Source organism: Nannobrachium achirus (genome assembly GCF_963921795.1).
Source record: "Nannobrachium achirus genome assembly, chromosome: 10".
Classification (NCBI taxonomy): domain Eukaryota; kingdom Metazoa; phylum Chordata; class Actinopteri; order Myctophiformes; family Myctophidae; genus Nannobrachium; species Nannobrachium achirus.
Genome location: NC_137819.1, coordinates 57967606 through 58039694, shown reverse-complemented (window position 1 = coordinate 58039694; position 72089 = coordinate 57967606). Strand labels below are relative to the sequence as shown.

General features: G+C 42.9%; 1 protein-coding gene across 1 annotated transcript; it reads right to left on the bottom strand.

The window, feature by feature from the left end:
• Positions 1–23836: 23836 nt before the first annotated feature.
• Positions 23837–61443, bottom strand: mylipa (myosin regulatory light chain interacting protein a). Its single transcript, XM_080734931.1, has 7 exons — positions 61170–61443; positions 59783–59973; positions 42135–42320; positions 34228–34425; positions 32737–32901; positions 30213–30621; positions 23837–26374 (listed from the first exon to the last, which is right to left on the bottom strand). Exons 1-7 carry the CDS (start codon positions 61254–61256, stop codon positions 26174–26176), a joined length of 1437 nt encoding a protein of 478 aa, XP_080591057.1. The 5' UTR covers positions 61257–61443; the 3' UTR covers positions 23837–26173.
• Between the last annotated feature and the right edge of the window lie 10646 nt (positions 61444–72089).

The window sequence follows — 72089 nt, the reverse complement described above, 5'->3', positions numbered from 1 at the left end:
TGTTTGAAAAAATCGGCCTGAAGGTGGCGCTAAATGGGACAGATCCATGTTGATGACATGAGTGTAGACATACTGTGTACCGATTTGCGTGATTTTAGGGCAAAATCTGTAGGAGCAGTGTCCAAAAATGTGTTTGAAAACATCGGCCTGATGGTGGCGCTATATGGGACAGATCCATGTTGATGACATGAGTGTAGACATACTGTGTAGCGATTTGCGTGATTTTAGGGCAAAATCTGTAGGAGCAGTGTCCAAAAATGTGTTTTGCAAGAATCGGCCTCATGGTGGCGCTAGAAGAGGGCCATGTGAGAAATGAGGGGTGGGGTCTCCGCGCCGCCGAGGCGGACGAATAGGTACCCGGCTCTCCCGGTCGCTCCTAGCCCGAGTTAAGGCATTTTATGTGAGCTGCAGTGGAGGGGGTCCTCCACTGGGGGCGCCACCACTTTTGCATCCGTTCTGGAGCACCAGGAATCGGTGGTCCCCGGGAATTCCCCGTGAGCAGCCCCGTTGGGGTGGTCATTTTTGCACATTTGGTCATTTTTTACACCTGGGGGTCCCCCAGGGACCTGGGGGTCCCTGGAGCTCCGGGGGTCCTTGGAGGTTGTAGTTTGGCAGGCAAGGAGTTTGTGTGGAAATTTTGGCATGGATCGGGGCAACGGTGGCGGAGATATGAGTAGGGGGAAAGTGTGACGTGTGACGAGTGACGTGACGGAAGGACGGACTGACGGACAGACTGACGGCTGGTGGAGGTTTGGATAGTATGACAGTGTCAAAGTAACTGCGACCTACGGTCGCTATGAGAGTGTAATGATTATCCAACGTCTATACTCCGCTCCGCCACACTGTGTGATCATCATCATCACCTCTGCTCTACAGTTACCACCAGTAAGACTCCCTAATCGGGAGACAACGGTCGCTTATCTCCACAAATAGGCAAAAAAAAATGTCTTTCCAAAATCGTCCTGATGGTGGCGCTAGATGGGACAGATGCGTTTTGATTACATGACTGTAGAGATACTGTGCGATTTGCGTGATTTTAGGGCAAAAATTGTAGGAGCAGTGTCCAAAAATGTGTTTAAAAAAATCGGCCTGAAGGTGGCGCTAAATGGGACCGATCCATGTTGATGAGATGAGTGTAGACGTACTGTGTAGCGATTTGCGTGATTTTAGGGCAAAATCTGTAGGAGCAGTGTCTGTGTCAAGTCTTCAACATGGATCTGTCCCATTTAGCGCCACCATCAGGCCCATTTTTTCAAACACATTTTTGGACACTACTCCTACAGATTATGCCCTATAAAATCCTATAAAACGGTACACAGTATCTCTAAAGTCATGTCATAGACATGGATCTGTCCCATATTCCCTCCTGATTGGCTACCATTGCCTTCTAAAGTTTGTGTATGTGACCTGACAGTTGCTTATCCCCCGATTAGGGAGTCTTACTGGTATTTTTATGTCCTATGATCCAGGTGAATTCATTCACATCTAGATTAAGTGAAAACATTTCACCTTTTTGCAGCAGAATATTTGAAGTATAATACAGTTATGTGCGCTCTCATCAGGGTGTCTGACTACGTAACAAAATGCTGATCTACAAGCTCACAACACTGAACGTAAACACAAAAAGTTAGGAACTTCATCGGCAAGAAATTGTAATAAAATATTATCATTCTCATCGGGGGGGTGGTGTCACAAACTTTGTTTTCACAGACTTAGTTGTGTTATGCAATGAAACGTATATAATGTATTAAATACGTTCATCTGGTCTGCATACAATATTTTAAAATAAGTAATTAAAAGTAAGTAAAAGTAATTTTATAATTTTTCCTAATTCATCTAGTCATAGCATAAAATGTAATACCTCGTAAAGTTTAAAATACTCAAACATTTGTAATATGTCGCCTTCCTGGTGAATTCACATCCAGATTAAAGTCTGATAAAAGAGACATTTTACCTTCATCTGCAGATGACACGTCGACAGAAACAGAACTGCATCAATCTCACCTGAGAGCGTTGACACTTCCTTAAAGTGTGTGTACAGTGTTGCAGATCTGATCACAAGGGAGGAGGACTCTCAAGGGAGGAGGACTCTCAAGGAGTGCGTGTGCAGGTCACAACTCAGAACAGCTCTGCAGTTAATTTCCTACTTTCTTTTTTTCTTGCTTTTTTTCCTGTCTTCTTTTTTCTTGTGGTGACTCATTACATTGGCCAAGCTGGGCATGTTCTGAGGAACTTTGTTTTATTCGTGTATATAGTAGTTTAGTCTTTTTTTCGTGTTTTTTCTGATCGGCTGGCAGAAAAAGTGGGGGAAGGGCCTTCTGTGCCTTGCGAGGAACAAAGCAGAGGAAACAGTGGCCTACCTCTATCTGTTTAGCCTGTCTTAAGCGTGTGGCCCTGGGGCAACGGGACTGGCTCGTTGCTTTGGTGTTTTTAAATCTGTGAAACAGATTACATTAAAGACGTGTGATTGTCCTGAGACATTCAGGCTACCTAGGCGACCTATTTGCCGATTGGCTGTCGCATGTCACATGGTAACCAAGCTAGTTTCATGATTGGGAGCGGCCAGAGCAGTATAATCAGAGAGTGGTGTCACCGCGGACACGCAACTCTCCATTCTAGGGCTCTGGGAGCGGCCTTGCGCTGTTCTTCTTCTCGAGTTTGGAAAAAAAAGGATCCGTTCCGTTTGTCACATTGTTATGATCGTAAAACTATCTAGTTTTAACGTTCAGAACGTTTTCTTTTTGAACAATAAAAACATTGACAGCCAGGGGGAAAAAAATCCATGAAGGACACGGAATGCAATCGTTCACTCTCCGTTGGAAAATTGACATATATTAGACTATTCTGGATGTGTGGCTAACGGCTAACGCTAACGTTAGCTAGCGCTAGCTGCAGGCTAACGCTAGCTAGCGCTAGCTGCAGGCTAACGCAGGCATGTTATACACAATTACTCATGGAATAAAACGGCGACCCAACTCGGAATGCAATCGTTCACTCGCCGTTGGAAAATTGACTTAGACTATTCTGGATGTGTGGCTAACGGCTAACGCTAACGTTAGCTAGCGCTAGCTGCAGGCTAACGCTAGCTAGCGCTAGCTGCAGGCTAACGCACGAGTCACGGTGTGTAATATATTCACTTCAACCTCGTGTTGAGCAGTTAAACCTATTTGCTACGTACGTCTACAAAAACTTTCATATTTCAAAGATAAAGTGCTTACTGAAGTCTCACAGATGTCACAGTATGGTACGCTCAAGCAGAATTACCTGTATCTTTCGTATTGTTTAATAAACAGCATTTTAATCCGATCAGACGTCATTTTCTGTTGTTTTTCAGCCATGCGACCCCATCGGTTGCGAGGTGTACTGCACTTAGATACATTAATACCTTTTGAAGGAAACGACGACCGATCGGATTAAAATGCTCCTCTTTAAATAATACGATCATTACGGGACATTCTGCTGGAGCGTACCCTATGGTGACATCCGTGAGCCTTCAGTAAGCAATTTATCTTTGTAATCTGACCGTTTGTGTAGACGTACGTAGCAAATTGGTTAAACTGCTCAACAGCAGATTGTGTTGAATTCACGGTTGGCGCAGCGTAGCGTCTTTACATTTAGCCCAATAATGCTAATCTACATCAATAACTAAAGTCTAAAACATACATAAACAGCCGCAGACTTTTTGAAGAAGAACCAGGGGCAGAACGAGGGGACATCGCCTTCAACTTCGACCGCATCGGTTTGAGAAGGGACTGTAGAAGTACATTGGACTGGCTTGCTTGGCCAGCTAACACATGCTAACATGCTATATATCCTCCAGTAATTGTTTATTTATTTATTTTTCTACTTTTTATTTTTATACACACATATATGGTCGATCTCTCGTACTCCACAGTTGATACTAAATACTATACTTTTTATTTATTTGTATTGTTTTACAGTAGCTTGTGGAATGGTCGATAGTGTGTGGGGTTGGCTAGCTAGCTAGTACATGCTAACAGGGGGGTTTTTCTTTCTTTAATTTTCCTATTTCCTTTTCTAACGTAAATATGCAACCTTTTTCTGACTGATATTATATGATCAAACGGCGTATGTAGACATGTCCGTTCCAACGGTTAATGCGAACCACTTGTTTACTCAATTAGGTATTTTGTTTACGGCGAATTCTATTGTGCCTGTGGTATGCTAATATGCGCTGTTTCTTTCTCTCCGTACATGACGATTACGTTACGGCGGTTTAGTTAAGTGTTAGAGAGCGATCGAATGCTTTGCACTTTATGATGACATGATTGTAGTCGAGACTTCTCGACATGTTTTCGTTGTTTTTATACTTCATCTTCCTACTATGTGGCTTTAATATGCTGATAGCCTGAGTTGGTTGTTTGTTTTTGGTCAGTGGCCGCCATTGTGGCGCCTCTGACAGGATGGACCAAACTGTGAACTCTGAACTCTGAACCTCGCTCGACAATGGCTCTACACTGCCTCTGCCGGTTGGGAGGTGGTATCACTACTACTTTTGTTACTTTTTCTTTTTGGTTATAACAGCAGCCTCTCTCTATTTTACAACTGACTCATGGACATTATTATTATTTCTTTTAACCTTTTGGATAGATATGTCGACACATAGCACCTTCCCTCTGGGATTATATAACCTATTATGTTTATGTGTTTTTTTTTTCTTTTAATTTCTGATGTCTGGGGGCTGCCTTTTGGGACCCGGTGGCAGTCCAGTATTGGGGCGTCTGGGTGGGCAGGTTAAACTTCCTGTCCACCACCATGGAACGCTACTTTCATGGTGCATTCGCTTGGCCAGGCGCTCCAACGAACACAATTGGCTGTGTTCGTGGGAGGGAAGTCGATTGGGGAGGAGAGACGGATTTTGTCTCTGCATTAACGGTTCCCACAGTGGTCAGGGCGCCTGTTCAGAGAGGGGTGGAACCGGGGAGGATAGCGTGTACCTCCACATGCGTTACGCCCCCCTGGTGAAGCTCCTTAATGTCAGGTGAAAAGAAGATGGTGGCATGACGGATCGGGTATCGGAGGAGACCCGTTGTTGTCTTCACCCTCCCAATGGCTACTGTGGGGATTAGCAGGGATAGGTCAAACGTAGAGTATGGGGATGGGGGAATTGGCTTGACACTAAATTGGGTATATGGGGAAAAAATGTTTTCTTTTATTATCTCTTATGGGCAGGGTTTCTCTTCCTTACAACTGAATGTGTACGTACCGTGATCGCCTCAGATCCTGTGCTATTTTGTACCAATGATTGTTGTGATTGGAATGTGATTTGGGGTGCCATCACTATACCTGCCTCATTGTGACATTGTACCTTAATAAAAAAGATTTGAAAAGAAAACATACATAAACCACTTTAGCCCTATGTTATACCAAGGCTTTTTGAAAATAGCCGATCTACAAGCTCAACGCATTGCGGTGCGACGCGTTGTGAGCTTGTAGATCTGCTATTTTCAAACATTTTGTACTTTTACTTTTGGTACTTTAAGTACATTTGGATACCAATACTTTTGTACTTTTACTCAAGTACATTTTTAATTCTGGACTTTTACTTGTAACAGAGTGATTCTACATTGCAGAATTGATACTTTTACTTAATTATAAAAATGTAGGTACTTTTTCCACCACTGTGTAAACGTTTGTGTTCTCATGCCAATAAAGCTTCTTTGAATTGAAGATTGAATTGAAGATTGCTCCCCATGTGGCGGAGTACACAATAATGGTAAATAAAGTAGCTTACTCTAAAATAATCCATCCATCCATCCATCCATCTTCAACCGCTTATCCAGCATCGGGTCACTGGGGTAACAGTTCCAACTGAGATTTCTAGAGTTCCTTAATAATAATAATTAAAATAAACAATACTAATGATTATAATTGCGACCGTCAGGTCGCAGTTACTATGAAAACCTCCACCGCCTGTCTGTCTGTCCGTCAGTCTGTCTGTCACGTCACATCACACTTTTTTGCCCCTATCCATGTGAAATTTTCCACACACAATCCTTGTCTGCCAATCCACAACCTCCACCCTTCCAGGGACCCCCGCAGCTCCAGGGACCCCCGCCAAATTTTTTAAAACACATTTTTGAATACTGCTCCTACAGTTTTGGCCCTAAAATCACACAAATCGCTACACTGTATGTCTACACTTATCTCATCGACATGGATCTGTCCCATATAGCGCCACCATCAGGTCGATTTTTTAACACATTTTTGGACCTAAACTTTTTTTTTTCTAAATTTTTTTTTTTTAAACTTTTTTTTTTTTCAAAAAAAAATTTTTTTTCAAACTTTTTTTACACTAACGTCAACACACCAATCCACAGATTTTATATTGACTGTGTGTCAATTCTTGTTTTTATGGAGACACCAGTCTGTTGGTGCCGTAGGCATGGAGGTGTACGTGGACCTTGTTCTGGATGCAGGCGAGCATGGCGGCAGGAGTCAGATCCGGAGTAAACTGCATACGCGCCAGTGTTACCAGATGGGAAATGTTGAATTATCGTACCGGAGGCTCAGAATTATCGTATTTGACATGAAACTATCGTACACGGCCAAAAAAGAGAAATCACTCGCGTAAAAACGTAATTTCACCAAAAAATGCGTCTTTAGTGTAAGAAACGACATCGTTTTAGACTCCTGCGTGACATCAGATATGCTGTGTGGAGGCAGGCAACTTCTTGGAGCTTACACAAATAAAAGCCTGAAACTGGTCTGGAAAGATGCAACCAGTGTTTTTAATGCCTCCAAGTACAGATCTAGGGTCAGATTGACTGATTTCCTGGCTTATTTTGAGAAGCCAAACCAGATCCCAGATCAGCAGCCAGGGAAAATAGTGAATTCACGCTCTTTTTGATGATATGCCGAAATTATCGTACATTTGGGCATTTTTGGAATTATTGATCGTACATCGTACAGAGGGTCAAATTATCGTACAAATACGATAATTATCGTACGTCTGGCAACACTGATACGATGTCGTCGTGAAAGCCCGTAACTCGGGCCAGAGGCGCACGCTGCGCACCGGAGGAGCGGAGCCCTCGCCACGGAGGCTCGTGGTCTTGGTGCAAACACTTTTGCATACTGTATATATGTGTAGGCTATATATTTTTTGGCACTACGTTGAGAAGTAGTTTCTAATGTTTGAATGACTGGACCATTGTAAGTTCTTTGAGTTTGCAATATGCTTAGAAAAGTCCCTTAAATTGCAATCCTTTACTTGAAACGTTAGTACTACTTTTTTGTTGTTGTGTTCTGTCTCGACACTTTATGTATATAATATATATTTTAACCTAATTGCTCTGTATGGCTGATTCTCCTGTATTGTTGATTCTTCTTTCTTGTTTGTTTTTGTCGCTCGGCTGTACACAACAGTCCTTTTCTTTTTTTCTTACTGTCCTGTAACCTTTAACTGCTGTACCTTCTGGGTAACTGAATTTCCCCCTTGGGATAATAAAGGTATCTATCTAACATTCCATGACAGTACGTGAAAACGTTTCACCTGTAAGCACTGGTGACTCATATTACCCTCCTAATACACAGCCTGCTCACGTATTAGGAGGGTAGTATGAGTTACCAGAAAAATAATGGGTGTTTGTGTGTGTGGAGAAAAGCCCATAAGGTGTTTCCCTGTTGAAAGTGGAATATCCCTTTAAAGGAGTCATCCATACCAAAACACATACAGGGTTAAATCTGCCTTTTATCATACCCCTTTATACCTGCTTTAGTCCATTTTTTTCATAGCTGCCCCTGTTGCTAGATTTCGGCTGCCCCCCGCAGGCCCTCTCATAACTAACAGAGTAGATAGACTTTATACTAGTGCGGTTATTTCTTCAGCTTCAAAGTTAGTATTTTTTATTGGATTGTGTTTACACAACATCCTGAGACCAACCACACCGCTGTTTTGACCTCACAGGCACCCTTGTCAAACCGACCCCTCCCTCCCCTCCCTTTCTAGCCTCTCCTCTCCCTGCTCTGGTGCAGAGCAGAAGACGTTTGACAAGTAAGGGTGCCTGTGAGGTCAAAACAGCGGTTTGGTTGGTCTCAGGACGTTGTGTAAACACAATCCAATAAAAAAATACTAACTTTGAAGCTGAAGAAATAACCGCACTAGTATAAAGTCTATCTACTCTGTTAGTTATGAGAGGGCATGACAAGTGACAAGTAGTTAGGGTGACCAGATCCAAACTGGATATTCGAGGGAGTCGGGACAGAAGTATTGTTTGTGTGGGACAATATGGGATGGGCCGGTGGGGTAGTTAATAGCAACTTAGGCTACTTACTGTAAGTTGCTATTAAATGCATTGAGGTAATTTGATACTGGCTGCCTATCGTTTTGTTAGTAACCTGCTGTAGCCTAGGGGATATTTCTCATGTTATTTTAACAGGCTTTTTATGAGGTTTCCCCCGGGAGTTGAATTTCAACCTTTTAGTACATATTATTACACACCTTTAGAAACACATTGGTGAAGAAATTTCTTGGTAAAGATTTACTTCGCAGATTGGTCAAATATCGTATAAAATCCCCTTACTATAAGGAAGTGTTTATTCTCGAGGTCGGCTGTACCTTTGATTACAGCTTAGAGGAAGCTTTCTTAACCAAAGTGTTAAAATATAATCAGCTAGAGCAGACCATCGCACAGCTAGGCTACAGATGTAAACTTCTGTTTTTGAGCGGTGGTCACACCGTCTCCATAGCGTGGCCGTGTGTGTAGGTATGTTTGTTTGTTTGTGGGTGGGTCTGTCTGTATGTAGCCTCAAGCCTGTGGTGTAGTACCCTTTCTGACCACACATGTTAAGGGAGGGGCGCTGTTTTCAGGCCAGGCCAGGCACACACACACACACGTGCGCACACACACACACACACACACACACTCACACACACAGGGGGGAAGGGGGGGGGTGGGGGGAGCGGGGGGGGGGGGGGGGAAACCACCGCTCAGTTCACACGGGTGTGATTTTTATCTTTAGGAGCCTAGGGCACGTGCATAAGTTGGTTGTGAGAGGCCTTCAAATGGCCGGCCTCACCAAAAGGAGGGCCAAGCAGCTAGCAAGGTACTGCTCTGTATCAGCTATTATAGGAAACCGCTAAATTTGGAGGAGGTGTTGTAATCTTTAGCCTTGATTGTTGTCTGTTGTGTTTGACATCTATGCCAACAGTATTGTACGTAACAATGTTATGCCCTACATGCACTTTGTAACTGGCTGTTTTCCTAATTATCTGACTGCACTGATACTGTTTATGACCTTTGTACATTTGTGTACTTCTGCTTATGTGGACATAAATAAACATTTCAAATTTGTGTGTGTGTGTGTGTGTGTGTGTGTGTGTGTGTGTGTGTGTGTGTGTGTGTGTGTGTGTGTGTGTGTGTGTGCGTGCGCGCGCGTGCGCGCGCGTGCGCGCATGCGTGTGTTTGTGCGTGTGTGGTGTATTTTAATATGAATGGCAGTGCATGACCAGGGTTCCTCTGCATGCTGGCTTGTGGTGGACATTTTTATCATATTTTATCTTTGCCATGAACATACAAAATGAGTGGACAATAATATTACCAGAAACGCATAAAGAGCTAGGCCTGAATGACCACAACAGGTCTGTAACTCTGAGAGTGTTCAAATGGAACCCAAATGGTCCCAACTCTCAGAGTTAAGGAGTTCCTTGCAAATAAAACAAACACCACTAGTATTTACTCCTAACATGCCATAATGTGGTAAATATGTGTCATACATATTCAGAAGAAAACATGAGGTGACACATAGCGAAAGAGGAAGAACCTTAAAAATGCCAGCCTGGATGTGGTTTGTGGTCAAATAGTGGTCAAATGGACGTCATGCTGTCTGAGGGTTCCTAGTCAGGCCCCCCCCAAAAAACGTTAGAAAATGCCATAGTAGACGTTTTTGAGGAAAAGCATTTAATGTGTTCTTTCTATATGATTTCTTATGAGCCATTTCCGCTGTAATACGAGTCACCGTTTTGTCATAAATTGAGAATTTAGCATAAAGGGTTAGGGATGTAATATCACTTAAAACCAAAGAAACTGATACATGCACTTAATGTGTTGTTTCTGTATGCATATATGTGCTGAATCCATTTCTGCCGTATGCTGAGTGATACGACTCATAGTCACCGTTTTGCAAAAAGGAAACGGATACAAATGTTTTTCAATTGATTCTGATACATCTACAGTAGGTGTCCTTAAGCACTAGGAATGTGATTGATTGATTGATTGATTGAATGATTGATTGATTGATTGATTGATTGATTGATTGATTGATTGAATACTTTATTAGAGTTTGCATAGGATAAAGTACAGTTTCATACAGTTCATTGGTACAAGTGTGAGCCGGTGGAAAATGATGTTTTGAGTTGTTTTGGTTTTGCTTTATGTGATTTTATATTGTGTTTATTATGGGTTGATTTTTGCATCTTATGAGTTATTTGTGTTTGATTGATTTGCTGTGATTTATTTTGGAGTTGCATGATATGTTTTATTGTTGAATTGCATGCATTAACATAGATTTTCTCTTCACTGGCTGGCATCAACCTAAACTAATTGATCAAGACTTGCACCTGGGTTGGGTGTGGCCACCTCATGAGGAGCACTATAAAGGGCCAGCAGCAGAATGACAAGAGGAGAGAGCAGGAGAGGGTTGTGTTTGGAGAGGAGCAGGGCAGCAACTATGGGCTAGGTGCCGGGGTGCACCAGCTGGGGGCCAGTGGCAGCCATGTGTCGACCCAAGATTGGCTGTAAGTGCCGCGAGAGCCATGCCTTTGACTACTGTGAGAGCCACGGCCACGACCCCTGGAGGGTGTGCCCGGCCTTGTCGGTGCGGGGGCTGCCCACTGCCCAGAGACGAGATGAGAGACGAGACAGAGAGACCAGACACGAGAGGACCACACCGTGCCCTGTGGGGGACCAGAGAGGGAAGACGCCGACCCGAGTATCGAGGTGTGTCCACCGCAGCGCCAGAGCTTTATGCTCTGGCTGTCGGTAAGTCTCTGACTAAACGATACTCGAGGTCCCAGGACGTGTGCAATAGAGAGCTAAAAGTACTGTAGAACCGATGATCTGGCGTCTTCCTTGTCCTCCACAGGGTACCTGGAGCTGCTGGTGGTGTGCTGCTGGAGTGACTTTGCTTGGTCATTGAAGTCCCCCCTGTCGTTCCTCCATTGCCCACGGACTGGTTTTTAATCTGTTTTGTTTTTATTAATTTAGTTAGAAGGGACCTTTTAAATAACATTTTAGGTAGTTTGTTTTATTGTTGCTTGGCTATTTTAGATGCCCTAGGGAAATAAACTTTGTTCCCTTTTGATATACCTTTGCCTCTGTTTTAAGTTTTTTGCCTTTTAATCCAAGTTATCCACGAACCTGTGTTGCCTTTTAATACATTTTATAATTTTAACTGAGGACCAGACCTCTGACCAAAAGGTGGCGTTGTCGGCGATTTTAATTAAGTTAAAAAAGCACCTTTGCACTTTATTTCTTACTTATATATTTTATTATTGAAATTATAAGTTATTACTACTTTTATTGTGCATTTTGGTGTTTTTAACGAGTGCCACACAAGCACTGCGCAAAAAACAAGGTTTACGGTTGTGTATAGACCTACTAAATTATATGAGATATATATTCAGTAAATAAAGGTGCGTTTACATCAGATAATCAGCCCATTTACTACACGTATCCAGCTCGGTATACACCCCAATTGTACCATACTTAAAGGGATATTCCACTTTCAAAAAACTTTTGGTAATTTTATTGTCTAATCAGGCTTTTATGAACACCCTGAACAGTTTTTAATTTGCTTGATTCAATATTTAGATATTTGATGTAAATGTTACCAGGCCCTCCAGGCCCAGGGCCTCTCCCCACACACACCCATTGTAACTTCAAACTTCAATTTAACCATGATAGATTCATTAAAATCACCCATTATTTTACTCATACTACCCTCCTAAATGTGAGCAGGCCGTGTTTTTTCGATAAAGTTTTTCATTTATTTTTAATATTGTTTTGTATTTCATTTTTTCCATTTTCCCAAATAATTATTAAAAATAACCATAATGTGTGTTTTTAATGAATCTATCATGGTTAAAATGGAGTTTGAAGTTACAATGGGTGTGTATGTGGAGAGAGGCCCTACCACTGCTCCCTGTTTAAAGTGGAATATCCCTTTAAGTATTCGTGAACCCCTGCTGTGGCTGCAATATTCAGTGAATTATTACAAAATAATGTTTCACTTAAAAAAATCCGCCGAGACAGATCTGACCATATTGGTCCAAAGTTCATGTAAAAAAAGTTTTGTGCACGTGACGCGAAAAATCCCAGGAGGAGATAGGTTTTTACTGTTTTTCATATAATTCAATATGTTGGGAGAACTAAAGGTCAGAGGTCAAAAGTCAGAGTATAAAAGTTGTTCAGCATGAATGGAGCATGAGCTATACCTGTTCAAAGTGTGCACTTTCAAAGGCTTCCTACCTTTGGTCAATTGTTGCGAGATTCGTGTTTTAGCCGTTTGGCATAGTCCTCTACCATACTGCTGAGTTTCTAAAAAGCGACTGCACAGTCAAGCCATTAGAGAAAAAGTGTCGGAATGATAATGATAATGGGAAAGTACAATATTAATGAGTGGCTTGGCCACTAATAATAAGAAATGAATTGCACTGGCACCATTTCTTTTTTTAATTAAATCTGTATTCTTTCCAAGTCATTCAACATTAAATGTATAGATGTCATTACAGAGTGTGACCACTAGATGTCAGCATAGTTAAAGGAAACCAATGACCACAATGAGCCCAATCACTATATAGTCAGTTATTATTAGATAGTCACAGTGTTTTGGTCCATACAGAACCTACCACCAACAAGAGATGCAGCTAAAATAAATAAGTCAGAGAATAAAACATGTGCTAAAAAAATAAAACTAATAAAGTGTTCGTAAAGAAGAAACTTGTCTAAACTCCTCAAATCGAGTTTGAATCAGCATTTACCTCTGTGATCTTAAAGGTTCTCTCGATCTCTCTGTCGGTCAGTTCCTACCTGGATTAAATTAGATGAAGGAATACAGTTTCAAACAATTATTTAGAAAACAGTTCATTAAGTTCCAATATAGACAGTAGCCCATTCATCTCCACAACACATGGTCTACTGTACTATTTAGATAGGTAAGCCTAGTGATTTGACTTCGAGGAAGAAATTAATTTCCACGGTATATAGTGTGCATAATGACACAAATACACAAGGCATACTGTACAAAATTATACCAAAATACAGGATTAGGCCTACTGGAGCGCTTAATTACAGGGATCATCACAGCAGAGAAAGTCATCATGGCTTGACACTCTTCACTCCACAGACTATTTGATGTTATGCTCTTGAAACTGATATTATCCTAGATAAAGTACTATGTTCTATCTGTCTGTCTTTCAATGTTATATGAGATACTTAAAGTGTGGTTCCTGTGGAAATAAGCCTCTGCTTTCTAGGATCTCCTTTTAGTTGACCTTGTACCAGTGATTTGTACTGTCATGAAACTGTACTTTTTTCTATTGCAAACTTCTAATAAATTCTTCAATCAAAAAAAAAACTCTATAACTTGTAAGAGGAGGTTACTTATTTAAAGCTTGTTGTAGGTGTGGGAACAAAGCTCATGGTAAAACAGGTCATTCTGCATGGGAGTTTTTTTTAAGGAAGGGTGGGTAAAGTGCTGGCAGAGAGGGTGTCAATTAAGGTTAGAGTTAATTAAAACTAAAACTGGGTGTGGGAAAACAACATTTCAATTATCTGAAAATCTAGAGTTTAGCCTAGAAAAGAAGAAAACTGAAAACGACAAAAGAACTCAAATAAAAAGATATATACAATTAAGTATTCAGAAATGATCAATTTGGTCAAATGTGTCAACATAAAAGGCATGATATGCTTGTTACCAAATGAGGCATTGGTGCATATGATGAGACTGAGGATGAGGAGTCAATTGCCTATAACTTTTCTGCCTATATCCTAAATCTTGCCCATGTAACTAATACTGAAACTAATACAAATTAAACTAAAACTAATTCTTAAACTATAATGAAAGTGAAAACATAATAGCCTATAAACAAAGAGACATGCCAACCACACAGACTATTTCAGATGCCACTGAATGGTAGCCTAAGCAGCTCTGTAGCTGCACGACCAAGGGCAGTGGATCAGCCCCCCGCCTAAATTATTTATCCTTGAGAGAAATTCTGTTATAATGTGTTGCTGAAAACATGCCAGCTAAAATATCCCGTACTATAATACTTTGCTACAAAACATTTACTACAATACAATGTAGCCAGCTAATTATCAGACTGAAGCTTTGTGAAGCTTCCATTCGGTGTTGTGGGTGGGGTCTACTGTATGGTCTGGAGCCAAGCTAATATGATGTTGCATAAGATAAGCCTTTCAACAATATTTTGGGAAAAAATGTTTAACAAAAAACTGTTAAAGCAGCACTATGTAACTTTATTCAATGAATAAAATATAATGTTGTCCAATCTGTATAGTATGATAATACAATATAACTCATACAATTGGGGTGGGTTTATTTTGTCTCCCTGCTCTTCTATTGAAACATTTAGATTGTGTCAAGGTCATGTCTCTGTCCTGGACACAGGATCTCATCTGACACCAATTTTGACCTGATGGTCAAGATTTGAAAAAGAAACCAGGTCCAAGTCCAGGGTAGAAGAGGAAAGTTACATAGTGCTATACCATTTATGACAGTTATGCCACAATATGCGGTAATGATAACACTACTGTATTTATTACTGCACTAAACTGTAAGAAACTCATACTACTGTATGAAATGAAAGTAAGCAGGCCGATTTTAATTGCTTACTAAAACTTAATTGCTCACTTAACCGATAAGATTAGAATGATATTATGATGTCATATGGTTACGTTAATGCAGCAGCGCTAGCTCTTTCACCCTGAGAGTTAAAATACACAGTGACTTGACACTATAGGGACTGTCGGTTATGACATCACCGCAAGATTCGGGGCTTAACTCCGCCCACTTTGGCGGCCATTGCTCCTGCTAGGTCTTGGATGCAGCAAGATCAGTCAGTCTGTAGTTCTACTTGTTGAGCTAACTACTTACTTGCGACGGTGGTGTGCAGACAGCGTATCTTCCATCTATTATATATCTTTGTCTAGCAGTGACGGTGGTGTGTATCTTCCATCTTTCTAGATTATATCTTTGTCCAGCAATGGTACGTAAATGCTGCGTTGTGGGATGTGAAGTCAGCGATAAAAACGGCGGAGTTAAAATGTTCACATTTCCAGCTTGGAAGAGAACCTGTGGCGAACAGATGGATGATATAACCAAGAGACGTCGTATGGCTTGGGTGTCTGCTGTAAGAAGAAACAAAGTAACCTTTGAGGATATTCGCAAACACTTGGTTGTGTGTCCAAGGCACTTCCATAAGGGTAAGTTACAATCATAACACAGCAACGCTAAACGCCACTATTTTACCAAGCGCTCTGCAGTGTTGTTACTTTGTTGTTGTTGTTGTTTGCACATGTACAACAGCTGATCTGTCCTCTTTACTTACTCAATGCTTATTTCATTACATATAAATTATCAGTTGGGGAGAACCTGCCGATTTTACTAGCCTGTAGGCATAATGTGTTTAAGCCAAGGGACCTGCCATGAGTTATTAAACCTCAATCTGATTAGCATGCTTGTAGGTTGTTTATTTTCAAATAGTCAGCCAATTGCCCATGCCCTTTTGTTATGGGTACATATTCAGCATTACAAAAAGTTAGGTGTGGGCACTCCCTGGTACTTGTCAGATAGTTGACTGACAATGAAATGCATGAACAGATGATCAGTGTGGTTCAGCATCAGCATCACAATGCCTGGTTGCTACACACATCATCAGTTGCAGCCATGTGCATTGAATGACCAGTGATGTTAAGTAACTAAGTACATTTACTCTAGTAAATTACCTAAGTACAATTTCCAATATTTTTCCACTACATCCAAGATGAACATATTGTACTTTTACTCCACTACATTTTACTACTAAGTTACTAGTTACTTACATAACATTTCACACACACACACACACACACACACACACACACACACACACACACACACACACACACACACACACACACACTGTGAACTGTGACCCTTTTATCCAAGAGTCTCACAAGAAAGATATGCTAGCAACCAAAATGGCGGGCGGAAGTGGCCGATTTTTGCAAGGCCACGCCCTATCCTCACCCCCTATAGCTTGCACTGATAAGGGGTGACCTAAAGGTCGCACCATGCCTTTTATAGGCACCACAACTGATAAGATCAGGCTGGTTTGAGTGCATATTACAGAACATACTGTCTCTGAGAGCTGTGCGCTGTCAGCATGGTATGGCTGCTCCAAGAATACTCAACTGTATGTTCATGCTGTAGCTGTGTAGGCCTATGTCTATGTACGCCGAATATAGTAGATCTACAAGCTCACAACGCGTCGCAAAGCAACTTGTAAACTTGTAGATAAGGACGCTAGGGTTCGTGTGGATGCAGTATGATAAAATAGCTGCAGGAACCCCCAGATGGAACCATTAAATCATGTTTCTGTTTAAGTCCAACAGCCCGAACACTGTTTTTATTCCCAATTATTATAATGATTATTATCTTCTTCATTGTCTCAATGGAGTTAATCTCAACCGGAGTCATTGTCAAACCATAAATGATCATTCCAGGTGCACACAGGGATATGCGGTAAAATCCTAATTGTGGGCGTGTGTGCATGCGTGTATTCATGTATTCGTGACCAGAGGGGATATAATTCTGTGATAAGTGGGTCAAAGGTGATGTGTCTACAATCTGTGGGATGTCTACGCTGGCTGTACTGCTGATGAAGTGTCGGTCAAAGCTAATAAATGTGTGATGTTTAACTTATGATAAGCTGCCAGATGGACAGTGTGTCAGGTCCTGTTAGAATATTGAGGCTGTTGCCTATAACCTCAATAAGGGGACGTTATGTTACATTTGACCCTTAAAGTAATGGGCAGCTAGCTATAGCAGTCAATAGCAGTTTGCCTGAGACTTGCATGGGTTTGGTTCTGTGGCAGCATCATTGTAAGACTAATCGTGTTACATTCATTACTCGACAGTTAAATGATTGTCAAACATTGTTTAGCAGTCATTGCTTAACTTTATTACATTGAGGGACGTCATGATTCATACAATTAAGCTTCTCTTTATGCTGTGAGCAAATAAACTACCCAAACATCACAGTCAGGAGTGAAGTTGTCGAGGCTGTTGTTAAGTCTTATACTGTCTGTCACTCAGTGCTGTAAATCAATGGAGAGGTGCAAAGTCTTTGTGGAGAACATTTTGTTCCCATACATGCAGGCTTTTGTTCCTCCCACTGTTCTATGCATTGTGTGAGCTGAGAACACTCAGAGGCACCTATACAGGGCCAGGCCTGGCCCAGACCACTGCCCTCTTAAAGGCTGATGATGTCAACGAGAGGCGTCTGGTTTGTTGATCCAGAGCAAATATACATACCCTGAACCTGTTGAGGGGAACAGTTGTCATTCATTTGTGCCCCCAGACCAGATGTGAGACCCTCTCACAGGAGCAGGGGTTGGGGGTGATGCAATTAGTGAGAGCCTTTCATGTTCTTTGGCTGGCATGAGTTGAATTGACAGGAACTTAAGAATTCCATTTGTTTATCCTACCGTCAGGAAATGAGGAGATGGGAGAATCGTTCTAGTTGGGGAACACACTCTTGGATCGTTCTCAATAGTGTGTTCTTAATGAGAGCTCAAAATAGACTTTGCATCCAGAAGTTGAGATGCATTAAAGACAGTAAACTGCACTGTATTTCCGTGACGTTTCTGTTAACCAATAAACCTTGACTTTTGCTGTTTACATGTGAACATGAAACATTTTAACAATAATAGGCCCTCACTCACAAACATTCCACGGAAACTAGGCCAAAGTCCATTCTCGTATAATGTGAAGAATTCCTTCAAAGACATGGTACATGAGAAGGAATGCAATAGGCTTGTTTACTTCCTTCGGCCACAGTTTTTCTACATTTCCCCTCAACAAGATGTGATTTAGAACTTATGAGCAGTACTTATGAGCAGAACAAGATTGGGCTGTCTGCCCCGGGTCTTCATTGTAAATTACACACAGTAAATGTTTCAGCGTTAAAGCTGCAAGCTGGAACTTGTTTTTTACATTGGACGACATAGTGTAGCATCAGCATGGCATTTGTTAATGTATTTTTTTCATAATGGACAATTTACAATTGACAATTTAGGCATTTGCTGTAGCAGATGCTCTTAATCCAGAGCGATTTGCAATAAGCAAGGACATCAAATGCATAGAAATAGTAATCCAAAAAATGTAAGTAGACCAAGAACCTATTCAATACATGTCAAAAACGATCAAAACATCAATAATCTGTAAATTGGAGCGATAGGATGTCAAGTCGAAAATGGGCTGGCATCGGTCTATATAACGATGCTATCTAAATGACGCTCATGGAGAGTGGGTAAGTGCTACTGTAAGTGCTATGGACTGTCAGCTCCATATGTGGGCACAAAAAGGACATGCCCCATATATGGGACGGGCCATGGACTGACAGATAAAAAGATCTCCATATATGGGCAATTGGGCATTTGGTCGGATCGGTGGTGCGACAAAAATCACCCCCAGTGTGAAGTGGCCAATGAGCCAAGTGTGGGACATATACATACAAAGCCAGATGTAGGAGTGGTCAGCACCGCTCAAAAATGTATAATTTCTTTGCCTTGTGGCAATCTTGCACAAGACATTTGTCACAGCCCTTGGCCTTGGCATAATCTGTGATTTGTCAGCAATTATGCTAAAACAGATTAATGTGATGCTATTATAGATTCATTTCGGATTACTGTGACAACAGTTCTAGTTCTAGATTTTGAAAAAGAGCTCAGTCTTACGTTTTATTTTTTATATTGTTGTCTCAACCACAATGAAACAACACAGTGATTCACCAGTGTTAACGCCACAAGCTTTTATCAATGTTTTCTTTTTGATCCATGTATGCTTTTGCTGAGATGAATAATGTCCTCTCTTGTTTAAACCTTATGACCACAGGGTCAGAGCAACGCAACACAGCAGAGAGCTCTAAATGGCTGATTTGGCCTAGTTCTTCATCTGTGGCCACATGTATCTAGTTATTCTGGTTGACTGTGTGTGTGTGTGTGCGTGCGTGCGTGAGAGAGAGAGAGAGAGAGAGAGAGAGAGAGAGAGAGAGAGAGAGAGAGAGAGAGAGAGAGAGAGAGAGAGAGAGAGAGAGAGAGAGAGAGAGAGAGAGAGAGAGAGAGAGACTTTTTGAGCTAAGCTACAACATCTGGCTCTGTCCGTTTGTCCAAAGTTTGTTATGCGCCCAGTGTCACATTGGCCAAGCTTCGCGGGAAGCTTAATGAAATTATCTCATAAATACAGTACACACACACTGTGCGTGATTTTTAACTGTTATCTTTGACTTGTCTTTCTGGTACAGATTGATTGATTGATAGATGGCCTGTTAAATACCCACAACTGTTTAATATTGGTGTCTAGCATTATGTAAATACTAACTATTTATAGTACTGCAGAAACAGTATAATATAATATAATTTTATATAAAGGATGGATAATCATCCTACACAAACACATTTGAAAATAGATTTCAGCCTTGACTTCCTGATGTAAATACATTACTAGAGGAGAGGTAATGAGTAATGCAGAGGACCAGCCTACCCAGCTGGCTTGTGTTCCAGCAGGGAGTGCAGGATTAGTGGGGGGGCAGCCTTGCTTGCACCCAGGGGCGTCACACCACATTTCTGGGCCCTGGGTACAAGGATTCACTGCGGGCCCCCCATGAATGTGTTAACTATTGAAAAATAGCAGATATAGATCTGCCATTTTTGAAAAATCGTGAAAATGTGTGCAAGAAACGTATGTTTCTATGTCAGCGGTGCTCAAACGTTTTCATGTGAAGGACCCCCAAGATGATATGTATTTGGCCACAGCTAGACCCCCATCTCAAAATATCTAGTTCCAGGGACCCCTCCCCGGAAGCAAAAGTTACAAATGAGTTACAAATGTTCGCTTAAAAATACATATTCAAAGATTTGCGCACATTTTTAGGACTTTTCAAAAACAGCAGATCTCTCGGTGCCGCGCTGTGAGCTTGTATATCTGCTATTTTTCAATAGCTAAAGTTACTATAGGGCCCCTCCACCTTGGGCCCTGGTAACTCAGTCCCACTTTCCTACCCCTTGTGACGCCCCTGCTTGCACCAGGCAGGCAGGGCTTTTGGAAGTCAAGTTCCCCTAATAAAGAGCGGAGATTTAGTGGGCTGCATGGCTGACTAGAAACCACATCACTCTTCCCAGCACCTCTCTCCCTCACGACTGCCACCAGTGTCCTTGGAGTTCATTTAATGCCACTGATTCCTGACAGAGAGCAGGAGAGAGAGAGAGAGAGAGAGAGAGAGAGAGAGAGAGAGAGAGAGAGAGAGAGAGAGAGAGAGAGAGAGAGAGATTATTCTCACCGGGAAATTAAATTATGAACAGACTGAGGGATTGATATGGAGACAATGCTAATCAATAGCATCCCACCCACCCCCTAATTAATACACAATGTATCTGGATGTAAAGTATCTGATTATTTCCAAACCTGTTAACATGACATTAAGAAGTTCCAGACCCTGTCCAAGTCAACCAGCAGAGAGAGTTGTTTGTTTGTATGCAGCTGAGATGATGTGATGTGTGATGTGATGTGATGTGATGTGTGGACTGTTACATACAATCTGTATTTATGTTGACACGGGACAAGGATAAGAGGGCAACTGCTCCTCCCTACTCAGTGTACTCTATGTACACAGTTCACAAACAGTTCTGCATGTGTAAATGTATCTAACAAAATATATTTTCATCCCGTTTTAAGCTTGCACTGTTTTTGATTGAATACTTTATTATAGCAGCGAGGTACAGCCAGACTTGAGCATACGTGACACACCTCCAGGGGGAGGAGCTTAATTCATTTAAAGCAGGGGTCTTCGACATTTTCAGGCCAGGGAGGGACCCCCAAACTGATGGGGAGATGGAGCAGGGACCCCCTACCTCGTAGGGTGGGGGTGGGGTCACAACATATATTGTACTGTGCAGGGCTGCCAACATTGGACTGTCAGAATCCATGCAGGAGATGTATTTCTGTGCTCGTGAACTTTGCGAGTTTGATACTTTTATCAAGTTACTAGCATTGGAACATTATGGGAACAATTTTGAGCTTGTAGATCGGATTAAAGATTGAAGAAAGAACACATTGACATTTATTCATGTAGGCTACACTCCTATTATTCAATGCCGGAGTATTTCAACGTAACTTTACAAAATGAAGGCAATCATACAAAAGAACGCAATCATACAAAAGAACGCAGCTGCTGTTCTTGGCGTCGCCTGTTCGTCATTCATCGGCAATCATCGGCGCCGGCGCCGCGCCGCTCGGGGCGGCAGAACCGGGATGTTGTTTGGAGGTCTGTGGAGCAGCCGGAACTCGGACGGTGTTTCGTCTTCTTGCACCACAGAAACGGAGAAGCACCGTCCGAGTTCCGGCTGCTCCACAGACCTCCAAACACCATCCCGGTTCCTGCAGGTTGCAACACACACACACACACACACACACACACACACACACACACACACACACACACACACACACACACACACACACACACACACACACACACACACACACCAGGCCTGACAACATTGGACTGTCAGAATCCAGGAGATTTATTTTTTGGGGGGTCCTCCCCCCAAAACCTCTTAACAGATATATATAGGTATTGTCCTGTGTTCTGTTGAATGTTGTGCATGTTTGATACATTTATCAGGCTGTACTGTAGCCTGTAGGCTACTAGCATGGGTACAATTCACCCTTTGTCAAGTCCCGCCCATTGTCCTGCCCATCTCCACACCCATTGGTTGCTTTGACTTGGAGGGACATTCAGTGGGACATTCCATCCACTGCCATGTTAATTCAGTTGCTTCATATTGTTATTCTGTGTGCTCAATTCTAATTTCAAACTTTGTTTCAGTCAATTGGAGCTGCTCAGTGGCAGCATAGTGAATCAGCATGTTTTTAAATGTTTTTATTTCTCCAAAAGTTATGTTTTAGCTAATTCAACATAAAAAAGGCGGAACCAGGGCGGGACAAGGCAGATAGAGCCTGCTGGTTGGTCAGTCAGGGACCAACCAGGAGGCTAACAAAGGGTGAATTTCAGCCTTAAAATGCCAGTACAGATTTGATGATTGAAGCAAAGTAAGACATCTTTAATAATGACTTCTCAAGTCATTACTTAAGTGAATATATGTATGATATTGCATGCATTTCCTGCACCCCTAAAGCAGGAGGTCTGGGGGTCCTCCCCCATAAAATTTTAACATAGTAGATGTCCCGACACATCTCTGTTTTTGAGCGGTGGTCACAACGCTCCTATACGTGGCCGTGTGTGTGGGTCTGTCTGTCTGTCTGTCTGCGTGCGTGTCTGTCTGTCTGTCTGTCTGTCTGTAGCCGGCAGTAACCTTTTCTGACCACACATGTTAAGGGAGGGGCGCTGTTGTTCAGGCCAGGCCAGACCAGGCACACACACACACACAGGGGGGAAGGGGGGGGGGGGACCACCGCTCAGTTCACACGGGTGTGATTTTACTATCAGACAGATAGGCTCTTCACCCCGTTCACTGATTGGTCGACCTGGACCAGTCAGTCACGGTGAATAGGACTTCACTCCACCGTGGCATACAATGATGGCCTTCACTTATTTTCTGACTTGAGGTGGAATGCTTTCCACCTCAAATTTGCGGTGGATAGCTCTTCACCGCAGACTCTGATCGAGGCTTAATTCCTCTGGACTTATAGAAAATAGCAGAACTTGTGACAAGGTTTCAAGGTTAAGATACAAAAGATGTAGTAAAAAGCACCAGGAAAAATCAGCTGAGAGAGATGGTATAGTGGTTTAAAGATCAGGCTCTCAGCTCAGCGTTTCCAAATTCAAATCCCAGTCCATCCTGAGATCATTGCTGGAGAACATTTGACTGTTTCAAGGTTAAACTACAGGCGAACAACACAAAAGCACCATGAGGAGATACCTGTTGAAGGCAATACCAGGTTCAGACAATGGTATATTGATATGCATATACTGTGGGCTCATCTCTTTGTTAAATCACCCTGCGGTGACATTAAACGTTGTCAGGTGTATCACTGTATCAATGCATGCCCCTGCGCGTGGGCGTGACACTGGTCAGAAAATAGATGGTTACATGTGTGACCGACTGACTGGACCATTGCAACACTGCTCCCAGTAATGAGGTCTACAGTGGGCTATGTTAAAATCCTGGTCATCCTGTGGTTCAGTGCTGGAGTGTTTAACATTACCAACTCAAAGCCAACATAAAGAACACTTCAATATTACCAAGAGACATTTGGTGGTAGGTTTATGCTACAGACAGACAAATGCATGCACCGATCAAAAAACAATTAACACAATAAAAATAATGCTTATATATTAATTGGATGGGGGGGCACTAGCCCACAAAAGGTTGAGAACAGTAGAGTTGTCGAAACGCTATCAGTGGTATATGACGTTTAATTAAGCATTTTATGAGCTTTAGCCATCCGTGACTCCCAACATTCAGGAACTTTCACAAACACCAAGGTCAGTGGCGTTCATACCAATGTCACAAATTCACAGGCACTCCATGGGTTCGTTTTTAAAAAACAACTTTATTAATACTTTCTCTCTTGTTCCAGGCATAATATATAATATATATATAAAAAGTTTAATCCTAAGAGTTAGGTCTACATTTTACAGAGCATAGTGGCCTTTGCTTCAGAAAACAGAAACAAATTGCTACCTTGTACAAATCATAAAATTCCTTCCCCTGCAGTGACTCTTGTCAGCGATCAAGAAATAATTATTCCTCTTTTTGCCAAGACAAAGAAATTAAAACTGTTTGTGCAAAGAAAGGATATATAGTCTAAACACACGGTGTTGCTGCTACATATAGGCCAAGACCCCTATGGATAATACACTTGGGAAAAGGTTCTTGGTAAAGTGACGTAGATCGTTTTTTTCCTCCTTTGTATTTCTCTAATCTTTCAAATAAGATAAAAACTGGGGCAGGGGGGAGACGACACATGAAGAAAAGAAAAAAGCTTTTCAAAAACTTTAGTATTGCACAGACAGATCTCCTAGTACCATTATAAATAATAAAACCAGAATGAAACTCACAATTTGACCCCCAAGAGGACAGCTGAGATTTTTTCCAGGGTGAAACAAACAAACACTGGACAAAAACAACCACATTATATCATTTCCTGTTAAACTAAATATCTATAAGAGGCAGGATTTCAGTAGATAATCTCTATTATACTTTTCAAGTAGGAAAGAAAAGAGCCTCTTTTGAAAGGCTCCTTCGTTTCCGGGATTCTGTTGGCATGGAGATTAAAAAATGAGGCGTAAAACCGCGGCAGTCTTGTGTGAAACAGGGCTTGTGGTTTTGGATGGTGGCAGTTATTCTAAAAACAAACCAAAAAACATCAACACCACAACAACCCTGTTTTGTGAGGTGGTGGTGGGGGGTGTTGGTGGGGTGTCAGTTTCTCATACAAGGTCGGAGTTTTCTGGTGGGATTTGAGAGGCCACCCCGAGACCCCGGCCACCTCCCTAATCACCCTGCCATAGAGATGGCTGTATGGACAGGACAATGGCTGCCTTATCACCTCACCGGTTCCTGATCAGCATGCAGTGCTGTGCCCAGAGCAGAGCTTCCAAGACCCCTTTAAGACCTCCTCATTGGCATGGAAAAACCACCGGGGAACAAAACAAACGCATGTAAATGAGGCAAAAAAAAAAAAAAACACCAATTCACTCTGTTACATCATAAAATGAATTCTGAAAACTGGAAAAGACAAAGCTTTTAAAATGTAAGAAAGTAAAATTTCACACACAAAAAAACGTATGTACAATGTTTAGCTGTTCTCCTAAAAGCACACAATTTGGTACATGTTTTGTGGGGCTAGGAGTCTGATGTGGAGACAAAAAGACAATAACAAATCAAAGCACAAAAGTGAAAGAAATGAGTGCTTCTACTGTGTATCAGATCAACTGATGCAATAATTTAAGAAAAACGATAAAGAGGCTAATCTTAAAAATAAAGTGGTAATGAGGAAACGCTTAAAAAAAGAAACCCCTAAGGAGTGACATCACTGCCTCGGGTTACAATCAATCAAAACAAACCAGAGAAAATACTACCAACCAATGAATAAACGGCTGGCTGGTCTGAAATGAAGGCCAAACGACCAATGAAACGGCAACGCCAAAGTTTGAAGTGGAGTGGTTTTGGTGTGACGCAGTGGTCCTCAAAGTGGGATCCAGGGACTCTCTGGGTTCCTTTTGGGAAGGTCTAAATTGATCCTTACATGTATGTAACTCTTGCCAGTATACTTGGTTTCATTTGTATACTGTCAGAGTTATAGTCCATGCGCCATACGAGATGTTGGTATCGGAAAGGTGGCAAAGGTTATCATGCATTTTTGAAAAGCTCTATCTGTAGATTATATTTTGGTATGATAACCCTACTACTGCTACTTAAAGCAGATTCTTTTTTTTTTGCTTTTTTTTCTCCCTGTAATGTAAAGTTAATGGGACACCAACTCTAGCGGCTGATAACACCAATAGCGGTGTCTCAGAAAGGGTTATCATACCAAATTATAATCTACAGATATAAAACTTTTCAAAAATGCATGATAACCTTTGCCACCTTTCCGATACCGACATCTCGTATGGCCCATGGACTATTAAGGGGAGAGACCTTGACATTTTAAAGTTTGAGAACTACTGGTGTGACGAACCGTGGTACAGATTTCATGTTGGGGTGGTGCCCGGGATGTTGGCATCTCATGTTGGGGTGGTGAATGGAAAAGTTCATTACTCGTGTTTGTTGGTTCCCGACCAAGCAGACAACTGGAGAACAGTTCTCACTGGTTCACTGGAGCGCTCGGACACTTTATGTGTGGTACATCTTGTGGTCGTAGCGCTCTGACACTTTATGTGTGGTACATCTTGTGGCCGTAGTCTTTATGTGTGGTACATCTTGTGGTCGTAGTCACTGGAGGAGCAGGTGAGCGGCGAGGCCATGTCTCTGTGAATGGGGGCGGGGCCGTGGTTGCTATGGTGATGGTGGTTGTTGTCCGTCAGGGTGAGGTTCAGCAGGCTGGTGCACGTGGGCAGGTAGACGTGCTGGACGTGTTCCACCTCCGACCGACACACAGGACATGACTGCATGGGGGGGAGAGGGGGGAGACAGAACATACATGGTCACACACCAAGAGAGCAGATTTCAAATGGAAAACATTTCAGTGAACATGTATGCAGACTGAATGAGTTATAGAACAGTGGTGCTCAACCTTTTCAGGCCACGACCCCTAAAATAATCATTTTAACTAGGGGACCCCCCCCACCACCCTGACAAGCTTGAGGCATTACATTTTGTATAACACGGTTCTATTTTCACAATTTCTGCATCTAATATTTGACAATTTGGCCAATGTTTAATTTGTCATTTTAGTGGTATTAAAAAGTCCTTAAATTGTCACTTTAGAAATGTGTAGACACCCTCTATAAAATGTTAGTTTTTGTCGGTTTGTTAACTGTTGAGTGAGAAACAACATTGCACATTAAGCTAATCATCTGGGGACCCCCCCTGGGTTTCCCGACCCACGATTTGAGAACCACCGTTATAGACCAGGGACTTTTTAATTTAAAGGAAAAGCCATAACTCTTTGAGTTACAGACTTCCATTAGGAACCCCCTGAAGGAACTCTGACTCAGGGGGAACCATTGGCATGGACAAAACACCAGCTCTGTTATACAGTATACACCCACATCCATTATCCCCTCTACAGTATACTGTTATACAGTATACACCCACATCCATTATCCCCTCTACAGTATACTGTTATACAGTATACACCCACATCCATTATCCCCTCTACAGTATACTGTTATACAGTATACACCCACATCCATTATCCCCTCTACAGTATACTGTTATACAGTATACACCCACATCCATTATCCCCTCTACAGTATACTGTTATACAGTATACACCCACATCCATTATCCCCTCTACAGTATACTGTTATACAGTATACACCCACATCCATTATCCCCTCTACAATATACTGTTATACAGTATACACCCACATCCATTATCCCCTCTACAGTATACTGTTATACAGTATACACCCACATCCATTATCCCCTCTACAGTATACTGTTATACAGTATACACCCACATCCATTATCCCCTCTACAGTATACTGTTATACAGTATACACCCACATCCATTATCCCCTCTACAACAAATATCTTAGGTAAACAAGCTGCACTGTGATCGGTTATTATCGTCGAATGTCTGCCTATTAAGACATGCCCAGAATAGGGACGCCATCCATTAACAGTCACGCTGAGTCCCGACAGTGTCACGAGATGACTCAAATAAATCAATCAAAACAGATGAGACTGTCACCACAACACTCATAACAATCTTATGTCAGTGTGTTATTTCACAGTGTCAACTCCTGCTCCAGTGTTCCCGTGTCAAAAAGTTGGCCAGAATACAAAGGCTTAAAGTCCTGGGTCAGCCTGACACAAGTTCACAAAGACAATAAAACAATGTCTTGCACTGTATCAAAGTGTGCACAACCCCCCCTGTAATGTTTTCCTTTAGCCTCCCATTTGGCTGGACTGCTGTTCTGCTGCACCACCTTGGCTGTGCAAGCCTCCGCTCGCCACATGACAGGCAATGTGCTGCCAGCTCTTTGACACGTTCAACACAAGCACCAGGCATCAAAGCAAAGCATGGACGTGCGCAAAAAGGTGCCAGCTACGGAAACATTAAAAACAACAAATATCCCAGATCGTGCACTGGAGGACTACGGAATTGTACTCGGCCAATTGCAGGTGAGAGAACGCATGTCAGAACTTTAAGTTCCTCATAAAATGAGTAGTAACTTGTCTCATGTTAAAGGCTGGATGGATGAACAGAAATTGGTTAAGAAAGAATTTCTCTTTTCCATTCATAGATTACTCACTCTCTTGAGTATGTGTGAAGGCGAGGACGCAACCAGGTCACGTTTCCCAGTTTAGTTAATGGAGAGGAGATTTGCCTGGCAGCTACAATCCCACAAATACACAAACACACCATCTGCCTGTGCAAGGTAAGGCAACATTTAGCAGATTAAGCGAGGACAATCAGGTTAGCTTGAAGCTTTGGATCGCTCTTCTAAAACACCAAGAAGATTTAATGAGAAGCTCAAACAGTCCATCTTGAATTAAGTAGCATTTTTTGGACCACACAAACTCAAAGTGTGGAAAAGGGCTAGTTTCCCCTTTTTGTGCCCATATATGGAGATCTTTATGTCATAAGTATATGGCCATATATTATAATGTCCATATATGGGCATATTGGTTGCGTCAGCGGTTCTGGAAAACTGGATATCCGAACTACTCAACGGCGATGGTTATGGCCGAGTTATAGTGACATGAAATGTCAGAGGTCCGCCGGTCGGTCCGCCCTTAAGCCAGTTTAAACCCATTTAGGCCTAGAATTATTGAATGCTTTAACTATTGAAAAATGGCAGATCTACAAGCTTGCAGCGTGGCACTCGATCTGCTATTTTTGAAAAATCTAGATATTTTCTTTAGTATGTCTTAATGTATCTTTTTAAAAGCGAACATTTGTAACTCAAATATTTGCTTCTGGGTGGTCCCTGGAACAACATATTTTGAGATGGGCGTCCGCGGCCAAATACATGTAATTTTGTGGGTCCTTGACATGGAAAAAGTTTGAGAACCACTGATTTAGAAGAAGGATTTAGAAGACACTTGTAGAATCGGGTCAAAAATATTCAGACTTCTACCGGCTTGCTGTGATTTTTGCTATTTTTTTAATAGTTAAAGCATAAAATAATGGTTAAAGTTAGGCCTGTGCAAAAAAATTCAATTTACTATATTATCGTGATGTTAATGCCGGCGATTGAATTAATCGATTTTCAAAGTTCAGAATCGTTTTGTTTTTTTGTTTTTTTTAAGGCGAAATTAACTTGAAGGTGAAATAACCACTTTCAGTCAGAGTAAGTACGTAAGTAAGTTTTTTTTAGGTCATGAGGATGTCATGTTATGGCTAAAGCTAGCACAGTGCTGTAGGCCTGCAGCACAGCGATTTTTTATTTATTTTTTATGACTGTTGTGTTCTGTGTTTTCTGGCATCTTGACCAGGAACATGTTGTTGTAATGTTGTACCACTGGCACTTTGGCTGAAATAAATGTCAGAAAGATTGACTGACTTTATTTGGCTGCATTGATTTGAAGTATATGATTCAACTTTTAATGTTTTATATTGTTTAGAATTGTTTTAAAATGTTTCAATATAAAAAAGCTGTAATTTTTGGGGAAAAATCGCAACAATCGTGATTCGAATCGCAAATCGCAGGAAAACGCAATAATCGTGATATAATCGAATCGTCACCCTATGAATCGAAATCGAATCGGGAGGTAAGTGAATCGTCACAAGCCTAGTTAACACATTCCCCGCCATTTAACAATACCTTCGTACTCTATGGTGCCTCTGGTCTCCATAGACTTCCATGTAATTCATAGTGCACGGATCATGCACACCCATGCCTAGATAATGCACCACGTGTGTCCACATTGCTCACAGCTTTCAAACAAAAAAATCCGAATGGAAATCCGTTCAGGCATTCATGAGATACAAGCCATTATGTTTTCCTAAAATGTAAACAAAGATGGCTGCCATGTTTGATAGATGGGGTTGCTATGGGGGTTAAACATGCAATTTCGCGATTTCTATCATGCCTACTACATTTTTTGGGGTCCAAAAAACATTTTGAAAAAAAATTTTTTTTTCATTTTTTTTTTCTTTTTTTTTTCAAAATGGCGGAAATTCTCGGGACTATCGGGCCTGGCAGGGAAAGACATTGAAATAATCTCGGGACTATCGGGCCTGGCATGCAATGAGTTAAAGTGGTTCAAATCTAAAGTGAGACAGATTGTGCGTTCAGGTGTGAACGTATAGGGTTGTGTGAGGCCTACCTGGAGCTGGTTGGCGCAGGTCTGGCAGCACACCATGTGGCCGCAGGGGCAGAAGGCGGCGTCGATCTCCTCCTCGCAGCAGAGCATGCACAGCAGGGCCTCCCGCAGCTTCTGCAGCCTCTCCTGCAAGGCGCGGCTCTGCTGGCAGCTGCCGCAGTCCAGCCCCTCGTCCTGCTGGTTGTCCCTGCTGGGCGAGCGAGAGGGCGGCGTGCGCTCGCCGTTCTGGGCCATCAGGTCGGCGTTGTAGAGCGCGCGCCGCGCGTGGTCGTACACCTCCTTGGACGTGCGGCGGATGTCGAAGACGTACTTCTTGCCCAGGTTGATGTTCTCGTTGAGGAAGAGCGACGCCAGGTGGCCCTTGAAGTCGCGGCTGTACTGCATCATGACCGCGTTGGTCACCGTGTCGCACCTGGGAGGAGGAAGGGGACGTCGTTACCTCACCAACATCTGAACAAAGTACAATCTGAGCAGTGGTTTTGGTCGATATAGACTAGAGGGTACGTGCTTAAAGTGAATGGCAAATCGAGTGGCAAAGTGAGTTTAACGTTGTTTAAATGGCAACAGACTTTTCTGTTTGGATGTATGGGCTGTCATGGCCAGAAAGACGTTTCTGCATCAACTTCCAGGTATGATGATGTCACGTGCATACCCTCTATTGTAATACAATCGCAAACAATAAGAAATGTATTTGCTGTCCTCAACTTTCGATGCTATACAATGCCTGCGTTATGTGAAATAAAAGATGCACTAGAAAACTTGGACTACAGACAACAGCCTATAGATGTGCACTTGAGCCTGTTGAAGACGTGTCAACAAATATGCAGACTCAGAGAGCTGAATCCCATCCCAGAAACAAAAGGAGAGGCTCGTCTTTTGTACCTTTTGGGGCTATTGTGACTGGACGAGAACAATTTCATAGCTCAGCCATTTGGATTGTCTATGCTCACTGCAAACTGCACGCACGCACATATTTCACTAGGACAAGAAAAAACATGCCACCCCTCCCCCGCAAGACTGTCCTATGTGCTCTGCTTTCACGAAAACCAATGCACACCACTTAGATGGGACCATTAGCTACATGTGTTATGCGTGCATGTGAGACTTCCTTGCACAGTAGACGTGTTGGTTACTGTGGTCATTGTGTCTGGGGTTGTGAGGATGCATATTCAGCAAGCAAGTGCTCTGTGCCAAATAGAGCAGAACCAGCCTTTAGGAAACACGTTTAGGACAGGTTCTCTCTGTTCCACTGTATTTAATAGTGTTCATCAAAGCAATGGTAATGGTTGGTTGCATCATGGCACTATCATGACACGCTACAGTGGCCAAGAATGGTTTGCCCTCTCTTGAAGCGGCACAGATGGGTAAATGACTGACAAAGAACTACATTTCAGAGCAAAGTAGGTCCCTTCCAAGAGAGGGCAATGATTGGATCTCTGTTATGCAAAATAAAAGCAAGATATTGCTTTCAAATAGCTGTCATGCAAAATAAAAGCAAAGATATTGCTATAGCAAGTAAACTACATTTATGATCACAGATATTATACTGTCAATAAGTTCAGATACACGCTGAGGAAGACCCACACAGGTCAAAACGTCCGTTGTTCGCTGCTGTGGCATCTTGAAATAAAGAGACAAAGATTTCATTCTAAAGTGAGTGCTGGCATCTCCTTTCTGAGTTCATTCGTTCCCTGAGCCGTGCACCCAAGACAAGTATTTGATGGAACTGTGTTTGACGAGTGCTCCTCTCTTTCTCTTCTGAACTGTCAATAAGTTGACCAATAAATGTGTCAGAGCACACAACGCTGTAGTACGTTCCAACTTGAATACTTGAGGGAGTGAATTCAACAGATCATAAATGCATACAGTATACGCTTTTCAAAAGCGTTGTTAACCCATTTAGAACGGGTACACATTATTGTGTATCATTATTTTATGCTTTAACTATTGAAAAATAGCAGATATACAAGCTCGCAGCGCGCGCTGCGAGCTTGTAGATCTGCTATTTTTGAAAAAATCGTGAAAATTGTAATTTTGACCCGATTCTATAAGTGTCTTTTGAATCCTTCTAAGGTTTTTTTGAAAAACCTATGTTTCTATGTCAGCAATCTGGCTAGCCATCGTCAAAGAAAAGGTCTTTTTCACTTAAATGGAGCTCAGTTAGTCTGTTCTTGAGAGACTACCATGTCAGTGGTTCTCAAACCTTTTCATGTGAAGGACCCCCAAAATGATATGTATTTGGCCACGGACCCCCATTCAACATATTTAGTTCCAGGGACCACCCAGAAGCAAAATTTTAGTTACAAACGTTCGCTTTGAAAATACATATATTCAAAAGATTTGCACACATTTTTTACGACTTTTTCAAAAATAGCAGATCTACAAGCTCGCAGCGCGGCACTCGGTGGCCGCACTGTGAGCTTGTATATCTGCTATTTTTCACTGGTGTATAAAGCATTCAATAATTCTAGGCCTAAATGGGTTTTAAACCAATACATTTGCCCCATCTTTCTACAAACAGACCCACCTGTAGAAGGCATGTGTTTCTGTGATGGCTCGGTACAGACCGCTGGCCGCCCGGTTACTGATCAGCTTGAACAGGAGCACCACGCTGTCCACGGTGTCCTTGGTCACCGTCAGGTAGACGCTCTTCCCCGACTGCGTGGCGATCTGGATGATGGGATAGCTTATTCTGTCGGGTGAAAAAAAGAGGAAAGAAGCTTAGAATATTGAATATCACAATATTATTTAGACGAAACACCTCGATAACACGTTGCGATGTGGTGCCCCTTGTCTGTTTGAAAATAGATTTTCTTTTTTTGCCATGTCACAATATGATTTCCAAATAATATGTCAAGTAGGGCTGGGCTATAGGACAGTGGACAGTGGTTCTCAACCTGAGGGCCAAATTATCTTTTTTTTTTTGGGGGGGGGGGGGGTCAACAGATAATTAAGTTAACACCTTCTAAGCCACGGGGGGCCCCTTAATGTTAAAACCGTACTATATCGCACATCCCCCCAGGGACTCTCAGCCACGCCGTACATTCCCGGACTTTGTCTTTAAAACCGGAATAAAAGCTTTTGATCCGAAAATCGGCGATCGTCTAACCTTCCCTAGTCACCACTCGTGCACTGATAGCTCATGCAGACCGTGCATGAAGCAGAGGTGACGTCAGCGCCTCTCCTTCTCCAAGGCTACTCCCAGCCATCCGTTTGCTGTCTGCACACTCGAGCTCCTACAGCAGCCATGCTTGGGGCTATGCTAGCGAAACTTTTCAGTTCTGTTCTTCAGTCACACATGGACTATTTGCGGGGACATTTACGTGAAAGGATCGCGCACGCGAAACGCACGGGGACATCGACGATCGGCCAAAACCCCCATTCTATCCCAACGGAAATCTAGAAAATCATGGTGAGTTACTGGCCTGGGAAAAAAAAAAAAAAAAAAACAGCGGCGCTGTTCAAGATGGAGGGGCTGCGGGGTCATGTTTATAAACATAATATTATGTCTCAGATCACAATACAATAATAGAAATTTCACGGCTAATCTACCAACCACCATTCTATTTCGGACGGCAAGGTGTTAATGTGTACATTGTTTTCTCTCTCAACAGTAAACAAACCAACATAAAGTTTAAGTGTATGGAGGGTATCTGCACATTTCTTTGACAATTTAAGGACTTTTGAATAGCTCTAAAATTACAAATTAAACATAGGCCAAATTGTCAAATATTAGAGGCAGAAATTGTGAAAATAGCCGATTTACATGCTCACAATGCCTCGCGTTGCGAGGCGTTGTGAGCATGTAGATCTGCTACGCGAGGCATTGTGAGCATGTAGATCGTCTATTTTCACAATAGAACCGTGTTATACAAAATGTAATGCCTCAACTCTTAGTGCTCTTAGGGTGGTGGGGTCCCCAGTTAAAATATGATTATTTTAGGGGTTGCGGCCTGAAAAGGTTGAGAACCAGTGGCATAGGAGACTAAACATCATCTCTGCCTCCATCTGCATGTACCTGTTGACTAAACTGAAGTCCTCCTTGCAGATGGCGATGCCCTCGGGGCCGACTCCTATGGCCAGCCGCTGGCCCTCGGCATCGCGGGCCCAGTGCCATTCTACACCATAATGCTCCAGCGAGGAGACCAGCTGAAGGGCCTGGTACTCCACAGAGCCTTGGGTCACTCCTTCCAGAGCCTTGTGTCTGGAGATAATGCTGTAGAGAAAAGATGAAAACAAAAAACTCCAGTTAATTCAAGGTTGTTACTTAAAGGCCCGCTGACACGCCCCGAAATTAGTATGATACAGTAGGTCACGTGGTCTCTCTGAAAACAGTCTGAAACAGTCTGAAACTCATGTCACAGTGTAATCTGCCCCTTGCCCCCCCAACAACAGCTGACAAGTACAGTAAGTAGTCTAAGTACAGTAAATTAATTTGATTGGCTTATAATTGCGCATTCCCACAATGTCATCATAAAAATATTAGCTCATATTTTAAAGATGACTTTTTAAAGTGACAGTACCCCTTTAGGTGACAGTATCCCTTTAACTCATATGCTGCCATTTAACAATACCTTCGTACTCTTTAACTGCCATTCGTCTCCATAGACTTCCATGTAATTCATAGTGCACGGATCATGCACACCCATGCCTAGATAATGCACCACGTGTGTCCACATTGCTCACAGCTTTCAAACAAAAAAATCCGAATGGAAATCCGTTCAGGCATTCATGAGATAGCAGCCATTATGTTTTACACTGTTGTGAGCTTGGAGGTCTGCTACCTGAGTTGTATGGGGGTTGTATGGGGGTTAAACAAGCAATTTCGCGATCGCTATCATGCCTACTAACGTTTTTGGGGTCCAAAAAAAATTTTTTGAAAAAAAAAAAAATATATATATTTTTTTATTTATTTACGGGATTCACGGGCGTGGCAGGGTGGTACAACGGGATTTTTAAGGGATTCACGTTTTTGGCAGTTAATGAGTTAATATGCAGTCTGGCTAACCATCGCCAAATAAAAGGGGAGCGCCCACTCCGTTTGCTCCTCTTCATCTGACATTGTAGCCCCCACAGTTAGTACTTGGGCTGTCACAATTATTACATAATCGTCTAATCGCGATTATTTTACATAATCGTCATAATCGTTTCCATGTTAAAAAATAGGGAAAAAAAGTAAAACATTTTGGAAATAGCAGATCTACAAGCTCACAACAACGCGCCGCGATACGACGCGTTGTGAGCTTGTAGATCGGCCATTTCCGCTATCAATGTTATTTTTTTAAGTAGTAAGTTGTCAAATATGTCAGTAATTGCATTGTGTATTTAGGTTATGTGTCATATCTGCCATGTGCAACTTCAAAGCCTAAAAGCCAAACTGTAAGAAATGTAATTATCAACGACAAAAACACAATTTAATCGTTAATCACAATTATTTGAGTGACAATTAATCGTCATGTAAAATGTCATATCGTGACAGCCCAGTTAGTACAGCCACGAACCAGCCCACAACAGCCCTGCCAATCGGGCTCAGCCCTATATTGGCACGACGGTTCGTGCGTTGGTCTGGCGAGTGGGAGTCCCGGGTTCAATCCCACTCTTCCGCGCATCACTTGCGTAAGCTATAAGAGTCGGTCTTGAGAGATTACTTAATATGTGCAAAGGGCATGTGAGACTCATGAACGCATAACGTAAGCCCAACGGTGCATTGTACACTAATGATTACACAGAGTAAACCCAACGGTGCACTGTACACCAACGAGTACAGTGGGTGAAAAACTGGCCGACTCACATTTGGTTCATTATGTAAGCAAGCTAAGTATTACCCACTTAAACTATGTACTTATAGTTATATAGTTGACTGTGGTTCCCCAGGGCTCTGTACCAAGTCCAGTCCCTTTCCCCTCCTTCTCCAAATGTCTTAATAATAGCAGACCTCGAAGCTCACAAGGCATTATAACATGCCCAGAACAAGGACGCTAGCATGTAGGGCTGTCACGATTATGACATTTTACATGACGATTAATTGTCACTCAAATAAATGTGCGATTGACGATTTAATTGTGTTTTTGTTGTTGACAATTACATTTCTGTTTGGCTTGTAGGCTTTGAAGTTGCACATGGTAGATATTACACATAACCTAAATATACAAAGAAATTACTGACATATTTTACAACTTTATACTTAAAAAAAGAACATTGATAGTAGAAATAGCCGATCTACAACGCTCACAACGTGTCGCAATGCGACACGTTGCGATAGACAATGATGTAATAATTGTGACAGCCCTACTAGCATGTGTTGTCTCTGTTTCAGCGTACCTGAGACATGAAAGCCTGCTTGTTGTGGATCATTACTGTAGTCAAGACTTCCAGTCATGTTTATGTTATCACATGGCTGCCGGCGGGAGATCATTATTTACAAACCAGCGGCAGGAAGAGGAAGGTGTTTTGAGGAAAAGCGTTGGTGGAGCCATGGTGGATAATGAATGGCGTATGCGCCACTGTGCATTAGGAATACAGGTTTATCTGTGCGGCCACGACACATAAGACTCTACGATCTCTGTGTCAATGGATCTAAAAATGGGAAGCCATTTGAACCCCTGCTGTAGAGACGGATTGTTGGAGACAGATGAGGTGTGGGTTGGTTTGCTCCCCGTAATCCGATTAAATCATTTACTAAAGTAACTAAACTGCCGTGGGATTACCATATAATACTGTTACTGTGCCGTCTCCGTTATGGATACAGTATAACGGTCTTCGTGTCCCAACTAGGGATGGGACGATAAGCGATATTATCGTTTATCGTGATAAAAAAACACTCATGATGATAATCGTATTGTGGAGATTTCATATATCGTGACATCGTCCTCCGTCATGCACTGGGATCAATTCACCTTTTATTTGCCGAGCTGCATATCCGTTACCACTTAAACTTTTTAGAATTGGTAAAAGGTACTTATAATAAACGTACTTGATTTTTCACTCTCTATTAAATGTCTTTGCCAAAAAAAACGCCGATCTACAAGCTCACAACACGTCGACGTGTTGTGAGCTTGTAGATCTGCTATTTTTTGGCAAATGTTCCACCCCGGGATAATGGATTTTGATTATCGCGATAATAGCGTAAATCACGATTTCTTTTGTCACAATAATCGTGATATGAAATGTTCATATCGTCCCATCCCTCCCTAGTCCCAACAAGTATAGAGTTTCTATTAAAACGAGAGCTTCAAGTTGTTATTCTCCCTTTCATTTCAAATGGTACGGTCCCTCAAGCATCAAATGGTACGGTCCCTCAAGCATCAAATGGTACGGTCCCTCCAGCATGGAGACCACAATCAACCCTTCACTCTGTAATCATTTAAATGTGACCCCAGTCAGTGATGCGGTACTTTCCGACATCCGATAAACACATCGCGTGTCTTAATCCATTCAGAACGGGTACAGATTATTGTGTATTATTATTTTATGCTTTAACTATTAAAAAATAGCAGATATACAAGCTCACAGCACGGCACCGAGTGCCGCGCTGCGAGCTTGTAGATCTGCTATTTTTGAAAAGAATCGTGAAAATTTGAATTTTGACCCGATTCTATAAGTGTCTTTTGAATCCTTCAAAGGTTTTTTGAAAACCCTATGTTTCTATGTCAGCAATCTGGCCAGCCATCGTCAAAGAAAAGGTACTTTTCACTTCAACTGGAGCTCAGTTAGTCTGTTCTTGAGAGACTACTATGTCAGTGGTTCTCAAACATTTTCATGTGAGGGACCCCCAAAATGACATGTATTTGGCCACGGACCCCCCATCTCAAAATATTTAGTTCCTAACCCTAACCCGAAGCAAAATTTGAGTTACAAATGTTCGCTTAAAAAATACATATATTCAAAGATTTTCATACATTTTCACAACTCTTTCAAAAATAGCAGATCTACAAGCTCACAGCGCGGCACTCGGTGCCGCGCTGTGAGCTTGTATATCTGCTATTTTTCAATAGTTAAAGCACTCTGTGCCGCGCTGTGAGCTTGTATATCTGCTATTTTTCAATAGTTAAAGCATTCAATAATTCTAAATGGGTTAACAAGCCTCTCACATGAAACCATCATCAGCGGTTGTGACTCTTCATAACTGATCTGATTAGACGTCGATAACTCCCAGATAAAAGCCACCAACGGCCATTATGAAAAGTCTTAACATTGTTGTTGCCGATGTGGACGTTTGTGGCCATTTAGTGAGCAGATGATAAACAACAACACGTTCTATCCATTACTCACCCTGTGAAGACTTGAGTTCAATTAATACAAAAATCATACTTGTGTGAACTGAGCAGTGGAGGCTGCGCGTGTGTGTGTGTGTGTGTGCGTGCGTGCATGTGTGTGTGTGTGTGTGTGTGTGTGCCTGGCATGGCCTGAACAACAGCGCCCCTCCCTTAACATGTGTGGTCAGAAAAGGTACTGCAGGCTACAGATAGACAGACAGACAGACAGACAGACACGCACGCATACACAGTACACACACGGCCACGTATAGGAGACGGTGTAACCACCGCTCAAAATGTTTTTGTTGCATTCCTACCAGGGCTGTCACAATATGATATTTTACATGACGATTAATTGTCACTCAAATAATTGCGATTAACGATTGAATTGTGTTTTTGTCGTTGACGATAACATTTCCGTTTGGCTTGTAGGCACATGGCAGATATGACACATAACCTAAATATACAAAGAAAGCACAGGCATATTTGCCAAAGAACATTGATAGTGGAAATAGCCAATCCACAAGCTCACAACGTTGTAGATCTGCTATTTCCACAATTTTTTACTTTAAAAAAAATATATGAAAATGTTTCAACATGGAAACGATTATGTCAAATAATCGATAATAATCGATTAGACGATTATGTAATAATTGTGACAGCCTTAATTCCTACGCCAATAATTTGATAATAAATTTACCTTCATCCGGAATCAATGGGGGTACATTTATTATAATCAAATTATTGGCTTAGGAATTCGACAAAAACTAAAAAAATATTAACTCAAGTCTCCATGGAGTAATCGATAGGGGGGAAAGTCATTTTGGGGGTGAACTATTCCTTTAACAGAAAAGGGCACCACATCATAACGTAGCAGAAATACCAACACGGCCCTTTCATTTCTCAATTAGCTTGATTAGACTGGTTAGATCAACATTGTACGGTGAGTGTGCTTGATTAGACTGGTTAGATCAACATTGATTAGACTGGTTAGATCAACATTGTACGGTGAGTGTGCTTGTGAAAATGGCAGAGTGCAGCGTTTGTAAACAAGAGGGCTGGGGTGTGTTGGGTGCTGTGATGAGGCAGGACAAACACTGAAGTGGTTTGGCTTGGCACTCGTTGGTTTGGCAACACAACTCTCCCCTCATCCTGCTCTGTCATTTTCCCTTCCCTCCTCTGTGTCAATTCCCCACTTTCCTCCAGTCGTCTCCCCCTTCAGCGCGTCGCCTGCGGACAAGCTTTTCCATTGCAGGGTAGCGGCTCAAGGCCAGGGACGTGCAGAGAATGTTAGAGAGACAGGGGCTGAAATTTCTAAAAGGGCCATTTGGTGGAAATTTGATTGAAAATAGCCGACCTCAAAGCTCGTGACGCATTGTGAGCTTGGAGGTCGGCTATTTTCGGTATGTGATACCACACTGAACTAAGCATTATCAAGTGAATACTGGAGATGTGGAGTAACGGCATAGATTTCTACACAGAGAGGGCAATTCTTACAACATAAGATGCTACGTTCAAGTTCAGGATAGTTTGGTACGAGGCACTTCTCTTGAATGCTGCCTTCTGGTAATGTGTGGAAAGTGGGCATTTGCAAACTGCATTCATGGTCTGGTCTGGAGAGGGAACTTTTTACAGACTGATAAAAGGGCAGGGGCTCAAGCCCCCTTTGATATCTGTGTGTGCACGACTGCACGTGCCTGCTCAAGGCTACGACTTTTTTGCTTTTCTATTAGAGCCTGGTACTTGTTCGGGATGACCTCCGTCAGGGGTCCACCGTCCAAGCAAGCTTGAGTGATACGAACTGATGAAATGACAAACACTACTGATTGGTCAGAGAGAATTGTCGCTGGTGTAATTGCATCATTGCCCCAGCGGCAGTTAACTGCTAGTGTAGTGGAGAATTCATGTAAGTCGCATCAATCACTAAGGGAGGGTCTGGCTGTACTGTATGTCCCTCATCCATCTCTTCACCGAAATGAAGAAATCTAACATCTCCAGGTGAGGACCTTCTACACTGATTCCGGCCAATCATAGTTTTTTTGTTCTGTAGATTTGGATAATAATAATAATTTCTAAGTTATAAAATAATTGCAATGTAAATACAGGGCTGCACACATGTTCTGTCCATCTAAACCAACATTTTAAAATCATTATTTGCCTGTATTTCTCTCTGTATTGATAAATTAAAATAAGTGCTGATATAGTAAATTAAAAAAATAATTAATTGGGCTCGTCTCTTGGTACACCATTTGGGAACCACTGGTTTAAACCATCCACCATGTGTATAAATGTCTGCTGGAAAGAGAAGGCTGCATTTCACAAAAGCTTAGTCCAACCCGATCATTTTACCAGGCTAAAGCCTTGTTTCAATAATGATATCAAATAAGGTTGTTTAGTTATCTTTTAAATCTCTATTCTGAAGACCACTGCCATATAAAAACATCTTTCAAATGGGGTTAATAAATGGTACCTGTCATATACTGCCAGCTAGCTTGGTTGCTATTTCACATCAGTCAGAATTCCAGGGAAGTTTTAGACAAAATACCCCATGTGGTCTTGACTCCACTGCCTGGCAGGAGTGTTAGTTCCACTTAGCTACCCAACGCCCAAACATGTTTGTCTCAGAAGAGAGAAAAACAAACGTGACGAGAGAAAGAGGTAATGCTTTCAGAAAAACACACTGCACGTGAGACAGGGGCTTTCTCTGTCAGAGAACACAATAAGGGCATCATATCTGGTTCCCTGTCTGCTGCTCAAACTGGCTCACACTGATGCATGCGTGTGTGTCTGTTTTTTCAAAGGCAAGTCTGGAATGGTTTGTGTATTGACATTACATGTGTGGGTGGTGTTTCAGTTGTGAAAGGTAAAGAGAGGACAGAGCTCCAGAAACACACAACCAAAGCCAAGTCCATGATGGTTTGGATCATGTTGCTTAGAGTAATTATATGAACACTGGCATTAAAACTAAGGTCCTTGAACACACCACTCCTTCACATCATCTGGCACGTCAATCTAATCTGGATTCCATTGCATATTTAAATCTGATGATTGAGGTCATAAACTGTAATTAGGTCTGTGTACCGTACGTACATCATCATTTCATAATAACTCAATTACATCTCTGTGACCGGTCACAGTGCTCTGTGACCTGCTTAAGGTCAGACCGCTGCTCCTTTTGTCATATTAGACAGTTCTGCTCTATTCATGTGTCTGCATGCAGTGTAAAATCAGATAAGAACCACTTAAAACCTACAAATAAATGTAAACTAGCAAACCCAGAAGTGAATCGAACCGACACTAAACAAAATTGCAAACAAAACTTAAAAAACTGAATTACAAGCAAAACTTGAAAACAAAACGAAGTAAAAATACAAAATAGTCACCATGTGTGAAGACAGATTTCAATTTCTTTTGTGTATAACAAATACTTATGAGCAATCTTAATTATGGTGAAAAGATAATCCTATCAGTCACAGATCAGTGTTACGGCTGGTGTCCATGCAAGGCCTTATAATTTGAGGCTCTCTTATGGTGCGTTCGGTGCGTTGCTCAGTTCTCAAGCACAATTCAGTTTTCTTTCCTTCCTAAGAGCTTTGCCACATTGACAGGCTATGATAATGAAAGGCCATGCAGTTCTTTCACCGAGCAGTCCCTGAAAAGCCTTCCGTACCTGTTGACCGTTGCGGGGCTGGGCTCCTCGCCACACAGCTCAGAGTACCAGTACTTGGCTGTGTTTTGGTTGTAGTCGCCAAACTCCGCCTGCGCCAGCAGTGCACTCAGCTCCTCTGCCTGCTCCGAGCCCATGCGCAGGTGACCCCTCTGCAGGTCCTCTTTCACGTGCATGAAGAAGACGTGTCTGGAGAAGAGAGAGGCAGACAAAATGAATCCACCATTAGAATTAGCCATGTCACAATAATTACATTATCACCTCGTCACAATCATTTGAGATATCGCAATTATTATCGCAGTAAAAAAGAAAACAGTGGAAATCTACAAGCTTGCAATGTTACGCTTTTTTTTGTATACAATGTCAATCACTTCTTTACATACTTATTTTTTTTATTTTGTATACAATGTTTGTCTTTATCCAGCCTAAACCCAAACAGAAATGTAATATTTTATTATATTATGTTCCAATGTTCAATGCCAAAAACAAAATTAAATGGCGTTAATGGCAATTATTTGTACTGTATGACAATTTCAAGTTGATGTTATATGTGCGGATAGTATCATAATGCCTCTTCCATGTCATGTCAGCAAACCTTCAAGTTCATACTTCTAGCAGATTCAAGTGAATTTCTTGCGTGACAATTGAGGTCTATAATTAGGTAGGATTACAACAGACAGCAAGGATGTGCATTGCAAAATTTCCAATGAAAGACATTGCACATATCAGATATCTTGAAAGAAACATTGAAGTCTCTCCCTGCTCTCTCGCACACACAAATAAACTGTATCTCATGTACAGTACAGCGGGAATGGATAAGATCGCGTTGTGAGCTTGTGCTATTTTGAGCGAAGAGATTTGGTGTAGAGGGGGGAAAAAGTGCACCAGTACATGGCAACTCAGGTCAATTTGAGGTCTAAGTGGTTAAAAAGAGTGGACATTTCATAGACACAGGGAAGTCCAGAGGAAAGTACGGTAAAAAGCAGTGGACATTTCATAGACACAGGAAAGTCCAGAGGGAAGTAAAAAGCAGTGGACATTGTATCCTAACCTGTGAAGTGCTTTCACTTTTACCTCGGTGGCTCACTGAACTACTTGTAACCTCTTTATCGTCCAACAGAGATAAGAGTGTGCATTAAGCAATAGAGCCCATAGCCTTCTGTGACGACACCATGTGACCCCTAGCCGAGTGCTACCAAGCGATAAGGCCAGGGGCGTCACACCAAATTCTGGGCCCTGGGTACAAGGATTCACTGCGGGCCCCCCATTAATGTTAACTATTGAAAAATAGCAGATATACAAGCTCACAGCGCGGCACCGAGTGCCGCGCTGCGAGCTTGTAGATCTGCTATTTTTGAAAAAATTGTGAAAATGTGTGCAAGAAACCTATGTTTTCATGTCAGTGATGCTCAAACTTTTTCATGTGAAGGACCCCCAAAATGATATGTATTTGGCCACGGACCCCCCATCTCAAAATATTTAGTTCCAGGGACCATCCCCCAGAAGCAATATTTGAGTTACAAATGTTCGCTTAAAAAAATACATATTCAAAGATTTGCACACATTTTCACGACATTTCAAAAATAGCAGATCTACAAGCTCGCAGCGCGGCACTCGGTGCCGCGCTGTGAGCTTGTATATCTGCTATTTTTCAATGGCTAAAGTTAACAGGGCCCCTCTCCACCTTGGGCCCTGGTAACTCAGTCCCACTTTCCTACCCCTTGTGACGCCCCTGGATAAGGCCATCGGTGTTGCCACATGGCTGGAGTCCAAGACCAAGTGTGATAACGTTACGCAGCAGCAGCGCAGCCCTGCGTCTGCCTCCCATGCCGTCTGAGTCAGTCAAGATGAAGTTCATTGACCCGAAAAAATGCTCAACTCTCATGTTAGGACACTCTAAGGGGGGCCCACCCATCTCGTCCAGGGGACTTTTATCGCCCACAACACTCCCGTTATTACCAGTGTTTCTTTTTTGGTGCCCGAGGTGATGTGGGAGTTGGGTTCGTGTGCGTGTGTGGTGACGCGGCACTGAGAAAATACTGCTAAATGTCAACACGAGTCAAAAACAACAAATGTCCATTGTTCGGCTTCAGCGATTAGGTTAGAGAACAGCGGGTTCTGGTGCGCCTAACAAAAATAACCAAATTCTCTAAAGGGATCATTCATGGCAGGCCTGTTCCATTGTTTTGACCAAGGGATCTGAGGAATTCCTTCCTTTTCGCCTGCGGCAGGAAAGCTAGCGACCGACGTCCAAAGCCATTGAGCATCCTGGACGAATCTTGTGACAATGATGAACTGAATTAACCAAAAACCTGGCATGCGCCCTTTTCTTATTTTTTTAAAGATTTGTTTTTGGACTTTTATGCCTTTATTGGATAGGACAGTAGACTGACAGGAAATGGGGGGAGAGACGGGGAGTGACATGCGGCAAAGGTCGTCCGGATCGGGAATCGAACAGGCGACGCCGATCAGGCATCAATAATGCCTATGTGGTATGCGCCTGGACCAGTAGGCCAGCGGGCGCCCCAGCATGCCCCCTTTTCAGGATAAGAAAAAGGCCACACTCTCGTAGCCACGATGCAATATTTATTTACAGAGAGAAAAAAAAAATACATTTCGACCTGGCAAGGGGGGACTGCCCCATAGGTCAAACTCCCGTTGGGTCGAACAGCGTTGGCAGGTTAGATAATCACCCGCGAGCGTCGGCAGGTTAGATAATCACCCGCGTCACGGTTACTGAGGTTAGCTTTAGGGTTAGGGTTAGAGTTAGGCATAGTTTTACTGAGGTTAGGATTAGGGTTTGGGTTAAAGTTTGGTGATCGATCCAAAGGGTGTTCGACCTAATGACACGTTACCTGGCAAGGTCTTCTTCAGGGGAATGCCCCCTTTTCAGACTTAGGTTTTTACTAAACAATCAACTCTTATTTAACTCGGAAGTGTTGATAGATCAAAATTAAGCTATCAAGCGTACATATGGAACCAAATAATATTATAATAATTTGGCCACCGCTTCTTTAGGCTATTTGTGCCACTTTACATTTGCTGATAAGTAAAATGTGCCCTCTGCATACCCATCCTAATTATCAGGAGCAGTGAGCACCACTGGTACAGTGCTCGAGGAGCCGTTAGGGGCGTCTTCTCACTCTTCCGAGTAAAATCAACACTGCAAGCAGATTTCTGTGTACCACTCATTCTCCACTTATCCAGATCTAAAGTATGGAATAAAGTGGTACTTCTGTCAGAGAACCAGGTTTTCAAAGGCTTGTATTCGTCACCTTACAATCAATCACCTGCTACTGTAAGTCAGAGCTGCCACAAACCGGTCTGGCAGCTTGCAGATGGTTGACATGGTTTAGAAACTCTTTTGGTTTCGTCTTTGTCCTGCTTCTCACAATTTACCCCCCATCACTCATTCTAGTTGTCAGTTTCCGACTAGGGTATACATCCAATCATAAGTCTTCCTTTCTACACAGCATGTAGACCAGGGGTCTTCAACGTTTTCAGGCCAAGGACCCCTTAGTCGAGAGAGGGATGAAGCAGGGACCCCCACAACCCATAGATATCATATAGTTTCATCATTTGACAGCACAATCATCATCTATTTTAGGTTCATGTTAATTTGTGTTTCCTGATATTTAACCACTTAAACCATCAATACTTAATAAACTTGACTTATCACTCTGTACTTAGTCTGCTCTTTTTCCCCTCTACACGAAACCTCTTTTCCAAAAATAGCCGGCTGCGAGGCGTTGTGAGCTTGTAGATCTGCTATTTTTGGCTAAAGTTCTCAGAATATGGACGCTAGGATTCATTCAAGTGGTTAATATAGAAAAGTAGGAAAAAAAGCTTCTATCACACAAAGATTTGGAGGACCCCCTGTAGTAACTCTGAGGACCCCCTCGGGGTCCCGGACCCCCTGTTGAAGACCCCTGGACTAGGGTATACAATATACATCCAATCATATGTCTTCCTTTCTACACAACATGTAGACTACTTCAGGAGAACTTACAAAACTCAACATTTCAGAAATAACCAATGTGAACAAAACAGGACACAGGAAAACACAAAGGCACTCTTCTAGATGGCTAGACTCCTGCAGAGCCAGACCGTAAAAAATATCCAAGGCATGTTCAGCTGAAAACGCACGTCATGAGATGATGCTCTTGTGCTCAGCTGGCCAGTTAAGCGTTTTTAAAAATCGTTGCCAAGTCATGCATCAATAAAGGCTTTTTATATGTTCAACAGAAGTGTGCCCGAAGTACACATGTTACAAAGGAAAGGCACTTAATAACTTAATACAACACATTTTAAAAAATTGCCCTCCTGGCAGCACCCACATTGAAAACCAGAGCCAAAGAGCACTCTATTCGTGCGTGGCATGGACCACCCACGCAGCCTTCTTATCCTATTAACATGCATCATATTTCAACCCTTTTTGAGGTAGAGGTTAGCAGCACTCAACATATTTCAACCCTTTTTGAGGTAGAGGTTAGCAGCACTCAACATAACTCTGCTCTCTTCGTCTCCACTCTCACCAGGCGTTTTGCTCATACAGTAGCCAGTCAGCTATGGAGGGACACCTCCCTTGTTTTTCTGACCTCAGAAACATAACTCGCATAGCTAACTGTGACTGTCAAACCGTGCACGCAGTGACCGAATGTAACCCACCACCCAGAATATGAGCCACAGTTTTGGATAGCATCGGCTTGGTCTGTGAAGAGGGAAATAAATGAGAGGTTGACTAATGTGCTCAGTGCTCACACTCATTCTTTCATAGATAGAACATCTATCTTGTGACAAAGGGGATTCACAGGTGTAATGGGAATACCCTGGTGGATTCATTTCCTCCAACTCGTGTGTGGAAAAAACATTACGAGGGAGCAAAACATACTGGCTAGAAGAATGCAGACACACTATTGAACACATACTGTACGAGATGGCAGCAACATAGGGCACGGAAAATTAACAGATCTACAAGCCGGCCAGCTTGTAGACCGGTTAATTTTGGCAATCTATAGCCTCACGAGAGACAATAATCATGAGAAAAACAGCCACCACACTTCATAAGGAGCACAGAAGCAGCCGCAGCAGAGCGCAATCTCTGATGAAGCCAGACCATAACAACAGACGCCCCATGGCTGGCTAGCCTCAGGGATAACAAACACGGTTCTTTGATATGGTGTCAAACAGGCCATTCTCTGCACACACAAACAGGGAGTTCCATTGTGTCAGGCCCAGCAGGTGTCATGTGATGGAGCGCTGCAAGTCAGCTACCTGACAAACAATAGACCTGCCCCGTCTGCGCGAGGTTACTACAGGGCACCTGGCTGAGGTTACTACAGGGCACACCGCCGAGGTTACTCTAGTTCAGCCCAAGGATGCCGTGGGAGTCTGTGCCACCGAGCAGCAAGGTAGTTAATCCCAGCAAAGCTTTTCCAGTCCGTCATTAGGTCGGGTATTGTGTGATACTGTGACGGCATTGTTGGCACAACGTGCGCAGCAAAAAACAAAGAGCTAACATTATTGCCATGTCCATAAAACATCAAAGCACTATGTGGATGATGGGGGGGAATTTCTATGGGCCACAAGTCCTTTGAGCATGGCACGTGACCACACATACTGTATATTCTCCGACAATTCACCCGTGCATAAACGGGAATAATGCACGCGTGTAGCCGAATACCAGGCTACCCATTTGCCCAAAGGCCAATATTCATTTGGGGAACGTAAACAAGGCATTTAGGTGAATAGGTCCCATCTGTGCCTGGAGGCAAGGTGTCACAGGGCAGCTCTGAAGTCAACTAAAGTTCACATGTCTAAATGTCAAACTCTTGTTTTTCGGACTCCGACACCCTGAGGCTGGAATGAGTGGTTCCTGCTCCATGTTTTGCCAAACTAAACTTAACATTAAGGGGCGGCATAGCTCAGGGGTAGAGAAACTGGTATTAGAGCACGAAGGGTATAAATCCCGAAGGGTTCCCAGTTCGAATCCGGGCTCCCCCTGAGTCAATGTCGAAGGGTCCTTGGGCAAGACTCTGAACCCCTAATTGCCTCCGGTGAGTAGGTTGGTGCCTTGCATGGCTTCCTCCGCCACCGGTGTATGAATGTGTGTGTGAATGGGTGAATGTAATGCACAATCTATGTAAAGCGCTTTGGATTAAAAGCGCTATATAAATGCACCATTTACCATTTACCATTTAACATGACTAATCTTGGCTCTAGACGAGTCCACAGAGCTGCCCTGTAGTTGCGGTGCCAAGCGGTGCCGCCTGACACCGCAGTTATGATTGCCAGTCTGTGGTGGATTCGGCTATAGACAGCTGTTCCCCAAACAGCACTGCTTCCCTCACCAACACCAAATGTACACACAACAGCAGTAAACCGCTTTCACGTTCTGAGAAAGTGAAAAGGTTCAATGCATGGTCTATGGCAGGGGTCTTCTACAGGGGGTCCGGGACCCCTAGGGGGTCCTCAGAGTTACTACAGAGGATCCTTCAAATCTTTGTGTGATAGAAACTAATTGTTTTCTTCTTTGAACCCTAGTGTCCTTATTCTTAGAACTTTAGCCAAAAATAGCAGATCTACAAGCTCACAACACCTCGCAGCTCGAGGCGTTGTGAGCTTGTAGATTGGCTATTTTTGGCAATGAGCTTTGGTGTAGAGGGGAGAAAGAGCAGACTAAGTACAGAGTGAAAGGTCAAGTTCATTATGTATTGACAGTTCAAGTGGTTAATTATCTGAAAACACAATTGACATGAATCCAAAATACACCTGATGATTGCACTGTCAAACAATGAAACTATATGGAATCTATGAAAAGGTTGTGGGGGTCCCTGCTTCATCTCTCTCTCAGCTAAGGGGTCCTTGGTCTGAAAACGTTGAAGACCCCTGGTCTATAGAGAGGAGCGAACGCCACCTTTCCTGTTGCGGCAAAATGCGTTTCAGCAAAGTTGAGAAACATACACACAAAAGGAAGATGTTAGCTTTGTGGGTGTTTCAGAAGTACGGTTAAAAACTCGCTTTGGTGTGAGCTGGCTAAGACATCGCTATAGTGAGTCCCCTCCAGCTGGCAACATTGATTGTGGTGTAATTGTTTGCAAAGAGTGGAAACGCTTTGCCATCATGATTAAAAAGAACAAGTGTTCATGTTTGACAGATTTGTCACAAGACTTACCAGCTGCTAGGTTTTGAATACCAATTATCAAAGGCTATCACAGCATGTGGCACGCTGTACGACAGCCAGTTCTATCCTTGCCATGCCTCCACAGGTGCTAGTAAGCCAGTCAAGAAGCTGACTCTGCAGTGGTGACACACAGTCCAATCCCTCAGTGGGTGTCTCTGTGGTGTGGCACACCCTTTTGCAGCTGTCAGGGTGCTTTGTAAAACCTTAAGCATGGCAGAATCACGACAAGAGTCCAATTGGTTGTGTACAGAAGCTGATCTAAAAAAAAAAGGTTTCGGCCAAACTCCCTGCGGATTCTCTGCCAAGTACTTTGCGAGCAGGCTACGGTTTTGAGAATGATGCACGGAGGAGAGACAATGGCAGGCGGCGAAAGAGATGAAGTCGTGCTGCTCGGGAAAGTTCTCCACTCCCTTTTTCCTAACAGATGGGACTGACAGGCTCATGTTTACAACACTCCAAACCTATCAGAACGGAAACGTCCCAAACACAAGCTGACAAGTCCGGGGCCGACTGACAAACTCCCAGCACGTCAGATCAGCGGGTGGACAGGCTAGAAGAGACAGGTAGATGGTGGTGTGTTGTGATGTAGCGGACAGTAAGACCACATGACCAGCCCATTGCTCTGGACGCTGACTCAAGTCAGCAGCACACCGGACCCCTACCCCAGATATCTGGTGTTGGAAGGTGAGGTGCCAGGACGCATCAGGATCTTGATGAGAGGGGCAGAAACGATTATAAACAGGATAACAGATGCATTCACAAACCACCACATCCATCACGGCCTCACCGCTAACATAAAGACAGATCAAAGCCTCCTGGCCTAGTTTACCGCATTATATTCCACACATCCATTCTTCTCTGTATAGAAAGATGACCCACAATCAAATTCTTAAGGGGCTTAGTAGTTCTAAGCCATAACACGCCCATGAATGCCTTGAAAGATGACTTGTTTTGATTGTTGTGTAGGACAGGGTGATGTGTGTGAGCTTGGCAGGATAGCCAGTCATCTGGTGTTAATACGACAATGTGAACATGCGGAAATAATTCAATTAAAGAATGACGGAACCCTAAGAATGAAAAGGTCTGAAATGGGTCACTGGCTGCAGGGAGACGATGACAGACAAAGGTAGGGATGGGGAATGTGTGGGGATTATTAGAGTTCCTTTTTGTGAAAGGAAATTAGATCATTTCACTCGGCACAGACTACTTTTTGAAGAGTTTAATTAAAATGTTAAAAAGGCCCTCAGCCCTGCGGAACACTATTATTTGTGGATTTTCCAACATTAATTTGATACGCTAAAAGTGTAATCACCATTATGCCCAATTTATACAGTACTTGGTTGCACGCCACGTTGCGCACAGAAAATAGAAGATCTACAAGCTCACTCACAACACGCTGCATCGTGACCCCCGTTGCAAAAGTATAAATCACCCTTAAAAGGAGTAGTTCACCCCCAAAATGCCGTTTTTCCTATTGATTACTCACGCCATGGAGACTTGAATTCAATAATATTTTTTTGTATTTGTTGCATTAGACAATAATTTGATTACATAAATGTACCCCTATTGGTTCCGGATGGGGACCCAAATGCACTTGGGTCCCCATCCGGAATCAATGGCCGTAAATTTACGATAAAAAATGTTTTGTCTTAGGAATGCGACAAATACAAAAAAATATTATTTAACTCAAGTCTGCATGGCATGAGTAATCAATAGGAAAAAGGGCATTTTGGGGGTGAACTACTCAAGGTTTACTATGGTACCAGAGCAATCAAAGTCTAGGTAGATTTGCAGCTATCAAGACAAAGTCATGAAACTCTCACATTTTCACTTTCAAGTGCTTATCAGCCATGTTGCTTGCAGCCAGCCCGCTGGTCTCACAGTGGAACAAAAAGTCCCTGCCAGTTGAAATACAACACCTCTGCCTAGAGACCGCAGCTCCACCAGCCAATCACCAGCTGAGTTTCAGACCTCATCGGTTGGGCTCTCGACAATGTGGTTTGTAAGTTAGTCAAATAATGGCTGCTGCTGGGAGCTACCAGGGGTTACTAGCAGTCAATGAACTCGAGTAACCTTCCCTTGATCGCAATCTTCTCAAGCCTGGACTGAATGGAAAGTTGGAAACTAAGAATGTTTCCGACCAAACATGGGTGTTAATCAGTCATGCAGTTCATTGAAGAATCATGATTAAAAAAACAATAAAAACACCTACCAATATAACTATGAGGAAAGGAGTAAATAAATACAGTTATGTCAGAGCTGAATTCAACAAGTGCCATGTTCAGGAAAAGAGATAACTATACACAGAAGAAAGGTACACAATGAAGCCGTTTGTATTCTAAATGCTTTGGGTTACAGGCTGGTTGTCCAAACTGGCTGGTGAAATGGTGATTAAAATCTACCCACAGGCATTGTGGCACGCACGTGCGCACGCACACACACGCACACGCACACACACACACACACACACACAGTTTAAGACTGCCAATTCCAACCCTTATTCTTGGATGGTTCCAATGTGGCTCCAAACAACAGAAACCAGGGCTAGGTTACTAGAGTACAGTACATACATGTGGCTAGGATAGAGATCCTGTGCTTTAACACACTTGAGCCATAATACTTGTGTGTATCATGTGTAAAGGGCCTACTACATTCCAACAGTCAATTAAGGTACATTACTTATGACCTAAATAAATCGCATCTGCCAAATGATATCTGCAAGACATTCTTATCGAGATGTACCTTTTAATGCCACCTTCAAAAGATAGATACCAACAAAAGCTATGACTTTCTCCATATTGGAGAGGGGAAGTGGTAGAGGTTACAATTGCAATTACTGTGCATATACTGTACAAAGCTCAACTGTATGGGGATTACAGATGGGGTCTTGTTCGACTAATCTCTTCACGCATGGTACATTTCCAAACTAATTAAGCTGTGGCTGCCAAAGAACACTGCTTTACTCTGTTGGTTTAGATTTTAAATGGTTTTAGATTAAAGACAAAGACGTATGAAATGGTCAGGAACCGCAGCCCATGATGAACCTCGTTAACAGCAATAGACTCCCTTGGTGATTCACCCACATTAGCCTGATCAGAATGCCAAATAAGGCTGCTTCAAGTCCTACTTTATAGTACAAAATGCACATAAATATCCCAAACTACAAGCTCAGAATGCGTTGCAATTTACGTTGTGAGCCTATCTGAGAGTCAAATGTTTTATTGAAATGGATTCTTGGATTTTCTTTTAAACCATCAATTAGATCAATTACCTGTTGCATCCCAATGCCAAATACTAAACAACAGTATAGCCAAATGGAGGAAAGGTTTGCATAGAAAAGCCCCCTGGCAAAAGGTTTGATCAAGTGTAGATACTACAGAGGGCCGATGGCCAATGCATTCTTCTAATCTAAACCAATTACAAGCTGTTGTTGTGGATTAGAGCATCTCTCCAAATCAGGAAGAAAACACTTCCACTTAGCATGCTATGACCGTAATAACCATCACTGTTTCCTGCATTCATTAATTAAATCAAATCAAAGTCGAATGAGTGCATAAAACCACTATATCAAGCCCAATTAACTCTTTGCCCAAATTATTCAGAGATGGTCTGTGCTGAGGTTGGAAGGTCCAGGTAGGAGGCCTAGAGGAAGACCAAAGAGATTTATGGATGTAGTGAAAGAGGACATGAAGGTAGTTGGTGTGAAAGAAGAGGAGGCAGAAGACAGGCTGAGATGGAGGAAGATTATTTGCTGTGGCGACTCCTGAAGGGAACGGCCGAAAAGAAGGTCTGTGATTTTAGGAAAAAGGAATGCATTGAGAATACGGAGGAAACCAAATATAAAAAATGTCTTAAACAGGGAATGAGCCATTCCTCATGTTGTTGTAGTGGGTCCTTTCCCAGTTCCCCTTTCACAATTTACACCCAATCTATAATTAACTATAACTATGTGGAAGCTAGCCCAGATAGTTTCCAGCTCTTGATAAAACCATCAATCACCTCAACAGGCTGCCAACAAGATCCTAGCCAGCACCGTCTAAAGAGGAAGAAATGCATTAGAACTAGCACCTGTGTGTGTGTGTGTGTGTGTGTGTGCGCGCGACTGTGCGCGTGCGTGCATGGTGTCGGTGATCTGCCTGAGCGCCATGTGGCCAGAGGCAGCGGCGTACGCAGCAGCTTATATAAGTAGCTTGCCGAGTTCTGTGTGTGTGCACAGTACGTGACGTGTGTTATGTAACAAAGTCCTCCCAGGAGGGCACAGAGCGAGAAAGAGGGGCCCCGCGCTCATTTCAACCTACTGCTACATTACCCAGAAGCCTCTGTTGTCTGTCTTTTGTGTGTGTGTGTGTGTGTGTGTGTGTGTGTGTGTGTGTGTGTGTGTGTGTGTGTGTGTGTGTGTGCGTCTGTCTCAGAGAGAGGGGTACAAAGTGTTCCAGACAATTCACACAAACTCACACTCACCTGTTACTAAAGCCTAGGGATGGGACGATATGAAAACGTCATATCACGATTATTGTGAGAAAAACGCGATCCATTCTCCCGGGGGCGGAACATTTGCCAAAAAATAGCAGATCTACAAGCTCACAACGCGTCCCGTTTGCGACGCGTTGTGAGCTTGGATATCGGCTATTTTTTTGGCAAGACATTTCATAGAGAGAGGGGGAAAAAAGTACATATCTCTGCTGTCGGGCCGAAACCTCCAAAATGTTCATTTTCGGGGAAAACGAGCTCAAGTGGAGTTAGGAGGTTTTGACCGAAGGGCTTTTTACTACTTTTCATTGGTTCAATATTATTTAACCAACACACAGACATAAGGGTATTCAATAGCACATATTTATGAAAAAAAGAGAGGGCCAATTGGGTGGAGTTAGCTGGTTTGGCAGAAAATGTGGAGATAAGAGGTTTTGTCCCAAGCACTTTTTACTACTTTCCATTGGTTCAATATTATTTTAACCAACACTCAGCAGTAAAAGGTGTTCAATAGCCCTGATGTATGCCAAAAAAATCAAAAACCTCAAAAATGGAGTTAAGAGGATTTGACCAATTATAGATGGTTCAAGTGCAGCTCGGCAAATAAAAGGTGAATTGTTCCCAGTGCATTGACGGAGGGCGATAGCACGATAAATTAAATCTCCACGATACGATTATACAATTTATCACGATAAACGATAATATTGCTTATCATCCCATCCCCACTAAAGCCTGACTCGTACTTGGTTGCGCAGTGACAAGCGCAGACCTACAAGTTCAGTTCACAGCACTTCTCTGCAATGCATGAGCTTGTGAATCTGCCGTTTTTGGTGCACGACATAATGCGCAACAGAGTATAAATCAGGCATGCGTTTGAAGGATGGAGTGTGTGTGTGTGTGTGTTGCATGCATTATGTGACTCAGAGAGGGTGCCAATAACTCTGGAAATCCTATCACGGGAAAACAACTCATTTAAAGCGACAGCCGCTTGCCAAGAATAGCCTGCTCCGTGCTCCTGGGCGTTTATGAGTGTGCAATACCAGTAGGATGACTGTGCATGAGGTGTACTGTATATATATAATGACTGTAACAATGTGACGCTTGTGTGCAGCAAACTGACAGATTGCAAACTGAGCACATGAAATGAGGAGGCATTGGAAAAAGGCAAACTCTCTCTTCGAGGAGTGACAGTTGCGAAGACACATTCCAGAGCTACTTGGACGTTCCCTCTTCAGCAGAATGGCCTGTGGGGAACGTGACAGACATAAATGTTGGTAACAGAGCAGGCCGGGGCTCTTTGAGTGCTTCAGAGCAGCCTTCCTGGGAGCCTGTTTGCAGTTAGCACATGACGTGCAGAAGCCCGAGCTATATACCAAGTAGGGCAAAGGTGACGGCACAAAGGGAGAGTGCAGGAAATGTGTCTCTGCTGGGTTGCCGTAGTAGCATAGGCCTGCTCATCTCGTGAAACAAAGAGTTGTTTTCATGACGGACGAAACCGGCCTCTGCTCAGCAGCACTGAGTCACACACACTGGGATCATAATGGACAGACAAAGAGCACGTGCTCATTAAAAATCATGACTCCTCATCCCGATCCTGGGTCAGTTTGCACCTCGGCGGTTCGACATTAACCGCAAAACAGCAGATCTATAGGCTTGTTGTGAGATCATAGATCGTCTATTTTCGTACAACGAAGTACGAATGAGTCACAATGACGGCCTTTCTTTCTTCCAACACCAGCACAAGCGATGTGTTGAACGAGACGCGTTCCCTATTCCTACTCGTGGGCTGGCTTGTTTGGTAAAGGAAAGCTAACAAGTGGATGTTAAGAGATTTCTTCCCAGAAAAAGTGAAAAGGATTCATGTTTGAATCCATCTGTTGAAAAACGCCATGATTCAGGACAGGTCGTTGCCCTTCAATGCGTATTTGTGTTTAAAAATAAAACCAAGTCTTAACTAGTCTAATTCCACACAACTTTGCCATCTTGCACCGTCACCCCGTCTGCACTTGGTCTTGAATGAATGACAGGGCTAGATCTGATCTTATCTCACACAATGTAACTTACTACATCTCACTGAGCCGACAGATGCTGAGTGACAAATACAGAGCCAAAACGCCTGGGCTGATGCACATGGTGGCAAGCGGCATGTGCTGCAACTTCATTAGTGATACCACAGCCAGCCGTCTCCTGTCTTCACCACCTCCCTGCAGCCCCCACCTACGCACACCATCTGTTGGCAACCCTCCATCGCTAATCTGGAGGAGGTCAGAGGAGCGATGGCGGCCAGGTGACCTCTAAGATCCATCTACCCCCCACACACACACACACACACACACACACACACACACACACACACACACACACACACACACACACACACACTCTCAACTTTGTTCAACTAAAGGGACAGGGTGAGGACAAATGGATTCATTTACTTCACCATTTATTTTTCCAACATTCATCCCCAAAAAAAGGACGCCCGATTTATACTTTGTTGTGCACTGGAAATATCAGATCTACAAGCTCACAGTCACAACGCATGCATCGCACAGTAATACATTATGAGCTTGACGATCTGCCATTTCCAGTCTGTGACACACGTTGCACATCCAAGTACAACCAGACCATGAGAGCGAGAAATCACAGGAGATGCGTTAGAGTCTGCGTGAGAGTCTGTGAGAACATGCACATGGAGCAGGCCAGGCAGACACATCGTGCCTGAGCCAAGTCAGATGGATGTCACTTTAATGAACAGCTTTAAGTGGCATGCTGTGTTTGAGTGAAGGGGTCAGCGCGGAGCGGCACTTAAAAAACACACACCCAGGGGCGTCACTCACAAGGGGGGGAAAAGTGGGACTGAGTTACTAGAGCCCAGGGTGTAGGGGCCTTAATTATTTTACACTTTAGCTATTGAAAAATAGCAGATATTCAAGCTCGCAGCACGGCACTAGATCTGCTATTTTTGAAAAGTCGTGAAAATGTGTGCACATCTTTGAATATATGTATTTTTAAGCGAACATTTGTTACTCAAATTTTGCTCTCGCAGCGCGGCACTCGGTGCCGCGCTGTGAGCTTGTGTATCTGCTATTTTTCAATAGTTAAAGCACAGGGGCCCCACAGTGAATCCTTGTACCCAGGGCCCAGAATGTGGTGAGACACCTCTGCATACACCAAACAGATTCCCCCTCACAGCGTGCATTCATATCATTTCCCTCCTCTCCAATTTCTCCCCCCCGCCCACCCTGTGACTCCAACCCGATAATAACAAACCCTCACGGGGCTGCTCAGAGCAGATTTCCCCGTGTGATGATATTATTGCTGGATACAGCATGCTGGCTGCCAGATTTTTTTCTTAGCCCCCCGAACGGGAAGCCCTGCAAATGCACCAGCTATTTATAAACATCAAAAGACACGGGAGTGGGGAAAGGCTGCGTCAGATTTGGTACTGTAAATCAAGTTGGAAGATTTGTTTTTCGAAGGGCCGATTGAAGGCAGGTTCCAGAGAAGAAAAAAAAAGTCAAGAGGGAGATTCTCAGATGAAAAAGATCTCGGATACGGTGACAAAGTCAGCGTGTCGACAGTGTGTCACAGGCGTCCAACATGAGCTTCTGAAGAGAAACGACCGAAGCGTTGCTTAACTGTGTGTGCAAGCATCGTAATGAAAGAGTGGTTCTTTAAAGCTAGTTGCACACGGCTGCGTTTTTCGGGCCGAATATTGGAGTGAATTTCGGACCGCGCAAATAAAAAAATCAACCTCACGTTATGTCAGTCACGTTTGCACACTGCCGCCCGTTTCGCACACCACTCGGTCCCTTGCTCTCTCTATCTCTCTCTCTCTCCTTGCCCTGAAAAACGCATTTCACAACAAAAAACGCAGCAGTGTGCAAAGACCTTAAGGCCATCAAAACACCATATACGGACTAGTAATACATGGAAACGCAACAAACAAAAAAACTGCTTAACTATGAAATAAAGGCCTCCATAACAAGGAACCATAACCTCTGGTATCATCTGATATGTAATGCAGGGGTCTTCAACATTTTCAGGCCAAGGAAGGACCCCTTAGCTGCATATTGTATAAAATTGTGTCGCAGATTTTCACCACCTTTTTTGACAGCACTGTCAACAGTATATTTTGGATTCATGTTAATGTGATTTTTTTTTAAGACATTTAACCACGTTGGTAGTAAATTTGACCTTTCACTCTGTACTGTCTTGGTCTGATCTTTTTTTTATCTCTGCACCAAACCTATTTGCCAAAAATAGACGATCTACAAGCTCTCAACGCCTTGCAGCGTGAGGCGTTGAGAGCTTGTAGATCTGCTATTTTTGGCTAAAGTTCTCCTCAGAATAGGGATGCGAGGGTTCAAGTTGTTCATTTAAAATAAGTATCCTATCACACAAAGATTTTGGGGCCCCCCTGTAGTAACTCTAAGGACCCCCTAGGGGGCACGGACCCCCTGTTGAAGACCCCTGATGTAAAGGACACAAAGCAGAGAGCAAAACGTCTAATCACTAAATTACATTTCCAATCAGCTGCTGCAAAACGCGGGGGATGTCAAGGCCTCTGAAAGCGATTGTTTTGTTCAGACAAAAGACAACAAACCAAAGAAATGACAAAAAGAGGAGGAGTGCCTTGAACGGCGAGACCCCGCAGTTGAATAGAGGGCAGTAAAGGCGACTGAGACAGTCTGGATGGCTGGTCCCAGGGTCTTATAGCTGCACGAGGGGGACGGCAGACAGACCAGTGACAGAAATGTGCACAGGACTCAATCCGGCACGATCATATTTCTTGGCAAGCCCTCTGTGACGAACGACCTCAAGTAACCCCGCAGGGCTCAAGGAAGAGGTTACTATAGGGCATTACGCTCCACTGAACACTAAACATTCACGTGGTTGTGCTGTAATTAGAGCCGCTAATTAGCGATGGCTATGGCTACAGTTTTCCATAGCCGGTGACACCTTAAGGTGCAAGAAACCCTAGGCTGATTTTGAAGTTGTTTGTTTTCTGGAATTAATTATAGTACACCGTGAGCGATGCAGCTGCAAAATGACTAATTAATCACCGTTTCAAATCGGCACACCTAAATCTAACGCTGCAGATTTCATTTGCTGCAGCTCCATTGCTTACATAGATAGCCTGCCATGTTTACACAATTACCCTTCTGTAGTTCTTAACCTGTACAGGAAAACAAACCACAAAGTAGGAAAACAAACCACAAAGTCAGCCTACGGTTTCTTTGCCCAATAATCTTGATTTATATTTAGTGGCGCGCCGCGTGCAACTAAGTAAACGTTAAGTGTTACCGCGTGACATCAAGATCATAGTAGACAATGAGAAGAGTTGATAAACACAATAGGTTGGTGGATTCATATTTCTAAGAGACAAGCGTGCCCTAGATTACATTTTCAGCATCTTAGCCTCTTCCCTACAGAAGGAGGATAAGAGTGAGTGAGTGAGTGAGTGAGTGAGTGAGTGAGAGTGAGTGTGTGTGTGTGTGTGTGTGTGCTCAGACCATGTAATTCGGGATGGGACGATATGAAAATTTCATATCACGATTGTGAAGAAATCGCGATTTACGATATTATCACGACAATCAAAATCCATTATCCTTGGGTGGAACATTTGCCAAAAAATAGCCAATCTACAAGCTCACAACGCGTCACAATGAGACGCGTTGTGAGCTTGTAGATCGGCTATTTTTTGGCAAAGACATTTGAAAGAGTGAAAAAAAGACTGTATCAAGTACGTATATTATAAGTACCTGTAACCAGTTCTAGAGGGTTTAAGTGGTATCGGATATGCAGCTCGGCAAATAAAAGGTGAATTGATCCCAGTGCATGACGGAGGACGATATCACGATATATTAAATCTCCAGGATACGATTATCGTGAGTGTTTTTTTATCACGAAAAACGATAATATCGCTTATCGTCCCACCCATACCTACATGTAATAAATGTTGATGTATTCAGCATATCAACGCTGGTAAACATACCTCGTCTGCTCCTGTAGAATGAGATGAGGCTCCACAAAGAACTTCACCCGTAGCCTCAGCCGACAGGGGGTCAGGTTGTCCATCTGCTGGCAGATGCGGTTCCTCAGATTCAACCACAGGTTCTCCCCTTTGCTACCCGAGAACTGAAGACCAAAGTAGTCCACTTCAATTATACCCAACTTCCTGCAAACCTTGAGGAGGGGGGCAGAAAGAGAACTGGTGTGAAATGATGACACATGCGGTTTGAGGTTTCGTTATGCCATATTTTGGATGAAACCCGGGGAGGGACTGTCACTTTGTTCAATGTGATTCTTGCAGGCTTGCTGCTGACTCAATTGTTGTAGTGTTCATAATGCTTTAGAAATACATTTGGATATTTGCCCAGTGAAAAAGGAAGCATGACACATACCACGACCCCCTCAAGCCTCAGCACAGACTGGCTTGGGGTGTTATCATTAACATGCAACATGAGGCAGTGGTTAAAAAAAAGAGGGGGAAAGAAGGAAAGAAAGAAAGAAAGAAAGAAAGAAAGAAAGAAAGAAAGAAATGATGTTTGTCAGTGCACCGACCATAACTAGAAATGTCTTTAATGAAACTGTCATCCAAATGCAGTAGCATGCAATTTACTGGAGTGTGTGTTCTTTCTTCTGCAGTGTGCGCTCGAGTCTGACTCGAATGAACTTTAGTAACCTCCTCGACCAAGCCTTCCGCCTCTGTAGCCAGGTAACAAACACAATAAGTGGCACGTTTTGTTTGAGACATTTTCAACTAGGCTGGAACTGGAAGATGTGCACTGTCTGCAATGTGACACATTAAATATTGTTGTTACAGTATTATATATACAGCTTAATAGTTCGGTCTGCGTTGTTCGTGTAAAGAACATTTTGTTTCTCGAGTTGCCTGCAGAGCGTGCAACAATAGGAAACCGATGTAACTATTATATAGGCTATAATCGGTCTCTCGTGTTGTGGAGGGGACAACTTCACAATACTAAACACAACTTTATTTATTCTGTTTGTTTCAGCATCTGAGTGTTCTGCAAACATTCCAGGTGTTTGTGTGTTGGCACGTGAACGCCAATGCGATCAGTAAACGTAATGGTACGATTTCGCCAAAACCAAAAAAACAACAATAAAATAAATTAATAGGTACCGGTGGTGGCGATGACAATGCATTAGTTGAAATCACAACAAACAGCAAAACGTGACCTGCAGTCTGTCATAAAGAAAAACCGAAAGCGCAATTTATATTTGGTCGTATAACTTCGTAAGGCGGTAATGCGAGTCGAAAACACCCCCCCCCCCCCCAAAAAAAGCTCATAATAACGTATAGCATCCCGAAGCGTTGTGCCTTTGTAGATCAAGACATTGAGCATAGCGTTTTTTACCTTATTGAGACAATCTTCACCGTTCGCCTTCGCATCAACTTCCACTTCCATCACCACCGAATCCGGACGAGTAACGTGGCAAAGCATTTTGGCTACTTTGTATTATATTTTTTCGTGTCTTTGGTCTGTTGCCACGCTTTAAATAAAACCTACTGTCATAAAACAAATCACGCAAACGTTCTTTAAAAACCCCCTACATGAAGCCTTCCTTCACTTTCTGTGCCCTCTCTCTCAGTCTCTCTCTCTCTCTCCACTCTGTGAACTCCCTGTCTGAGTGTCTGTCTGTCACTGACTCTGAGCGGCCGCTCGCCAGCTGTAGCCTATTTCAATGAATGCTGTGCTGTGCGTGCAGAGCACCGCCCACTCGGGGGCGACCAATCATAATCCGAACATACATATTACTTACTTACTTCAGTTACTAAGATCCGGTCTGAAGTCCGCCTAATGTATCCGGTGACTTCTGCAAACCAAACGCATTCACTTACAGGACTGTTTCCGTATCCGCTCTGGACCGGATATTCAGAGTGCAAAGTAAATTGATCCCATTTAGACGGTCAGTTCAGTGGTCTTGTGGTTAGAGTGTTCGCCCTGAGACTGGGAGGTCGGGGTTCGAACCCCTGTCTGACAGGACCCCACAGGGCCATTTGTCATTTGTTCTAATCTAGGTTAAGGTCACTAATAAAGGCTGAGAGTTCACACTTGGATGTCTGTAAACGGTTAGATCATATCCTAAAATATAGTTTGTAAAAGTAACTAGAGAAGATGCAATTGGAAATTGCAAGTGTGGTTGCTGAATGCTGACATGACTATATTCTAGGGGGCAGCAAGCTAACTGTCATGTGACGCTCGACCAATTAATTCCCTATTGATTATTGATTCTCTCTCCCATTGATTCCCTACTGATTCCCTACTGATTCCCACTCCCATTGATTCCCTACTGATTCCCACTCCCATTGATTCCCTACTGATTCCCACTCCCATTGATTCCCTATTGATTCCTCCCATTGATTCCCTATTGATTCCCATTCCCATTGATTCCATCAATTTCCAATGGCAGCTGAAAAGTTACCCTAGTAATCAATAAAGTTACGTCATTGATGATGAAAAGTTACGTCATTTTTGAGGAGTTACCCTGCCATTTCCAATGGCAGCGGAAAAAAAGTCTATATAAGCAGTTACAGGTTACCTAAGAAGTCTATAAAGTTTCCCTAGAACTTGCCGTCAGGCAACCACACTAACTAGCGTGACTCTGCTACAGACTACAGTAGTGGTTACCGTTACCGACCTGAGAGAGTGAGACCCAAACTGTCCCCCCATCTGGCCTTCAAGTCATTGACATTTGAACAATCTAGTTTAATAGGTCTACGTCCCGGCACAGGTGAATTATTTACGAGAATACGGTCCCGAAATAGCGGGAAAGGTTTCTGACCTGCCATTCTACGCTTCTTCTTGCTTTCCAGCCATGTGAATTTTTAATAGTGGCTCCATTATTGTGTTACTAGCATGGTAGGCTACACTGTTTCCATCACAGTTCCTCTTACAGTCGTCACTGAAATGACCTATGGTTGTGTAAGATTACATAAGATAAGATAAAATAGCAGGCCATAAAGGCCTACTTTATATTGTCCACAAAGGAATTTTGTCATTTGGTTCCAAGTGCTTGCCTGTAAAGGCACAACAGACAACACACTTGCAGCAACATCAAGGTACACATGGCCTAGAGTGACCAGACGTCCCGATTTGACCGGGATTGTCCCGGTTTCAAGCATGTCCCCATGGTCACCCTAACATAGCCCCTGAACTATTTATTTCCGCATGAACAAAGGCCTAAGCCTATTATAAACAATAAGGACAACATTCATATAACAAAATATACAATGTTATAAACAATATAGAATACATCAATAGCTATACACAACTGATAATGATTATGGCAACTACATTATATAACATACAAAACCTACAGGTTTGTTTGCTACTGGCTATGACGCTGAAGTCAACTTCCATCAGCCCCTGTGTTTGCACTTCAATGTTAAACAAAGGTTTGTTCCATGACTTTGGGGGGTCTGAGTCATAGGAGGCCATTGATTTCTGCAGACTGATTATAGTAGTCATTTAATGTCTATACCTACTAGAATTTTTGTGTGCACAGCGGACAGTTGTTTGACTCAATATGCAGATATTTGATACTGATTAATTTTGATCAGTATACAAAAGTCAATATGTAGATTTCAAAAGTGTGCGTTAGTGAAAGTAAAGTTTGTTGTCGCTGACCTCCATGGGGAGATAAGAATACGCTATGTTAACAGCTAGTGACATGGATGACTGCACGCACGCACGCACGCACGCACGCACGCACGCACGCACGCACGCACGCACGCACGCACGCACGCACGCACGCACGCACGCACGCACGCACGCACGCACGCACGCACGCACGCACGCACGCACGCACGCACGCGCGCGCGCACACACACACACACACACACACACACACACACACACACACACACACACACACACACACACACACACACACACACACACACACACACACACACACACACACACACACACACACACACACACACACACACACACACACACACACACACACACACACACACACACACACACACAGCCAATCTACAAGTACACTATGTTGCAGCGCAATATGTGTTGAGGTTGTAGATCTCTAGGCTAGCCTACTACTTCTGGTCCGTGACACCATATCCAACTGAGTAAAAATCTGGTGTAACCCTTAACCCCAACCCCTAAACCTAACATCTACAGTAAATGCTTAATCGTAATCCTAACCTGAATCTTTTACTAAGCCCAACTCCTTTTTAACCATAATAAAACAACAATTTCTTCTGTGAGGAACAGGGAAATTATCATTGACTCTTTCTCAAAGTTTAGGCTACTATACTTGTAGGGATATTTGGCCAACAGAAGTAATACAAGTAGCCTAAGCACCCATGCACATATTTTAAAATGATTTTACTGCATACTCCTGCATTTAAGGTTTGCTGATGATGAATCTGGTTGACATTAACTCCATTGAGACAATGAAGAAGATAATAATGATTATAATAATTGGAATAAAAACAGTGTTCTGGCTGTTGGACTCAAATAGAAACATGATTTAATGGTTCCATCTGGGGGTTCCTGCGGGGTATTTTACGGTCACACTTCCTCTGCATATGATGACAGATAGCAGTAGATCTGCTCGATGGCGAAGACATTTGGTGTAGAGGTAAAAAGGAGAGGACATAGTATAGATGGATGCCTGGGGGACTCCGGTCAACCAAGTATATATAGGGTTTTAGTCAGGGATCTTCAACAGGGGGTCCTCAGAGTTACTACAGGGGGTCCTTCAAATCTTTGTGTGATAGAAACTTTTTTATCTTTTTTTATACGTCCATATTCTGAGAACTTTAGCCAAAAATAGCAGATCTAGCTTGATCGGCTATTTCCGGCAAAGAGGTTTGGTGTAGAGGGGAAAAAAGAGCACACTATAAGCTCAGAGTGAAAGGTCAAGTTTATTAAGTATTGACGGTTCAAGTGGTTACATAATTATCTGATAACACAAATTGACATGAATCCAAAATACACTGATGATTGTGCTGTCAAACGATGAAAATATTTGGAATCTGGGGGTCCCTTCTTCATCTCTCTCTCAGCTAAGGGGTCCTTGGCCTGAAAACATTGAAGACCCCTGGTTTAAGTGGTTAAACCCAGTTAAATCATTTGCAGTCGAGGCTAGGTATGATATCATGCAGTGTGACATCATTTCCCTCTAAGGCAAAATCACATACTGACTCGACTGGAGCGTGAACGCATCGCCACGCAGGACTGTCTTGTGTGTGTGTGTGAGTGTGTGTGTGTGTGTGTGTGTGTGTGTGTGTGTGTGTCACTGTGTGTGAATTGGCGCGTGTCATTGCAGTGTCATCATCACTGCCCACATCTCCTTTACCAGAGCTTCTGACTTGAAGCGAAGGTTATGTCATATAAAGCTAGCAGAGCTGCCGTGCTGTTGTTTTGATGCTAGCCCTGATTAAACAGTCCTTACATTCACTCTGGTGTTTGGAGGGGAAGGCTGTGGGAGCATTACAGACCAAAGGTAACTGGAAGAGCTATGAAGAATGGTCAGAGGGGGAGCAGCAGGTCCTTCTGCCTCGGAGAGAAGCGGTGGTCAGAGTCAAAGGACGGGGATCCTAAAGATGGACACTCACCAGACGGATGCTTGTCAGAGAAAGAGACAGCAGCTGAGTTGGATTCGGAAGCGGAAGACGCCGTGAAGGAAAGGCAGAGGTGCGGGGACAAGATCCAGGCTCTGTGGGGAAACGAGGACACCTCAGGTGGACCACTGACCGAGGAGGACTCCAGCAGAGGAGCTGCTCTACAATCAACGACTGGATGCGTACCTGTGAAGAAACAGGATTCCTCTTGTGAGACGACACGTTCTCCAAGGCTGCTGGGCGTATTCAGGCCTCAGGAGCTGTGGCTGTCAATGACAAGGTGTCTCTCCCTTCGATGGCCTCCCTGTCCGTCCCTCAATCGGCAGAGTGAAATGAAAGTCACACGCCTAGTGGACCTCCGCCGCTCAGAGGACAGGCGGTCAAGCTCGGACTCCAGTGGGAGCCCTTCGAGTACATCCACCTCAGACACCAGAGACGCGGGATTGGTGGGAAAGAAGGAAGTGGAAGTGAGCAGGAGAGCGGGTAACGGTCCGCCCCCCGGTCGAGTGATGTCATATTCATCATCCAGACGCGCAAGAGTCAGACCAGCCTCTGAGTCACTGCTAGCTGCCATGAGTCTGGAGAAAGACATGATCCTGAGGGTGGAGCTGGTTGACATGGGAGAGGAGAGGGGAGATCTGCGCTACAAGGCATCGTGGAGGCTGTCAGAGAGACACAATGAGCTGGCACGGGGCATTTGGCTTTCTGTGAGCCAAACATGCAATGGACTGGTTTAGTTCCAAGTTTGGGCATTTATTTAATGGATATACTTTTTATTATTCACCATGGTTATTAGTGTGGTTGCCCCGCAGGGAAACCAGACTATTGTTCTTGTTTTTTTTTCTCATCATCTGACGTAACCCTTCACCTAATCAGACATCACGATACCGTGGTATGGTGATTTCATCCTTTCCCCCTATCTGATTGGCTTAACTATAGTTAAGGCTCCCCATTAAGGCTTTCTCAGACTCCAAGGTGAAGAGCTATCACCTCAAATGCTATGTGATAAGCTATCACCTTATCACCTTAGTCACAGACTCATGGTGAAGTCCTATCACTGCGTCTCTGTGCCTCTAAAACCAGGGGGCACACTGATTGGTCTAGTTCGACCAATCAGTGAACGGGGTGATGGAGAGAGATGCCTAATAGGTCCGCGGTGATGGCTCTTCACTGCAGGTAATGATGTAATGTTGTAGTTTTCTGACTTTAAAAGACTACACCGCGGTGATAGCTATCCACCGCGGTGTAGTCTTTTTAAATCATAAAACTACAACATTGTGTCATTACTCGCGGTGAAGAGCTTTCCACCGCGAGTCCCGACACATCTCTCTGTTTTTACTTTAAGACAGATCACCGTTCACTGATTGGTCGATCTAGACCAGTCAGTCACAGTGATAGGACTTCACCGTGACTGACTATGATGGCCTCCACTTATTTTCTCACTTTAGGTGGATAGCTTTACACCTAAAATTCGCGGTGAATAGCTCTTCACCCTGGGCTCTGATAGAGGCTTTAGAGTCAACAGACAACCACACTTGCAATTTCCAATTCTATCTTTCTAGTTATCTTTATTGTCCTCATCCAGTCTCAGTGGGTTTCTTCAGGAATGGTTTATATTTCAATCGTTTTCAATTATGGCTGAGAATAGTTACGTTTTGTGTCAGCACATGACCGTGCAGAGTGCCATAACTGTGGTTAACTGATTAGAAACGCTGTTTCGAGAAACAAGCAGAGTTATTCTTCGGCTTACTGCCTTTGTAGGTCTCACAGAGTAAGTTTCATTCATGGTTGAATGGCTGATTTCATATGTGGGACACTCGGGAAAGCCAAGATAATGTCATGCTGTTATGAATACAATTACTGCTGTCGTTATATTTATGAGTATGTACTGTAGTAACCTATATAGTACAGAAAAGTGCATTGACTAAAGGTTGCAAAAAAACATACCATGTGCAAATATGAATTATTACAAATCTGTGAACTGCGAATATTGTGACACGGTCTGACACCGATTTTCAGGAAGCATTGAGCACAGTCCAAACTCCACCGCAGTCTTTCACTCTGTGAAAGTCTTGCAGTCATTTTGTCAGCAGTCAAAAATCCATCAGTTCAATTGTCTCATAATGTTCTGCCCTCAGCTTACGTTAATGAGGATGACGGGAACGGTGAAAATTCTGTCTGTGCTACTGAAATATTAGAATTTAGAAACAAAATCTATCAGAAGAAGGAACACAAGTTCCAGTCAAATAACCTTCCGTTATAAGACAAAGAGAATGGAGAGGAATGTCATTTTCTAACTGTCAAATAATTAAACCTCTTTTGTAGCCAGGCCACATTGTCAGCACTTAGCTCAGTGTGGGAATATGCAATTAGTCTTAATCATAGTTGTACAGTACGTGAGCAATATGACAATTTCGGTCTCTTTGCAACGAAGAGTCATCCAGTTCCCTCATGCATAGACATAATAAATTAGCTGCATGCATACACACACTGCTTAATCCATGACAGATGTATGTTTTGTCAAAGGCAAGAACGGACATAATATGTACTGTAGTACTCTGCCGATATGCCCTTATTTGGTCATATCGGATCATATCGTATCTGTGAAATGTCTCCCCGATATAAAAATAGTAATAATTATTCAAATATCAGCACAACAGATGTGATGAATGCTTGTAACAAGCCTGGCTTGTCCTCACAGTCATTATACCACACACTCAAACAGGCAGTTGGACATACTGTATATGTCTCTGTGTCACTCTTTTTATCAGACACCTTGACTGACAAGTTTTTAATAAAGACATTGGTTTAAGAAAGCACCCGCCTGTAGTACTACTGTCACTGTACCTTTGCATAATCATATTGGGGCAAACATTTTGCACAATCAGAAAAAGTCCTGTTAACATTATGCATACATATATCGGTTGCATATTGGTTATCGGTGACTGTCCCCTCTCTCAAATCGGTTATCGTATCGGACACAAAAAATGGACTGCTTCCTTCTATGCATGAGTAGTCCAAGTTGCTTCTTTTCACCTAACAGGGGTGATTTCCCCGGTTTGAACGTAACGCGTGGAAGGAACACGTTATTCCAACCAGTTCCTTTCCCCTCAATCAGGTGCCCTGGCTGGCCAGGGGGAGGCATTATGGGGCTTTTAAGCCGTGACATCATCTTGTAGTCAGACCTCCAAGCAGATTTATTGTCAATATCTGTCCCTCGCTATTTCAACAGATCCGAGACAAAAATAACGACTAAAGTATAATTCTACCACTTTCCTAGCAAAGAGAAGAAAAATTTGTAAATAGTAAAAATAGTAAAAAGATTCGCTTTTTTGGGGGGCAAAAGTTCTCCTCTGCCTACAAAATGATGTCAGACTTAACAGCCCCATAGAGACCAGGATTACTGCATGTTTTTGTGAACAACTGCGCCTCCGTGCCCCCTAACTTGTATTTTGTATAATTGTATTTAATGCAATCCCATGGCACAACAGGACTTATCTCATGGCATACAGTTTGGGAACCACTATGTAACGCTTTCTAGATTCTACTGTGCCATGTAATGTTAATCAAGTACACTTCCCATTTCCCCCTAGTTTAGGCAGCAACATTCACGTCAAGCAGATTCAACCATTTATTGCATACATGGAATACAGTTAATCTTGGCGTTTGAAGGGCTCCACGTTTGGAGATGTTCCCTGAATTTTGTGCAAGCTTTTCTGAGCATGCTAAGCAAAACCAGGGAACGCAAAGCAACACAACACCCCCCATAGGGATGCAATAGCAGAATAATAGCAATACATTGACATGTAACTTGTCAAAATCACAGTATTTGAGCTTAACACATCTGGTGCCAACCCCGAGTTTCCCGAGTTTGTATTGGTACTAGTGCTGTGCCAACCCCGAGTTTCCCGAGTTTGGGCCGTTTTTGAAAAAAATCTTTTTTTCGTTTTTTCAATATTTTTTTTTTTCAATTTTTTTTTTTGGACCTCCAGAAATGTATTAGGCATGATCGCGATCGCGAAATTGCATGTTTAACCCCCATACCAACCCATTCTTTCAAACATGGCAGCCATGTTTGTTTACATCTGAAGAAAACATAATGGCTCATAAATCATGAATGCCTAAACGGATTTCCAAGCGGATTTTTTTGTTTGAAAGCTGTGAACAGCATCTACACACGTGGTGCATCATCTAGGCATGGGCGTGCACTTTTTACACAATTGCACAATTACATGGAAGTCTATGGTAACCATGGCAACGCGGGACATTGGCCGGAAAAAATCATTGCAACATAAGTGTTAACTATGACATGTAACCAGGCCTAGAATTTCGTCTTTTTAGGGGCAAGGCCACTTGGCCTTTGGTGTTGTCCATTCTTTGATGGCACAAAGGCCAAATGCCAGGGCAGGAAGGCCATCAAATAAAACAAAGTTTAGTCCAGTGAAATAATGTATTTAATTTAATTTAAGGGTTAAACTTACTGCATTGGTTTAAAGATGAGGTCTTAAAAAATATTATATATCAGTTTAGTTTAGTTTCCTTTTTTACTATTTTGAAAAACATTTTTGAATATTTCAAATTGCTGATCTCACAACATGCTGATGTACAGGGGTCATCACCATGCAGCTTGTGATTATTTTTGTCACGGACATACAAAATAACTGTCCAATAATTTTATAAAAGAACATACTGTATCATATTTGGCAAAATGGTTGAAATTTCAGTTCCTTAGTTTATTTCTTTTTCTCAGTTCTCTGTCTGCTGGAAATGTCTCGTCAAATGATGTGTGGTTTGTCCACAAGTTCTCTTTCTTCACCATCTTGCTGATGAGACAAATACTTGACAGAGCTCCATCCAGTCCCATGCATTGTACACAAATACGTAAGGCTTCACTTCCTTCTAGTAGTCAAATGATTTGTGGTTTGTCAGAGAGAGTCCTTCCAAGTTCCCTTTCTTCACTATCACAGCATAGTTTTTGCAATTCATTGTCCCATCAACAAATATTATTTTATTCTTTTGTCTTTTGCCAAACTCATTCTACTGATCTCTTGTCTCATTAGTTGTGGTTGAGAGATAGTAGTAGCTTAATAAAAAGGTAACAGTCCAGTAAAATTGATATGCTTATTATATGATGATGAGAAAGACAGTGCGTAAGTGGTGTGATATATGTTATACCAGTGGAACAAGTATTAGCAAACATTAATATTCTCTCTGTCTTGTCTTGTCTTGTCTTGTCTTGTCTTGTCTTGTCTTGTCTTGTCTTGTCTTGTCTTGCATTGCATCCTCACCTGATGCAATCATGTAGCCAACACACAACATATTAATCATCCTGACACTTATCATCATCCAAAATAATAAAAATAAATGCTTTATTATTATTATTATTATTATTACCCTTATTGAATATTTAGGATAGATTATGTACACATGATAACCAAAATACTAAATGTGCCACGGACATGTACAAGTCTTGCCACAGACAGGTTTGTCCGTGTACGGACATGTTGATGACCCCTGCCGATGTAGATCGGCTATTTGAAGTATTTTAATTGTTTTTCCAAAATATAAAAAAAAAAGGCAAAGAAGTTTATAGGGATAGGGCCCATTGGGGTACAGTCAGCTGGAGTAAGGCCACTGTGGCCTCAAGTCATGCCATTGGTTTGAGGGGCACAAGGCCAAACTGAGGCGCAACGACGGCCATGGCCTTCATGGCCTCCCTGAAATTCCTGCCCTGCATGTAACATAGTCAAAAATTACAGTATTGAGCTTAACAACATTGACATGAAACTTAATCAGACAATCACCAAGTATTTGAGCTTAGCCAGACTGATCGTGCAAAGGTGGAGGCTGGGGTGGAGGAGGCAGCAAGCAGCAAATGATTCCGAAGCTTCGGAAACCAAGCATTGGTAGAGAAGCAAGCCATATTTAAAGGAGCCTTCCCTACTGATTGAGCTTCGACTGGAGTATGGCAGTCATGTGACATAATGACCAGCAGATATGTTATTGAGGTATGAGAACAGAGCTGACTGACATCTGACTACAGCTGAGCAGCGACTTGACTCCCATGTCCTGCATAAACTAACGCTGAAGCTTCATTTCTTGTGCAGTCACAGTAACAATCACACTGTCAATCCACGCTCTCCTTGACTGACTTCCCTCTTCATTTCACTTATCACTTCCTGCTTCTATACCGCATATCCGTTTGTACCGTATCTCTGGCTGCGAGTGCAATAAAAGACAAGAGTATAAAAACCTGCACTGCAGAACGAAACAAAGTGTTCCATCACTGGGGGAACTGTTGTGCCCTGTGGTACATACAGTATGCAGCGGCTGTGCGGCCATGATTTCCTGGGCGAGAGGATGCCGTGGCGCGTTTGTTTGCACTGATGAGCTAGCTGGCACGCGGCGGAGAGGCGTGAAGCAGGAAGTCACTTGGCAGGGAATACTGCTGCCAAGTTCTTCTCATCACCGTAATGAGGAGCTCTGGGGAAGGAAGGAAGGAAGGAAAGTGGAGAAACGAGGAGGGAGAAGGAGATGGAGATGGGGGGAGAGAGAGAGAGAGACAGTCACTCAGATGTTGGGAATCTGCATGGGAGTTTAAGACACTGACCAGGCACGTGCACACATAGACATCAAAGGGGGCTTGAGCCCCTGCCCTTTTATCCGTCTGTAAAAAGTG

Excerpts from the sequence above, each read along its gene's own strand:
- mylipa (XM_080734931.1), bottom strand. The coding sequence starts at position 61,256 with ATGCTTTGCCACGTTACTCGTCCGGATTCGGTGGTGATGGAAGTGGAA. Across the intron at positions 42,321-59,782 it reads ATTCTACAGGAGCAGACGAG|ACACGTCTTCTTCATGCACG; the intron begins GTATGTTTACCA and ends TCTCTTCTCCAG. Across the intron at positions 34,426-42,134 it reads AGCCCCGCAACGGTCAACAG|CATTATCTCCAGACACAAGG; the intron begins GTACGGAAGGCT and ends TTTTCTCTACAG.